This window comes from Rattus norvegicus, chromosome 1, assembly GCF_021556685.1.
Source record: "Rattus norvegicus strain SHRSP/BbbUtx chromosome 1, alternate assembly SHRSP_T2T, whole genome shotgun sequence".
Lineage (NCBI taxonomy): Eukaryota > Metazoa > Chordata > Mammalia > Rodentia > Muridae > Rattus > Rattus norvegicus.
In genome coordinates this window covers 194,222,302-194,290,459 of record NC_141534.1, presented here as the reverse complement: position 1 = coordinate 194,290,459, position 68,158 = coordinate 194,222,302, and the positions used below count along the sequence as shown (strand labels likewise).

Below are 68,158 nucleotides of genomic sequence, written 5' to 3'. Positions count from 1 at the left end.
GCGCTTACCTGAACGCTCGTTTATTGAACGACTGACGTTGACAGCACAAAGTGCACAGTCACTTGTGGTCAGGCCTTCATCACTGTTTAACAAGCTCTGATCGCCCTGTCTGTGGGTCCCATCATGCCGAAGGGGACTATGGACTGATGTTCACAGGATGTGCTGGCCCTGACTCCTGAGAGGTGAGGCCAGACCTGCTGGGACTGATTGTTCCCTCAGCTCAGTCTTTGCAATAGAAAACCAGGTCCGGGAGTGCAGGCAAGGCCAATACAAACATTTCAAAACAGTGTGGTGGGAGATGGAAACATTTCTAACTTATATTCAGATATAGGCATAGAAACTTCCAGAAGTATTGCTTTTATTTTTTTTTTAACTACAGTAGGAGGAAGATAGAAAATTATGTCAGCCATCAGCTTGAGTGGCACATGCCCATAATCCTAATACTTGAAAGATGTGGAGACAGGAGGATCATAAGTTCACAAGTTCAAGGTCTTTCTTGGCTATATGGTGTGTGTGAAGGCAGCTTGGGCTACATGAGACTCTGTCTCTAAAAAAAAAAAAAAATCAAAAAGAGGAAAAAAAAGAAAAAGAATCTGCCTTTTTACAGTTTGAAAGAACAAAGGCAAAAGTTAGAATAGGCGTAGGAAGTCTCCTAAACTCCATTGTATGTCCCGCACAGCTGACAGGTACTGTGAGGGAGGAGCATTAGTTCGTGCTAGCTGAACTAAGTCAGTTCTCATAATTATTAAAATCAGTTTCATAGGGCTGCGGATGGCTCAGTCATTAAGAGCATTAGCTGCTCTTCTAGAAGGCCAGGCTTCAGATACCAGCATCCACACTGGTGTCTCAAAACTGCCTACGGTCAGTCTAGGAGATCTAACACCCTCTTCTGGACTGTGAGAAAGCCCACTGTGGTGGCTGTTTCTAGTTGTCAACCTGATTACATCTGGAATGAACTGCAATCCAGAAATGGAGGACACACCTGTGATCCAGATCTTGAGGCTGGAGGACAGGCTTCTGACACAAATCTTGACATGGAGATATTGAGGCATAGTGGCCATGAAAATCTCAGGCCTAAGCAAGGTAGTACACACAACTAATTCCAGGAGACTGAGGCGAACTGATCCCTGATTTCAAGGTCAGCCTGGGGCAAAGCAAGTTTTAGATCTAGGCGTGGTGGTAATCTGAGCCATACTTTCTGCTGGAGGCCTACAGAAGGACATTGGAAGAAGGAAGATTCACCTTTCAACTGCTTGCCCTTACTTGCCAGCACATCTGCTGAAACCTACTTCTACAGAAGGCCAGATCTAACAACCAGCCTTGTGGGATTGAACAGCTACTAGACTCTGGGACTTCCCATCCACAGCTGCCTATTGTTGGGTTAGTTGGACTACAGACTGTAAGTCATCACAATAAATTCCCTTAATATATAGAGAGACATTCTGTAAGTTCTGTGACTTCAGAGAACCCTGACTAAGACAGAAATTGGTAACAGGATTGGTTCTAGAGAAGCAGAAGTATAAGGATGAATCTTTTAAGAATCTGGTTTAATGGGCTGGAGAGATGGCTCAGCGGTTAAGAGCTCCCGACTGCTCTTCCAGAGGTCATGAGTTCAATTCCCAGCAACCACATAGTGGCTCACAACCATCCATAAAGAGATCTGATGCCCTCTTCTGGTGCATCTGAAGACAGCTACAGTGTACTTATATATAATAAATGAATAAATCTTTAAAAAAAAAAAGAATCTGGTTTAATAATTTGCTAGCACCTTCTAATTCACCAGCATCTTGAACTACTGAAGTCTCTCCAGATTCTCTCTCGTGCGTTCTCGGGAAATAAAGAAGGCCCGTGGTGGAAACTATTTCAAACTTAAAGAAGCTAATGCCTTTATTATCTTGATCTGTCAATACTGACTGGCAATGAATTAGGTGATCCAGTATATGAAGTTTTCTACAATTTGGGGGAAAATAAGAAAAATTATTTTGCTGGTTTGTTGCTCTTAGTATGTCTGGAAAAATTGACGAAGGAAACGAATGAGCTGTCTGATAAAATTGTAGGGCTTCAGATGCAAGTAAACAATTTCAAGGTTTTCTAAGTGTGCCCTTGAAGAGAATCTTCTCTCCAGCAGCCACAGAGCTCGAGTTGCAGAAAATCAAACTGAAGCCCTCGTTATAAGGCTGGCTGAATTACAGTGAAAATTCAAGTCTCAGCCTCAGAGGGAGGGCATCAGCAGTTAAAGTAAGGGCGTTAACTGGCAAAGAATGGCATCCTGTAACTTGGGATGGGGATGTGTGGGAGGACCCTGAGCTGAAAACTTTGAATCCTCAGATTCTCAAGGCTTTACCTCACCTGAGGAAGTAGTACCCACCCTTTGAAATAATGCCTTTTTCACAGGAGGAAGTTAATCCTTCATTGTCTGATAAACCAGCAGTGACTTTCTCTGAAGAAAATGTTGGGCAAGATAATACTGATGTTCCTCAAGGCCCACCAATAGCTTCTTCTAGACCCATAACCAGACTCAAGGTGAAGCAGGCCCCTAGAGGGGAGGTAGAAAGTGTCGTCCATGAGGAAACGTGCTACACTGCTAAGGAGCTTAATGAGTTTGGTAATTCATTCAAGCAGAAGTCTGGGGAATATGTGTGGGAATGGATTTTAAGGGTGCTGGATAATGGTGAAAAGATTATAAAACTATATCGGGCTGAGTGGAGACTCTAGGTTTAATATGGAAGCTCACACAGTTAAAAAAAAAAAAGGTGTCAGAAGTTTGTTTGAATGGTTGGCTGAAGCGGTTATCAAAGGACGGCCTACTGAAGAGGAGTTGGAGATGCCTAATATCCCTTGGCTTCATGTTGATGAAGGGATTTTAAGGCTCAGGGAACTTGCATTGCTAGAGTGGATACGCTGTGTAAGACCTAATCCTCCACAATGGGAAGGCCCAGAAGGTAATGCCCTTCACAAATCCTATAAGACCCAAACTGGTGAGAGGGGCAGCACATTTGAAGGGTTCTGTTCTTGCCCTTTTCCTTGTGCCAGGGTTGGAGACGCTGCTGCTCAATTAGATGAATTGGGGTTGGGGATTTAGCTCAGTGGTAGAGCACTTGCCTAGCAAGCGCAAGGCCCTGGATTCAGTCCCGGCTCTGAAAAAAAGAAAAGAAAAAAAATTAGATGAATTAAATGCAGTGGGTTCAATTGGGCCCCAAGGTAGCAAGGGCCAGATGGCAGCAGTGAATCGCCAGAGACAAGGTGATCATAGTTATTTTTTTTTTCTTTTCTATTTTTCGGAGCTGGGGACCGAACCCAGGGCCTTGCGCTTGCTAGGCAAGCGATCTACCACTGAGCTAAATCCCCAACCCCGATCATAGTTATTTTAATGGACAGTGTAGACAAAACAACATTTATAATGACATAGCCTGTAATGGCCAGCACAGAAGAGGTGAAATTTACAATGGCATGACTTGTTTGGACCTTTGGTACTGGCTAATCAGTCGTGGTGTTTCCAGGCATGAAACAGATAGGAAGCCTACTGCATATCTGTTTATCTGTATAAGCAGAAAAACTCTCAAATGAAAGAAAGGCTACATTGGATCATGACAAAAGGCAATCTTGGCTAGTGAATAAATTTCCAGACTTGAGCCAGTTTGCAGGTCCAGAACCCCTTGAATGAAGGGGTGGCCAGGTTTCCCTGAAGAAGAATCTTGCTAAGGCACCTAAAAGTTTTGCTGTTAGCCTTTCTCCAGCTCTTCCCCAGAGGGACCTACCACCTCTTACAAGGGTAACTAACTATACACTGGGGGAAGGAAATAATCAGACTTTCCGGGGTCTATTGGATCCTGGTTCTGAATTGACGCTGATCCCAGGAGATCCCAAGAAACATTGTGGCCCTCCTGTTAAAGTAGGGGCTTGTGGAGGCCAGGCGATAATGGAGTTTCGGCTGATGTCTGACTCATAGTAGGTCCATTGGGTCCCCGAACACATCCTGTGGTCATTTCCCCAGTTCCAGCATGTATCATTGGAATAGATATACTTAGAAATTGGCAGAATTCTCACATTGGTTCCCTGACCTGTGACGTGAGGTTATTATGGTTGGAAAGGCTAAATGGAAGTCTTTAGGGGTTGGGGATTTGGCTCAGTGGTAGAGCGCTTACCTAGGAAGCGCAAGGTCCTGGGTTCAGTCCCCAGCCCCGGAAAAAAAAAAAAAAAAGAGAAACCTAGGAAGTCTTTAGAGCTGCCTTTGCCCAAGAAAATAGTGAATCAAAAACAGTGTCGGGGTTGGGGATTTAGCTCAGTGGTAGAGCGCTTGCCTAGCAAGTGCAAGGCCCTGGGTTCAGTCCCCAGCTCCGAAAAAAAGAAAAAGAAAAAAAAAAAAAAAGATGCAGGGGCAGCAGTTCCCACCTCATCCCTCTTTAACATTCCTACCTGGTCAGTGAAGACAGACAGATGGACTGTGAATGACAGTTGACTATCGAAAACTAAACCAGGTAGTAACTGATTGCAGCTGCTGTACCAGATGTAGCTTCATTACTTGAGCAAATTAACACATCTCCTGGTGCCTGGTATGCGGCTATTGATCTCACAAATGCCTTCTCGGTACCTGTCCATAACGGCCCCCAGAAGCAGTTTGCTTTCAGTTGGCAAGGCCAGCAGTATACCTTTACAGTTTCGCCTCAAGGATATATTAACTCTCCTGCCCTTTGTCATAGCTTAGTTAGAAGGGATTTTTAAAAAAGACTTATTTATTTTATTTATACGAGTACACTATAGCTGTCTCCAGACACAGCAGAAGAGGGCATCAGATCCCATTACAGATGGTTGCGAGCCACCATGTGGTTGCTGGGAATTGAACTCAGGACCTCCGGAAAAGCAGTCAGTGCTCTTAACCCCTGAGCCATCTCTCCAGCCCCTAGAAGGGATCTTGATCATCTGTCTCATCCACAAAATATCACATTGATGCACTGTATTGATGACATTATGCTGATTAGACCAAGTGAGCAGTAGGTAGCAACCACTTTAGACTCATTGGTGAAACATATGTATATCAGAGGATGGGAAATAAATCCAACCAAAATTCAAGGACCCTCTACATCAGTGAAATTCTTAGTCCAGTCATGTGAGGCACGCAGAGACATTCCTTTTAAGATGAAAAATAAGTTATCGCACCTGGCCCCTCCCACCACCAAGAAAGAAGCAAAGTGTTTACAGGGTCTGTTTGGATTCCAGCGACAGCACAGTCCTCACTTGGGTGTGTTACTCAGGCCCATTTACCAAGTGACTCAGAAAGCTGCTAGCTTTGTGTGGAGCCTGGGTCAGGAGGAGGCTCTTCAGCAGGTTGAGGCTGCTGTGCAGGCTGCTCTACCACTTGGACCATGTGATCCAGTCAACCCCATGGTGCTCGAGGTGTCAGTGGCAGATAGAGATGCTGTTTGGAGCCTCTGGAGGCCCCTGTAGGTGAGTCACAGAAGAGACCTTTGGGATTTGGAGCAAAGCTCTACCATCTTCTGCAGACAACTATTTTTGAAACAGCTCTTGGCCTGCTATTGGGCCTTGGTGGAAACAGAACCTTTTGACAATAGGACACCAAGTTACCATGCAACCTGAACTGCCCATCATGAGCTGGGTGTTATCAGATCCTTCAAGTCATAAAGTAGGACATGCACAGCAGCAATCTATTGTCAAATGAATGTGGTATATACATGATCAGGCCAGAGCAGGTCCTGAAGGCACAAGCAAGTTACATGAAGAAGTTGCTCAAACGCCTATGGTTTCTATCCCTGTTACAATGCCATCTGCTGCCAAGCATGCGCCTATAGCCTCATGGGGTGTTCCCTATGGTCAGCTGACTGAAGAAGAGAAGACTGGGACCTGGTTTACTGATGACTCTGCACGTTATACGGGCACCACCCAGGAGTGGACAGCTGCAGCTTCCTAGGACAATCCTGAAAGATACCAGTGAAGGGAAATCTTCACGGTGGGCAGAACTTCAGGCAGTACACATGGTATTATAGTTTGCTTAGAAGAAGAAATGACCAGATATATGATTGTTCACTGACTCATGGGCTGTAGCTGATAGATTGGTTAGATGGTCAGGGCCTTGGAAAGATCACAATTTGACAATTGGTTAGAAAGGCATCTGGGGAAGAAGTGTGTGGATAGATCTCTCGAAATGGGCAAAGGATGTGAAGATATCTGTGTCCCACATAAATCCCACCAAAAGATGACTTCAACGAGTTCAGTAATCAAGTTGATAAGATGACCCCGTTCTGTTGACCATCAGCCTCTTTCCCCAGCCATCCCTGTCATTGCTCACTGGGTACATGAACAAAGTGATCATGGTGGCCGAGATGGGGGTTATGCTTGGGTTCAACAACATGAACTTCCACTCACCAAGGCTGACCTGGCTACAGTTTCTGCTGTTGACAGATCTGGCATTCAGCAGAAACCAACACTGAGCCCCAGATATGGCACCATTCTTCAAGGTGACCAGCCAGCAACCTGGTGGCAGGTTGACTACATTGGCCTACTTTGTCTGTGGAAAGGACAATGTTCTGTTTTCACAGAAGTAGATACTTATTCTGGTTATAGATTTGCCTCCATTTGTGGGCTTACAGAATGCCTTATCCATTGTCATGGTATTCAACACAGTATTGCTTCTGACCAATGAACTCATTTCACAGTCAGAGAAGTATGACAGTGGGCCCACAATCATGGAATCCACTGGTCTTTGTTCCCCATCATCCTGAAGCAGCTGGTCTGGTCAGAAAGATGGATTGGCCTTTTGAAGATGCAGCTACAGTGCCAATTAGGTGGCAGCAGCATGGAGGGCTGGAGCAGGCTGGTTCTTCAGAGGGCAGGATATACTTTGAAGCAGCATCTGATAACTGGTACAGTTTCTCCCCTAGCCAGGATCTATGGGTCTAGGAATCTACTCCTAGTGACCCACTAGAAAAGTTTTTGCTTCCTGTCCCCACAACTCTTAAGTTCTGCTGCCCTAGAAATTTTGGTTCCAGAGGGAGGAGTGCTCCCACCAGGAGCCACAACACATATTCCATTGAACTGGAAGCTCAGACTTCCCCCTAGTCATTTTGGGCTTTTAATGCTCTTAAACCAACAGGTGAAGTAAAAAAGGAATAACAGTGTTAGGAAGGGCGATAGATACAGATCACCATGGGGAAATTGGATTGCCTCTTCACACTGCAGATAAGAATTATATCTGGGGAGCTGGAGAGATGGCTCAATGGTTAAGAGCACCCGACTACTCTTCCAGAGGTCCTGAGTTCAATTCCCAGCAACCACATGGTGGCTCACAACCATCTGTAAAGAGATCCGATGCCGGGGTTGGGGATTTGGCTCAGTGGCAGAGCGCTTGCCTAGGAAGCACAAGGCCCTGGGTTTGGTCCCCAGGTCCGAAAAAAAGAACCAAAAAAAAAAAAAAAAAAGAGATCCGATGCCCTCTTCTGGTGTATCTGAAGACAGCTACAGTGTACTTATATATAATAAATCTTTAAAAAAAAAGAATTATATCTGGAGTGCAGGAGATCCCTTAGGGCTCCTTTTAGTACTACCATGACCTGTGGTTAAAGTCAATGAGAAACTACAACAGCCTAATCCAAGCAGGATGACACAGACCCATCAGGAATGAAGGTATGGGTCACTCTTCCAGGAAAAGAGCCAAGATCTGCTGAGGTGCTTGAAGAGGGTGGAGAAAATACAGAATGGGTAGCAGAGGAAGGTAGTTATAAACACTATCTAAGGCCACATGATCAGATGCAGAAACGAGGATTATAAGTGGTGTGACGGTTTCTGGTTTATTTTGGCTTTTTGTTTGTTTGTTTTTAAAGATTTATTTATTTATTTATTTATTTATTTATTTATTTATTTATTTATTTATTATAAGTGTACGGTATCTGTCTTCAGACACACCAGAAGAGGGCATCAGATCCCATTACCGATGGTTGTGAGCCATCATGTGGTTGCTGGGATTTGAACTCAGAACCTCTGGAAGAGCAGCCAGTGCTCTTAACCACTGAGCCATCTCTCCAGCCCCTGTTTTATTTTGTTAAGAACACATTTGTATAGATATCTGTGCTTATTTTCATTTTCTCTAGCACCAATTGAGAGAATGTCAATCACTATTTAAGTTGAGGCACTAAAAGGGTGCTCCCAAGGGACTCTGAACTTTTCTAGATTTTCAATGCATTTGCGATTGTACAAGGGATAATTACATCATGTTAGGTGTATCTATGACCTGGTCATTGCTTCATTTGAACATATGATTTGTGTCAAGTTGACAAGGGGTGCATTGTGATGGCTATTCTTGTTGTCAACTTGATTACATCTGGAATGGACTGCAATCCAGAAATGGAGGGCACACCTGTGATCCAGATCTTGAGGCTGATAGACAGGTTTCTGACCTGAATCTTGACATGGAGATCTTGAGGCATAGTGGCCATGAAAATCTCAGGCCTAGGCAAGGTAGCACACGCCTCTAATTCCAGGAGACTGAGGCAAGCAGGCCTCTGAGTTTAAGGTCAATCTGCAGAGCAATTTCAGGACAGCCAAGCTATGCAGTGTGAAGGAGTTGGAAAACCAAAAGCCTGTGATGATTTAATAGGATAAGAGGCCATTTCCAGCTCCAGCAAGCAGCAGAACTCAACAGCTTTGGTCATGTGGCTCGGGCTTTAGAGTCAAGAGGAGAAGGAGACTACTGGGACAATTGATGCAGGTTAGCTGGAACTAAATTAAACATCATTTAAACTAAAGTAAAATCGTCTGAGAAGTATTTTCTGAGAGCACAAAAAAGCTGTTTCAGAGATAGACAAGGTTGTACCTCTTGCTGCAGCTGCACTTGGTAATGTGTAAGAGTCACCCAGGTGGTACTGGTTTTGAAGGCATGAGGGGGTCATGAAGAGCAGCTGAGGCTTTGCACTGTGAGAGGCCATGGACAGCCATTAATGAAGTTACAGCTTCAATGGCAGTTGAAGACCCGGGACTGAAGGGGTCATGCAAAGAACTTGCCTTGGAGACCCCAAGATGTTTGAGATGCTAGAGCTGTGGGATATCTGCTGAGGAAAGCTGCTAACAGGGAGTGGAACCAGCACAGGAGAAAGAAGTTGCAGTCAACAAAGATGAAAAAGGAGCTGGAGGTCTGAAGACCGCTTTGACGTCAGACATGGAGACGCAGAGTTTGCCCAGCTGGTTTCCTGTCTTGCTTTGGAGACTACAGTTAAGTGATTGGATGGATTTAAGAAGAGTCTGTGAACTTTGGACTTTTAACATCGTTGAGACTGCTATGGACCATGGGGCTTTGGAAGTGGGACTAAATGTATTTTGCATTATGCTAGGTTTAGCCAGGGCCCCCATAGACTCATCTGTTTGGACAAGTGTATGGGGGCCAGGGAGGGGAAGATGATGGTTTGTATATGGTTGGCCCAGGGGCTGGCACTATTAGGAGGTGTAACCTTGTTGGAATAGATGTGGCCTTGTTGGATTAGGTGTGTCACTGTGGGTACAACCTTTAATACCCTCATCCTAGCCATGTGGAGACCGGTCTTCTCCTAGCTGCCTTTGGAATAAAAGTTGCAACTCTCAGCTCCTCCTGCACCATGCCTGCCTGGATGCTGCCATGCTCCTGCCTTGATGATACTGGACTGAACCTGTAATCCAGTCCCGATTAAATGTTGTCCTTATAAGAGTTATATTGGTCATGGTGTCTGTTCACAGCAGTAAAACCCTAAGACAGACCTCATCTTCTAGTCCATCCCCCTTCCTAAGTGTCAGCTGCCAATACCCAGAAACACATTTTACCCAGAACCACTACTGGCTGCACATAGCAGGTATCCAGAAGAACTCCCTACCAGCAACACACAAATACCATAGCCTTCTAAGAACCAGAGAGCACAAAAGAAACCAAAGAACAAAACACCCACCCAACAAGGACAAGTCCAATTACCAGCACTCAGAATTAAAATCTTCTCAAACCCATATGCCCAGACGCCTGCATAAAAACACAATCAATAATAGCCAGACAGACTGTCTCCACCAGAGCCCAGCAGACCCACCATAGTGGGTCCTGGATATTCCAATACAGCTGAAGCAGAAGACAAAAACCTTAAAATAGCCTTTATGAATATGATAGCCTTAAAGAAGGAATGAATAAATCCCTTAAAGAAATCTATGAAAACACAGTGGAAGGAAATTTAAAAAAATCAGTTCAAGATCTGAAAGTAAAAGCAGAATCAATAAACAAACTCAAACTCAGGGAAATCTGGATACGAACAATTTAGGCACTTGAACAGGAGCCTCAGAACCTCAGGCATTGAAGACAGGATAGAAGAAATGGATACCTCAGTCAAAGAAAATGTTAAATCTAAAAAGTCCCAGCCCAAAACATCCAGGAAGTCTGGGACGCTATGAAAAGACCAAGTCTAAGGATAATAGAAATAGAAGAGGGAGAAGAAATCCTGGTCGAAGATATAGAAAATATTTTTAACAAAACAATAGAAGAAAAATTTTCCTAACCTAAAGAAAGAGATTTCTATCAAGGTACAAGAAGTATACAGAACACCAAACAGACTGGACAGGAAAAAAAATCCCCTCAGCACATAATAGTCAAAACACTAAATGTATAGAGCAAAGAAAAGCTGCAAGGGAAAAAGACCAGCTAACACATAAAGGCAGACGTTTTAGAATAACACCTGACTTCTAGCTGGCAGTGGTGGCACATGTCTTTAATCCCAGCACTTAGGAGGCAGAGGCAGGTGGACCTCTCAGTTATAGGCCACCCTGGGCTACAAAGTAAGTTCCAGGACAGCCAAGGCTACACAGTGAAACCCTGTTTTGCAAAAAGAACAGTAACAACAAACCTGACTTCTCAAAGGAGACAGGAAAAGCCAGAAGGACTTTGGATAGATGTTTACAAACCCTAAGAGACCACAGATGCCAGCCCAGAGTATGACACACAGTAAAACATTCAATCACGGGGTTGGGGATTTAACTCAGTGGTAGAGCGTTTGCCTAGGAAGCGCAAGGCCCTGGATTCGGTCCCCAGCTCCGAAAAAAAGAACCAAAAAAAAAAAAAAAAAAAAATTCAATCACAAAAGATGGAGAAAAGAAAACATTCCACGATAAAGTCAAATTTAAGCAATAGCTGTCCTCAAATCCAGTCCCACAGAAGGCTCTAGAACAAAAACTCCAATCTAAAAAGATTAACCACACCCAGGAAAACAAAAGAATAAACAATCTCAGACCAGCAAATTGAAAGAGGGGAAGCACACACACACACACACACACACACACACACACACACACACACACACGTGCACACATACATGTACACACACATGTGCACACACACACAAACATGTGCGTGCACACACACACATGTGCACACACACCACCACTACCACCACCACCACCACAACAACAACAACAACAAAATAACAGGAGTCAATGTACGCTGCTCACTGCCGTCTCTCAGCATCAAAGGTCTCAATTCCCCAATAAAAAGATGCAGACTAACCAGGCAGTCGTGTCACATGCCTTTCATCCCAGCCTTGGGAGGCAGAGGCAAGAAGTTCTCTGAGTTTTAGGCCAGCGTTGTCTACAGAGTAAGTTTAGGACAGCCAGGGCTGCACAGAGAAAACCTGTCTTAAAAAAAGAAAAGACACGGACTAACAAAATGGATGTGAAAACAGGACCCATCCTTCTGCTGCATCCAAGAAGCACACCTTAATATCATGGATGTTGCCTGGGGGAAAGGATGGAAGAAATTTCCAAGCAAATGAACCTAAGAAGCAAGCTTATGTAGCCATTTTAATATTGGACAAGGCAGACTTTAAACCAAAACTAAACAGAAGAGATAGGGAAGGATACTACATACCAATCAAAGGAAAAATCCACTAAGAGGATATTGTAATTCTTAACATCTATGGACCAAACACAAGGGCACCCCACTTCATAAAAAACAATAAAACCAAACCAAACAAAAAACCCCCACTACTTCAGGTTAAATCATATACTGACCCTCAGACACTGATAGTGCAGGACTTCAGCATACCGCTCTCCCCAGTAGAAAGTCATCTAGACAAAAACTAAACAGAGAAATGCTGTAGCTGACTGACATTATAAACCTACTGGACGGGGGGGTGGGGGGGTGGGGGGGTGGGGGGGTGGGGGGGGTGGACTGGAACGATGGCTCAGCGGTTAAGAGCACTGGCTGCTCTTCCAGAGGTCCTGAGTTCAATTCCCAGCAACCACATGGTGGCTCACAACCATCTGTAATGGGATCCAACGCCCTCTTCTGGTGTGTCTGAAGACAGCAATGGTGTACTCACATACATAAAATAAATAAATAAATCTTTAAAAAAAATAAACCTATTGGACCTAACATATTTACAGAACATTTCATACAAACACAAAAGAATAAATCTTCTCAGCACCTCACAGACTCAGACACTGGGAAACCCCTACAACAGATAAACTCTTTCAGCAAATTAGCTGGATACAAAATTAATTCTCATAAAATCAGTAGCCATCCTGTATACGAACAACAAATGGACAGAGGGAGACTAACACCATTCACAAGAGCCTCTAGGGATAGAAAATATTGGGGTGACTCACCAAGCGAGTGTAAGACTTGTATGAGAAAAACCCTAAGACACTGTAGAAAGAAGCTGAATATCTCAGAAGAAGGGAAACTCTCCCGTGCTCATGGATAGGTAGGATTAACATAGTAAAAGTGGCCATCCTACCGAAAGCCATCTACAGATTCAGTGCAGTCCCCTTCACTATGCCAACACCGTTCTTTGCAGATCTTCAAAGGGCAATTTTCAGCCCCAAGGCCAACAATTAATAAATGGACCTCACGAGACAGAATCTTCTGCACCGCGAAGTGTCATTCAGACAAGAAGCAGGCTGGCTACAGAATGAGAAAAGTTTTTTTTTTTTTTCCAACTCCACGTCCATTAGAAGGCTAACATCCAAAATATATAAAGAATTTAAGAAAAACAAGGTATCCAGAAACCAACCCCTTTCTGGTGGCACCATGAGGTGAGGAGCTCGAGTTCTTACTTGCTGCTACACAATCGCAGGGTCTGCTGCAGCCTGTGTAGGTCTTCGGTCACAAGAAGACAGCCGCAGCATGGCACACCGCACGTGGGGAAATGGGTGAGCAGACATCCCCCGGAGATGATCAAGCTGAGCAAGTTACTGGAGCTGGTTCTGCTTCTGGGCAAGGAGCAATTTGCTGGTGTGGATATCCAGGTTCATGTGAAGGGTGGTGGTCATGTGGCCCAAATCTATGCTATCTGACAGTCCATCTCCAAAGCCTTGATGGCTTATTACCAAAAGTACATGGCTGAGACCTCTAAGAAGGAGACTAAAGATACTCTCATCCAGCACAGCCTGATAGTGGTTGTGAATCCAAAAAGTTCCGAGGTCCTGATGCCCACAGTCCATGCCAGCAATCTTACTGATAAGCCCATCTCAAGGATCAGGATTTACCTTTGAAATAAACATCCTAAGATTTAAAAAAAAATAATCAAATAACTCAATTTAAAAATGGGGTGCAGCTCTAAACAGAATTCTCAAAAGAGGAAACTCAATGGCTGAGAAACATTGAAAGAATCTTAGTCATCAGGGAAATGTCAATCAAAACTGCATTGTGGTTTTGTCTCACACCCAGCAGATTGGCTAAGATCAATAAAGCAAACGCTGGCAAGGATGTGAAGTTATCAGAACAATCATCCTTTGCTGGTATGAGTGCAAATGTGTCCAGCCAGTATGGAGACCAATGTGGGGTTTCTCATGAAACTTGAACTGCCTCGAGATCCAGCTATACCACTGTAGTGGTTTGTATATGCTCGGCCATGGGGCCTATACCCAAAGGATGCTCCATCCAACCTGAGAGACGTTTGCTCAACCACGTTCACTGCTGCTCTTCATGATAGCTCCAAGTTGGAAAACAACCTCGACGTCTGTCACAGATCAACGGATGAGAAAATGTGGTACATTTACACAATGGAATATTATTCAGCCATTTAAAAGCTGAAATAATGGGCCGGAGAGATGGCTCAGTGATTAAGAGCACTGGCTGCTCTTCCAGAGATCCTGAGTTCAATTCTCAGCAACCACGTGATGGCTCACAACCCTCTGTAATGAAATCTGATGCCCTCTTCTGGTGTGTCTAAACAACTACAGTGTACTTACATATAATAAATAAGTAAATTTAAAAAAATGAAAATTAGAGGCAAATGGAAGAAACTAGAAAATACTCATCCTGAGTGAGGTAACCGAGACCCAGAAAGACAAATATGGTATGTATTAGCTTACATGTGAATATTAGCTGTTAAGTCAATGATAATAGAGGTGCAATCTATACAATACCACAGTAGTTAGGTATAGAATAAGGGACTGGAGAGTACAGTAGATCTCCCTAGGAAAGAGAAATAGAAAAAATAGTTATGTTTAGATGGAGGAAGGAGACTAGAACAGGAGGCTCAAATGAAGTAGGGAAGGAAATAGAGGGATGAGGAAGGGAATATGAGGAGAGAAAAGTATCTTTTATTTGCCTGAAGTAATTGTTACCACAGAGGCTTACTGCTGAATAAAGCTTACCCTTTCTAGTTCTTTCTCATCTCTAGCTGGCTGGTTCAACTCAGCTGTTCTGGTTCAAACTCCTCTCCAAGCTAACTGACTCAATCTGCCTTCTTTCAGCTTCTCACTGAATTGCTCTGCTTGGTGAAGTGGAAACTCAAGGGTTCTTTGGAAAGTCGGTTGGATGGTGTTTTGCTGGGGCAAACACGTGAAGGAACATTTTGTTAGAACATACATACATCCCTTTATGTATATGTAAGTACATGCTGAAGCAGACATAGGAGAGAGGGTGTTCTGCTAAAGCAAGCACGTGAAAGGACAAATGATGAAAGATTCGTTGCTAACAACACGAATGTATTGGTCCACCGTACATTGTTGAGCTGCATTTCTCAGGACTCCATAGAGAGAAACTCATCAAAACACTTCTGGTGGTGAGTTGCAGTTTCTTGCTGCTTCTGAGGACTCGGGCTAATTGGATACATATGCTGAGCCAAGGCACGGTGATGTTTGGAGGGTATAAATAGGACTCCGTGGAGTGATGGAGACAGAACTTGGCTTGCTGGTACAGCTAGCTGTGCAATGCTTGTGGGTCTCGAGTCTTAGCTGATCTTCGCTTCCCTGAGAGAGGGCTGAAAACTTCTTTTGGTGTTCCTCCAGGTCTCTCCTGCGACTCAAGCCAAGGCTGAGGCCTGGCTGTCTCTGGTAGGTCGTGTCACCGCTGTTGCTAACTTGACTCTGCAGAACAGGACTGCTGGTGCATCTGTAAGGTGTTTGCTAGTGGATTGAGCTGCTGCTGCCTGCTAACCTGTAAACTCAACTGCTGATTTCTAATAACACAGATGGGAGTCGCTCCAAAGAACCTTTCTAAGCAGGTCCACTCCCCTCCCCCCATCCTTTCCTTTCCACCACCTCCAGTGGGTAGTGGGTTACAAGGAAAGATAAAGCATTTAAGAACAATCATTAAAAATAGGCCTCAAAGGGGTTGGGGATTTAGCTCAGTGGTAGAGTGCTTGCCTAGCAAGCGCAAGGCCCTGGGTTCGGTCCCCAGCTCCGAAAAAAAGAAAAAAGAAAAAAAAATAGGCCTCAAATTAATTCTGACAATTTGTTCTTGTTGGTATTCTGTCTAAGCTCCACCCCCACAGCTACCTGGGAACAGCCAGGTATGCTCCGCCCCACAGTTCCCTGGCAACAGCCAGCTGTGCCTGACTATATAAGAGACTGCTTGCCCCTTTCTCTTCCTCTTACCCTCTCTCTTCTTCTTCTTCTTCTTCTTCTTCTTCTTCTTCTTCTTCTTCTTCTTCTTCTTCTTCTTCTTCTTCTTCTTCTTCTTTTTTTTACATTTATTTATTCCATGTATGAGAGTACACAGTTGCTGACTTCAGACACACCAGAAGAGGGCATCAGATCCCATAACAGATGGTTGTGAGCCACCATGTGGTTGCTGGGAATTGAACTCAGGACCTCTGGAAGAGCAGGTAGTGCTCTTAACCGCTGAGCCATCTCTCCAGCCCTACCCTCTCTCTTCTCTCTCTTTTTTCTCTTCTTTCTCTCACCCCTTCCCCTTGTCTCGTTCCCCCATTAAATCTCACCATGTGGAACTGTGTTGGTGTTGGTTTGGTGTGCTCAATCCGGACAGGCGTGGGCCGATATCTGATATTTAATAACATCAGTTCTGATCTTCTGGCCCCTTAGTCTCTGGCTTCAGCTGCCTCTGCCGCCCTGCACTGAACTGCATGAACTCATGAATGAACTCAACCCCCACTGCACTGCACTCACTGACTCCCAGATGACTGGCCAAGCTGACTATTGCCTCTTCCTGCACTGCTCTTTTAAGTCCCACTCTTTTTCTCTCTGTCTCATGAGAGCTGGGTGTATCCTGTCTCTGACCCACTCTGCCAAATCATTCCCTGATTTGTCACTTTCTCTGTTCCTCAAGTAGACATCTCTTTCAAACATGGCTGCTTCCTTCTCTCAACTGACCTTACTTTCATTGTTTGGGATTAAAGGTGGTACTAAAAGAGTGTCTGCATTCCAGCCAGATCACATAGACCTAGAAGGTCTTTGGATGTGATCCCTTGACAGAGCAGCCATGTTGCTAGATTAAAATTCCTCTAGGACAGTATGAAAACCTAATACAGAAGAAACCTCTTGAAATATACACATATTTGAAGGTGGTCAAAATGAAATCGCTGAATAGTGGGGGAGACAGAGCTCTAACTGGACATCTCTTGTCATCAAAGGAAGCTTCCAATACCAGGATTGGGTTATATCTAAGTTGTTAGCCAAAGAGACCCCATGGAACACACACATACAAATCAAGTTGTCGTCGCCAAGACTGTAAGTTGTTCTCCACAAACTGATGGCATGGCCCCATGCCTGAAGAAAGCACAACTCACTGAACACGGAGAAGTCGAGCAGTGCTGTCCCCCTCCCTCTAGACATCTAGATTCTTTGGTACAGGAAGGCACTCTGCACACCACCGAAGGGGAAGTGTAACCACCAACCCTCTGATCTACACCGGTGTCCTGCCTGCCAGATACACTAGTGCAATGGTGCCACAGAGCCTGCGGGGTAACCGACCCGTGTCTGATTTGACGTAAGGCCCCCTCCATGAGATGAAACCCACACCTGACACTGCTGGGGTGACCAACAACCTGAAACTAGATAGACCAGGGACCTGGGGCAGAATTAATACGACTATTCTAAACCAACAAACAAAAACAAGCAAACTGCAAGAAGAAGAAGAAGAACAACAAGAACAACAATGAAGAGTAGTAATAAAATGACTCCCAAGGTAAGAAAAACTTCCTCCTGCCCAGAGGGGAACAAATACAGAGACCCACAGCCAGACAGAATGAGAGACCTTGGAATATACAGCCTTAAAAGGGATGGCTCCATTAAATCCCTCCTCTCAGGGCTCAGGAAATCCCAAGGAAGAGAAGGTGGAAACAGTGTAAGAAAGAGGGCAAGGAGGACACCAGAGAACAAGGCCCTCTGAATCAACAATATCAAAGCTTATGAGTTCACAGAGACGGAGGCAGCAGGCACAGGTCCACACAGGTCTGCGCCAGATGGACACATGCCCCGTCCCTAAGCCAGGAGCAATCTCCAACTGACCACTTGCAAATGACAATGCAGTGTCCTCCAGGGGAGTCTCACTGGGGAAACTCTTGCGGCCAAGACCCCTGCCCAGCAGCAGGTGCCAACAAGAGCAGAACTTGGGGCAGAACTTGGGGCAGAACTTGGGGCAGAACTTGGGGCAGAACTTGGGGCAGAACTTGGGGCAGAACTTGGGGCAGAACTTGGGGCATCTTGGCAGCTCCTTGTCTCATAATCAGAGTGAGGGCTTTCCTTTTATTGTTTTTGTTTTTTCATTATCTTATTTTTTTTCTTTTTCTTTTTCCTTTTTTCATTTTTTTCCTTTTTTCTTTTTCTTCTTCTTTTTTTCTTTTTTCCAGTTCCTCCTCATTATCTTATTTTTAAATTTAATTTTATTTATATTTTTCTCTCCTTTTTGACCCTACAGTTCCTTCGTGTATATACTGTGGATTCTAGTTTAGTGGTTTTTACTGAGTTCCTGTGTGCTAACAAGTGGGTCTCTGCACCGAGGTCTGTGTCTCCTGCCTTTCCTCCTGCTTTCTTTGTCTTATTCTGATATGCTAGTTTTTGTTTTATCTTATTATTATACTGTATTATATTGTGTTAATTATGTTATATATTATATTATCCTTTAGAAGTCCATTTCTTTTTTTTTTTTCTTTAGGTTTTTTTCAGACAGGATTTCTGTGTGGTTCTGGCTGTCTGGAAACTTGTTTGTAGACCAGGCTGGCCTGGAACTCACCTGCCTCTGCTTCCGCCACCACCCTGTTTGTTTTCTAAAAGGAGAAAGGAAGTAGATCTGGGGGGAGGGTAGGGGATGGGGGGGAACTGCCAGTAGTAGAGGGAGGGAAGCCATAATCAGGATTATTATATGAGGAAAAAAGTCTTATTATCAATAACAGTGGGAAATGCATCTCTGAAGAAGTCAAAGATGGCGTCCTCTCTACTTTTGGTTTATAGGGGAGATTTGGACCTTTTTAGTCAGACAATAGATGCCTTGGGCTGAAGAGATGCCTCAGTGATTAAGAGCACAGGCTGCTCTTCCAGAGGTCCTGAGTTCAATTCCCAGGACCCACATGGTGACTCACAACCATCTGTAATGGAACCTGACCCCCTTCTAGCGGTGCAGGTGCACGTGCAGATAGAACACTCAGATATAAAATACATAAATAAATCTTAAAAATAATATTTGCATGCCTGTCTTACTTACTATGACACGACAAGTTGGATTCATAGTTTAAAAGTTCCTGGTGATTTTCTTAGACGGGCCGTGGCTGTCTTTCAAGGGGTCTTCAGGCCCCTCCCTGGGAGAAATTTGAGAGTCTTAGTCTTGCAAGTTTCTAGAAATCTGGCCCCAAAACCGAAGATGCTCTTGCTGACTGTAGTAGAGGGACCTGGATGAACCTTTTCAGATGCAGAAGCATCTGGTCTGCCATTCTGGAAATAGTTTCCTTTTGACGATTTTTTATTTGTTTATAATTGTTGTGTGTGCACATGATATATGTGTGTACACGATGTGTGTGTGTGTGTGTGTGTGTACATGATGCCTGCGTGTATGCATGCTTGGTGAGAGTGTCAGAAGACAACTGTGTGGAGTTGGTCCCTTCCTGCCCCCGTATACGGGTTCCAGGGATCAAAGCATGGGCGGGTCTCCAGGTTTGCAGCCTTCGCAAACTGATTCATCCTGTAGCCCCCTGAATGTTTTACAATTTTATTTAGGCTTTGAATCTTTTCCTCGGATAACGTGTAGAAGTTGGACAAAGAGAAAAAGAGAGGTTTGTTTTGTTTTGAAATACGGGGTGGCTGGATTTCTTTTGGGGCTGTGCCGCGGTGGCATTTTTAAGGTAGCATACACTGGCAAATGTTGCCGTCTTTGTGGTTCTGGGATCCACAGTTTTGTTCTGCTATGGCCTGGAATCCATAAAAAACTTAGGGAATTGTTCTTCTGCCAACGCTGGAGAATGCCATGTTTTTATAAAACATTTTGGCAGATGGGTATATTTTCTCACTCTTTTAAAAATATCTATGTTATTATTGTGCATGTGATGTGCGCATGTGTGTAGGTGCCCACTGAGGCCAGCAGAGGGCGTGGGATTCCCTGGGGTTGGAGTTACAGGCACCCAACATGGTTCTCAGAGCTAACCTCTGGTCCTTGAAGGAGGAGCAGCTGCTCTTAACCAGTGAGTCACCTCTCTGGCCCCTCAATTATTTATTGTTTGTTGAGTCCAGGTCTCACTATGTAGCCCTGGCTGCTCTGGAGCTCCTATGAAAACCATGCTTCCCTTGAACCACAGATCCACCTGCCTCACCTCCCAAGTGCTAGGACTAAAGGCATGTGTCACCACACTGTTTTCAGGATTTAAGAAAATATCTATCCATCTATCTGTCTATCTACCTATTTAATTTTTTTCCAGATAGAGTTTCTCCGTATAAGTCTTTTTTTAAAAGATTTATTTATTTATTATATATAAGTACATTGTAGCTGTCTTCAGACACACCAGATTACAGATTACAGATGGTTGTGAGCCACCATGTGGTTGCTGGGATTCGAACTCATGACCTCTAGAAGAGCAGTCAATTGTCTTGACCACTGAGCCATCTCTCCTGTCCACAGTCTTTTTTTTTTTTTTTTTTTAAAAACAGAGATAATCTTTACTGGGTTTGAACCTCCAGCCTGGATCTCAATGAAGAAGCTGGTTTTGTTGCTGATAGGATTCAATATTTAACCCTGTCTAAGTTTGAGAATAAAAGATTGTTAAAAGCTAGGCCGGTGGGCTAGAAAAATGACTCAGTAGTTAAGAGAACTGATTGCTCTTTCAGAGGTCCTGAGTTCAATTCCCAGCTACCACATGGCTCACAACCATCTGTAGTGGGATCTGATGCCCTCTTCTGGTGTGTGTGAAGAGAGCAACAGTGTACTCACATATATAAAATAAATATGTAAAATAAATAAATCTTTTTTTAAAAGTGTGTTTTTTTTTTTTTTAAGAGCTAGACAGGTTACTAGAGGAGAAAAGTCATCAGTGGTCTTCCCCAGTGGTGAATCCTGCATGCTACAATACTGACCTGCAAGGCGAGATATACCTGCCTACTGGTGCAATAGTGCATGAACATTAGGGGGCAACCAAATTCTTTCTGATTGGATTTGAAGCCTACTTCACAGAAGGGAATTATTTTGGTGTTTTGCCTGGCATGTATTTGTGTGTGCCATATGCAAGAAGTGCCTCTAGAGGTCAGAACAGGGAGTCGGATCCTCTGGAAGTGGAATTGGAAGCTATTTGGGTGATGGAAAAAAAGCCTGGGTCCTCTGGAAGAGCAGCAAGTGCTCTTAACCACCGAACCATCTCTCCTGCCCCAGAAGGCATTTCTTGCTTGACTGTAAACCTGGCCCAAAGCCAATGTCCCTGTAGTTCATGATAGGGTGGGGGAGGACCCACTACTGTTGGGGTGGATGGATATGTTTTCAAACTGCTTTCTAAGTATTTATGATTATAGTGATAAATTCATGCTGTTCTCAGCCTTCGTAAGCTTCTTCCTACAGTGGGCAACAGTTAATGTGGAGTCCTACAAACAACCAAAGGGCTGAGAATAAATCACTGTTGACTATTTAGTCCTAGGGGAGACTCAGGGAACATCCTGAAAGAAGGGCCAGGAAGAACATAAGAGCAGGAGGCAGGGAGGAGCGCCTTGGGATGCTGTCTTCTGGATGTGACATGGTCGTTGCCCTCACGGCAGCTGTGGTCATCTGCACAAGATCAAGCCAACAAACTCAGTCAGTGCTCCAGAAGGGGGGAACTGGGCTTAGTATGTTACAAGGACAACAGAAGAGGACATGAGAGTGGGAGAGGATGTCTAGTGGTGCCCTGGGGAGTGGGAGAGAAGATACATTGTCTCATGTATCCCCCAAATAGATAAAAACTATTCTTTACAGATAATTGAAGTTTGAAAACAAGTTCTATGTACGAAAACCAAGGAAGAAAATGGCGTTAACAGGTACCCAAGAGTTAAAATATAGCTTGACAGAAGATAGCTCAGACGGTAGGCCACTTACCTAGCAGGCATAAGACTCTAAGTTTGATCTCACAGAAAGGAAAAGAGAATTAAAACTATACTTGAAAATGACTTCATTCACAGAGTATCCTAAGGGATTCACTGAAGATTAATTATGATGGAGAAAAATGAAAGCCGCAGTGAGATTTCACCTCACCACCGTTAGGACAACTATGATAAGCCGAATGGGAAGAATCAGAAGACCTAAGTGTTGACAAGAACGTAAAGAAATGGTGGTGGTGACACCTTTAATCCAGCAGCACTCTGAAGGCAGAGGCAGGTAAGCTGTGAGTTCAAGGACAGCCTGGTCTACAGAGAAGTTCCAGGACAACCAGGGCTACACAGAGAAACAGTCTCAAAAAACAACAGTAACAAAAAAATGTAGAGAGGGCTGGAGGGATGGCTCAGTGGTTAAGAGCACTGACTGCTCTTCCGCAGGTCCTGAGTTCAGTTCTCAGCAACCACATGGTGGCTCACAACCATCTGTAATGGAATCTGATGCCCTCTACTGGCATGTCTGAAGACAGCTGCAGTGTACTCACCTATAATAAATAAATAAATCTTTTTTTAAAATGTAAAAAAAAGTGTAGAGAAATGTAAACCTTGGGACCACTGAGATAGCTCAGGAGGCAGATATGCCCGACGCTTGAGCGTCCGAGTTCAACCCAAATAGTACACATTCGTGAGAGGGGAGGTATTGACCCTCCAAAAGTGTTGTCCTTTGACGTCTACACATGCATAGTGTCCCCACCACAGACACTAAATAGATATCATGATTTTTTTTCAATTCATGTACTGGTTGTTGGTGAGCATGTAAAGAGTGTAGTTGCAGGCTGTTCAGGAATGGGGAGCGGAATTTGAACCCGGGTAAACATGGACACAGTCGTGATTCTCCACAGTTCCAGAGCTCCTACAGCAAGACTGGGGTGGAGATGGCAGAATTCTCTGGAACACAGAGGCTAGCTAGTCTGATGCTCAGGGCATCAGGCAATGGCAGAAAGGCCCTCTCGTAGATAAGATGAAAGGTAGGGACCTTTGTCCTCTACCTAGGAGCCACGCTGTGTTTACTCACGCAAGAACATGCACACGCAGATATGTCTTTAGTGTGTAGGTCAGAAGACAACTTGCGAGGGTCCATGCTCTCCTTCCATGTGAAGCCCAGGGGTCAAATTTGGGTCATCCAGCTTAGTGACAAGCACATTGACCCTCTGAGCCATTTTGAAGACTCACCAAAGTAAAAACCTTTACAAAGGTGTAGCTGCCCTGGAAAGCGGTGTAGTGGTTGCTCCAAAAGGTAAATATAGAACTGCGTCTGCTTCAAAGAACGCAGAACTGAGATCAGACTCTCAAACAGTACTATTTATAATTGCTCAAAGATGGAAACAGCCTTAAATGCCTATTGATGGATGAATAAAGTGTGGGGTTAGAGAGATAGCCTAACCAGTTAACTGTGTGCCCAGTTGAGACTGACAACCCGGGTTCAGATCCCCAAATCCAAGTAAAACTGGATACAGTGGGGTAAGTCTATAATCCCAGTACCCCTTATAAGAAAATGAGGCGGTATCGACAGGAGAGTTGCTAAACCCACATTGAGATAGCTAGCATGGCATGCATGATGGTGAACAAGAGAGACCCTGGCAGAAACAAGCTGGAAGTTAAGGATTGTCACCCATGTGGCCCCTACCACAGATGTGTGCACACACTCACACGTGCACACATGCACATACACACACAGATACACATACAGAGAGAGATGGGGCAGGGGCGGGGGGAAAAGAGGGAGAGAGAGAGAACCTAGCAAAAAGGAATCGAGATACATACAAGTGAACTATTATTATTCATCTATAAAAAGAGTATTATTGTATGCTACCATATAGCACACCTTGAAAACATTGTGTCTACAGTAGAGTTGACCCTGGACTGGGGCTCTGATGAACCGGCCTAAGGGTGTGGGCACAGGGGAGCTGGCTCTGTTTCTTGTCTGCTGTGTGGTGGCAAGGATGAAGGAGAGCTGCCTATCTCCTTGTCCCTTGTCCCTCACCATCTATGGCAGCTGACCCAGGAGTCATGAGAATGGGAAAACTGGCCTTGTCTCTCACTGGTTGCAACATTTGGGAGAGCAGTCCCTGTACCTCACCTGGGCAGCAGGGTAGAGCAGGTCCTGGTTGGGGGCAGGACTGGGGGGAGGAGTTGTGGAGGTTCTGCCCTGACCTGCATAACAGGAGTTGACACATCAGCTATTTTTGCTATCACAGCACTTGGTGGAATTTCCCCGCTGGAGTTGGGACCTGTGCTGAGAAATGAAAACCTATGCCTTTGGCTGCTGGCACGTGGTGATCTACGTCATCAGTCACGTCCAGGGGTCGGACTTATGATTTTTGCCTTTATAAGCCTGCTGCTTTGCAATAAAGTTGAGCCTTGATCAGAACTTTGTCTTGGCTCCACTCTTCTCTCGTCCTTGTCCTTTAATCCCCAGACTCCCATTTGAGGTACCTATGTTGACTGGTGATCAAGGGTTGACAACAGGGAGTGTTGCTGGGGAGCGGGCCCTAAGGGCGTGGCAGGGGGAAAGTGGGTGGGTTGATCAGCTCAGATACCTCTCAGGCCTAGATTCAGGACTTTGAACTGGCTCACCTCAACATCTATCCCATCAATTAACTGCTGCATGAAGGAGCCAGTCCTACAGATCCAAAACTACAGGGTCTCCTTGACCCACAGTGATGACAGGATATCAGAGAGGAGTCCCAGTGAGGCTCCAGTATTGTTAGCATAGCAAAAGCCAGAGGCCTCACATCAGAACAAAGAGTTATTGCAATGAACATTTGCAAGCAAATAAGTGTGGGCAAAAGGGTATGCTATGGGAAACACTGTAACATAAAACAGCTTCCACATTGATACATTTTTCTTTTGGTGGGGGAAGGGGAAATAAGAAAACATTGTGTCGGGGTTGGGGACTTAGCTCAGTGGTAGAGCCCTTGCCTAGCAAGCGCAAGGCCCTGGATTCGGTCCCCAGCTCCGAAAAAAAGAAAAAAGAAAGAAGAAGAAAAAAAAAAAAAAGAAAACATTGTGTCTAGTGAAGTATTGTCAGATACACCATACAAACCTTGTGGGTTCTACTGTGGGGCATCAAATGGTTACACTCAGAAACAGAAACCATAATGTTGGTTTTCAGGTGTTTGAGAAGCAGCTATCCAGTAGATACACCATTTCAATTAAGCGAGGTAAAACATCCTGGAGATTGGCCTATAATTCTGTGTTTGCAGTTAAGTCCTAGTTTACATTTTTAAAAGGTACCCCCTCTCTGTCTGTCTGTCTGTTTCTCTCTCTCTCTCTCTCTCTCTCTCTCTCTCTCTCTCTCTCTCTCTCTCTCTCTCACACACACACACAGGTATGCACACACATTTTATATTTTATTTTTTAAATTTAGATTTAATTTTAATTTTCTTTGAGACAGGGTTTCTCTGTGTAGCCCTGACTATCCTGGAACTTACTCTGTAGACCAGGTTGGCCTCAAACTTAGATATCTGTTTACCTCTGCCTCCTGAGTGCTGGGATTAAAGGCATGTTTCAATACTGCCTGGTTTACACACACGTTTTAAATTTTCTTCCTGGGCTGGAGAGATGGCTCAGTGGTTAAGAGCACTGCTTGTAGGTTGGGGATTTAGCTCAGTGGTAGAGCGCTTGCCTAGCAACCGCAAGGCCCTGGGTTCGGTCCGCAGCTCCGAAAAAGAGAAAAGAGAAAAAAAAAAAAAAGAGCACTGCTTGTTCTTCCAGAGTCTTGAGTTCAATTCCCAGCAACCACATGTTGGCTCACAACCATCTGTAATGCGATCCGATGCCCTCTTCTGTCTGAAAACAGCTACAGTGTGCTCATATAAATAAAATAAATAAATCTTTAAATTTTCTTCCTTCCTTCCTTCCTTCCTTCCTTCCTTCCTTCCTTCCTTCCTTCCTTTTTCCAATACAGAGTCTCTCTTTGTTGCCCTGACTGTTCTGGAACTTGCTCTGGAGCCCAGACTGGTCTCAAACTCAGAGCTCTGCCTGCCTCTGCCTCCTGAGTGCTGGGATGAAGGGCATGCACCACCACTGCTTGACATGCTTCCATTTTTTTAGGCAAGGTCTCGCTATTTACCCCTGCCAGCATAGAGCTCACTCTGTAGATCAAGCTGGCCTCGAATACACAGAAACCTACTTGCTCTACCTCTTCAGTATGAAATTAATGGTATGTGCCACCACACCCAAGATATACTATATATTTTGAAATAAAAAAGATTAATTAATAAAAACCACAAAGTCAGAGAATTTAAAGTCAATTATATGCAATAATTAATCATTTCAATACAACTTTTAAATTTCTATTTTTTAAAGTTTTCAGTGTATGTTTGTGTGTGTGTGTGTGTATGAAAGAGAGACAGAGAGAGGGGTTGGGGATTTAGCTCAGTGGTAGAGCGCTTGCCTAGGAAGCGCAAGGCCCTGGGTTCGATCCCCAGCTCCGAAAAAAAGAACCAAAAAAAAAAAAAAAGAGAGAGAGAGAGAGAGACAGAGACAGAGAGATGGGGAATACACAGGAGAAAAGTCAAAAGACAACTTTGAGGTTGGACCACTGTAGAGCCATCTCCTTCCAGTGAGGGTTTTATGAACTGAACTCAGGTTATCAGACTCACATAAAAGTGTTTTTACACACGAAGCCATCTCACTAACACACAGCAAACCTATTTTATTTTCTTCCTCATCTTTTCTTTTTTCTTCCTTCCTTCCTTCCTTTCTTTCTTTCTTTGATTTGATTAATTTTATGACATCTCACTATGTAGCCCTGGTTGGCCGGAAACTCTCTATGATGATCAGGCTAGCCTTGAATCCATCCCTTCTAGGGGCTAAAATTGCATGGGCCAGTGTGTAGTTTGAATGAGGATGTCCCTATTTGGACACTTGGTCCCCAGTTGTTGATGCTATTTAGGGAGTCTGTGGAGCCTTTGAGAGGTGGAGTCTTGCTTGCGGAAGTGCATCACTGGGGGTGGGCTTTGCGAGTCTGAGTGAACCCACCATACCTGCTGCCTGCCTCCCTGCCACAATAAAGTCTAACCCCTCTGGAACCATAACCCAAAATAAACTCTTCCTTTCATAAGTTTCTTTTGCTCACGGTGCTTTACCACAGCAGCAGTAAGCGGCTAATGTTGGAGTCGAGGAGTCGCCTCACAATCCACATGAACACTGCCGATCTCAGTCAGACAGGGACAGTTTATGGAGCACACACTCCAGGACTAATCAATCAGGGCCACAGTCCAGACTCTGGAGCTGAACCGAGACACCAGAGTCAAGATCCTATAAGGCTAAAATCCACAAACATCTGTGCCAGGTTACTAGTCAGGGTTCAGGGACAGGGAGATTTCCTTAGGAACGTGTCTTTGTTGTACACGTATCCTGTTCTCATTGGGGTAATCGACTTTGGCAGGGGACTGGCTTGTCTAACATTCACGTCTCAACTTGTCAACTGGGATGGGACTTGTCTAACATTCATGTCTCAACTTGTCAACCAGGACATCAGTTACCCACATATGTGTCTCTTTCTGCCAAGTAGGATGTCAGATCCCAGGAAAGTTTTGGAAACCTAAATGTTATTCAACCCCTATTTAAAATGAAAGTTTTATTCTAAATAGGAGATTGCGTCTCTCTTACCTTGAGGTCCATCCAGGGGCAGCTTATAGAGGCAAATACCCTAAAAGCTCATGCACAGGTGCAGGAAATGTGGCTGGGAGGTTGGTTTGGGTCCACACTTACTGTGGCTAACTACACAAAGCAGGTCTAACTGACTTCTGTTGTGATTAGCTTCCAAGACACAGAACATCCTAGGTAACATCAGTAACAGCATGTCAGAAAGTCTCCTTATAACATTAGTAACAGCACAAAATGGCAGGCTAGACAGGCAACAGTTACTTAGGCCTTAATATTTTACCTAGGCCTTAACAGCTACCATAGTCCCCATGTCAGACTCTTTTTTACAAAGATAAATCTGGTGTGTATGATGTATGTGTATACACATATGGAAGCACGCTCACTCTATGTTGTGTCATGGAGCTAGAAGTCAGAGGATAACGTGGGTGCCAGTCTCTACCTTCTGCCCTGCTGTCTCTTGTTGCTCTCAGAATATGCCAGGACTCTCTTGCTGTGTCTCCATGCTGCTATATCAGCTCTGAGATTACAGATGCTGGCTACGCCTCCATAGGTTCTAGAGATCTGAACTCAGGTCCTCATACTTGACTGTCAAGTGCTTTCCCACAGATCTCTTCCCCAATTCCTCCCCCTCCTCCTCCTCCCCCTCCTCCTCCTCCTTCCCCCTATCCTCCCCATTCCTTCCCTTTAAATAAGTATCGGTGTCTTATGTGTATGGGTGTCTGCACACATGTATGTGCACCAACAGTGTGCCTAGTGCTCTAAAAGACCTAAAAGAGAGGGTGTCATATTCTATGGAACTCGTGTTCCAGTTATGAATTACCATGTAGGGACTTGGAAACAAACTCAGGTCCTCAGGAAGAGCAGCCAGTGTTCTTAACCACTGAACCATCTCTTCAGTCTCACTTCCTCCTTTTTTTGAGATATGGCTTTCCTCTATAGCCCAGGCTGGCCTCAAAACCTTTGTCTCCTTGCCTCTGCTTCCTGAGGGCTGGGATTACAGATGTAAGCTGCCACATCCGGGCCATCAAAGAAATCAAGTTAACAGACTCACTCTCCTCCTCTTTAAAATGTACTACCAAGCCACAGAGACCAGTACTCGGTGGCTTAAGAATGTATCCACAAGCTAGGCTTGGTCATACACGCCTTGGATCCCAGCCCTCAGGAGCAGAGGGCAGGTGGGTATCTGTGAGTTCAGGGCTTGGTTGACATAGAGAGTTTCAGGCCACCCAGGACTGCTAAGAACTCATCTCAAAACCAAACCAAACCAAACCAAACCAAACCAAACCAAAACCAAACCAAACCAAATATACCAAAACAAAACAAACATCTCCACAGATTGATGGGTTGGAATAGAGTGTTCAGGGAGAAATCCACAGTACTAATTAGTCAATAGATTTTGGACAAGGATGCCGAGACAATGCAGAGGAGAGCAGAACAGCTTCTGAATAGATAGAGTATTCATGGACAACACACACGCACGCACGCACACACACACACACACACACACACTCACACACACAGTCACATATACTCTCACACACTCACACACACTCACACACACTCACATACACACTCACATACACACTCTCACACTCACACACACTCACATACACACTCATACACACTCATACACACAGTCACATACTCACACACTCACACACAGTCACATACACTCTCACACACTCACACACACTCACACACACTCATACACACTCTCACACTCACACACTCACACACACACACACACACTCATACACACTCTCACACTCACACACTCACACACACACTCATACACACTCACACTCACACACAGTCACATACACACTCATACACACTCACACTCACACACACTCACATACTCACAGTCACATACACTCTCACACACTCACACACACTCACACACACACTCATACACACTCTCACACTCACACACTCACACATACACACTCATGCACACTCACACACTCACACACACAGTCACACAGTCACACACAGTCACACACAGTCACACTCTCACATACTCTCATACACTCACACACACATACACACACTCACACACATACATTCACACACACATACACACACACATACACTCACACACACACGTGTATTAAACAGTAAATTTGGAGTTGTGACTTTATGCCATATACAAAAGCCAACTGAGCAGATGAAATTCCAAATGTAAAAGCTAAAGCAGTAAAGAAATCTTAAGGCTGAGTCTTTACAGCCTTGGGATTGACTGTGGCTTCACTCATATGTCACCCAGGGCACAGCAGAAGTTAAAAATAGACAAGATGAACTTCACTAAAACCACAAAGATTTTTTTTTCTCCAAGATTTATTTTGTTTTCACTTTTCCCCGACATTGTGGAGTCCAGGAGGCAGAAACTTGGTTGCACCCATAACTCCTCATCCCAGCGCCATGACAGAGGCAGGCATGGCCATCAGTTCTGCTTCACAAGAGTTGAAGTAGGCCCTCAGCCGTTGTGGAATTCACGAAGCTGCTAGAACCTTAAGTGCCAAGTCCACACTTGGGTGTGCCTACACTCAATGGTGCTAAGCCAATACTTGTCAGGTTGGTGGGGGCCCTTTGTGGTGGACACCAAGTCAACCTAATTAAGGCTGAAAACAAGTAGAACCCAGGAGAACTGGCAGGGCTCTGTGGAACTGACAGAAAGGGAAAACTCTGTACAGTGACTGATTGCAGCTTGTCTAGTGGTTAAGGAATGTGGGGAAAAAATTCAGGCCTGGGGGGTTGGGGATTTAGCTCAGTGGTAGAGCGCTTGACTAGCAAACGCAAGGCCCTGGGTTCAGTCCCCAGCTCCGGGGGGGGAAAAAAAAAGACCAAAAAAAAAAAAAATTCAGACCTGGGATGTCATTGAAGAGTACTTTGAATATAAGAAATGAATACATTGTGAAAATATTATGCTCAAAGCAGGAGCACAACCCAACTTATTAGCATGACAGAGTTTTCCAACGCAGGCATACGTGATAAATTGGGCATGATAGCATATACCTGCAGTAGAACTTGGGAGGCAGAGGCAGGGGGATCATGAATCTGAAGTCTGTCTAGGCTCCAGGTAGAGAGACATATCTGAAAACAAAAAAGGAAGAAACAACCAGACGCTGCTGTGATTAGATTTGCCTTTTAGGAAGCAGTGCTAGCAACATTCTAAGTGGGCTGTGGGAGAAAGAAATGCTCAGTGGATTCAGAAGGCGAGACGGCCAACAGTATGGTCAGGGCCTAGCGCAACAGAATAAGAACTGAGTCAGACAGCCTCTGTGAGATGGTGAGAAAGGGAAAGACTCAAGGCCAAGAACTCCTTCTCCCCATGGTGGCAGCACCCTGAGGAGTTACTAGGTCATACACGTCAGAGCCACAGGTTCAGGGGCAGGGGTTTGAGCCATAGATACAGGGTGCAGATTGCCAACTCCAGATGGTGATTGAGGCTACAGGTATATATGAAATAATGTGGGATGCTGCTGTTACCATAAGAAAGGGTAGAGGCTTGGCATATGGTATCAAGTGAAGGAAGACACTGGAGGGGCTGGAGGGATGGCTCTGTGGAGCAACTGCCCAGCATGCCCAGGCCCTGAGTTTTGTCCCATGAACCACAGAGAAAAAGAGGTGCTTTGTAGTGAGAATTTTGGAATTTTAGTTTCCTTAAAAAACACAAAAATAGGGCTGGACAGATGACTCAGAGGTCCTGAGTTCAATTCTCAGCAACCACATGGTGGCTCACAACCATCTGTAATGGGATCTGATGATCTCTTCTGGTGTGTCTGAAGACAGCTACAGTGTACTCATATAAATAAAAGAAATTTTTAAAAAACCGCAGAAATATAAGAATATGATTTTGATTAATCCCAGGTGTGGGACATGGGGCTGCTTCACAGCAGCTGACTGTGATTTGCCTCGTGCTCTAGCTGAAGCATGGTTTTGCCAGCTGCAGATAGTTTCTACGACTGTGTGACATTTGGAATTCTGGGGACTTCTCAGAGGGTATACACATCCCCAGGAGGCAGGGTGGGATGTTGATTATTGATTGCTGCTTGCCACAGCTTGTTAAGTAGTCGTGTGCAGAGAAGGAAGAAGAGGAGCAGGAGGAGGAAATAATAATTAGAAATCCCGACAGCAAAGATCAACCTTGACCTAAGGAACTCAACATCCCCAATCATCAGGACGTAGTCTAGCGATAGCATTGCCCCCTTTCTGACTCCTAACTTTATGCTGGGATCTCTTTCCTTTGCTCTCTAACCTTTTCTCTCTCCTATCTGTGTTTGGGGGTTGAAAAAGGTGGAAGAAAGGGAGTGGAGAAGGGTGGAAGAAAGAACCCATGGGCTACAATGTTTCTTTTCCCTGTTTTTTTTTTTTAATTTACAGATGATTTATTCTCAACTTTAGATCTGGATTTAGACACATAGGAAGTTCCAAATAAAACAAACTGTGGGAAAGAATAAGAATGATTTGTTTATAAAGTCTACAAAACTTTGCTATCAACACCTGAAGTAAAATCCGAACAAAAATGATTCTAAATAGGTTAGAGTATTAGATAACCAAAAAGAAGCATTTAATAATACGGTCACAGGATTACTATTGGTCTTGTCCAGGAGGTGTCTGTGTGGCATAGCAGACACAGAAGCCTCAAGAAAGGAGGTAATGAGGAAGTGAAGGCCAAGCAGAAACTGGCCAGTCACGAAGCTTGGTTGTGAGCAGGGGTTGACGGGGTGGGAAGTGGTTCCATGCTGCAGCTTCTCCTGACACCTGACACTTACTGTGCCTCCTCTCTCTCTCTCTCTCTCTCTCTCTCTCTCTCTCTCTCTCTCTCTCTCTTTCTCTCTCTCTCTCTCTCCCCCTTCCTTCCTTCCTTTCTTTTGACAGGTCCTTCCTGTGTAGTTCAGGCTGGCCTTAAACTTTTCTTGTTTCTGTTCCTCGATGCTGGGGTTCCTAGCCTATCTGCTTAACCTGTTTTTAAGTTTGTTCTCTGTCTCTGTCTCTGTCTCTGTCTCTGTCTCTGTCTCTGTCTCTGTCTCTGTCTCTCTCTCTCTCTCTCTCTCTCTCTCTGTGTGTATGTGTGTGTCTGTGTGTGTCTGTGTGTTGTATGTACCACACTGTGTGTAGAGAGGTTAGAGGAGAATTTTTAGTAATCAGTTCTATCTTGCTACCATGTGGGTTCCAGGGACTAAGCAAGATGGTCAGGCTGGGCAGCCAAATGTCTTTACCCACTGAACCATCTTACAGGACTATTAAACAACTCTGTTTGGAATGAGCACAGGAACATCGATAGACTGCATGGTGGTGTACACTTTCCCTTGGGAGGCAGAGGTAGGTAGGTAGATCTTTGTAAGTTTGAGGCCAGCCAGGTCTATATAATGAGTTCTAGTCCAACCAGAGTTATACGGTGAGATACTGTCACAAAAAGAACAAGAGGAGGAGGGGTGGAGGAAGAGGTCTGCGTCTTCCCACAGTGTCACAATCTATTGAGTAACAAGAAATTCACAAAGAAGGGTTGTGTCAATGGCAACAGTTTGCTAGATATTCTCACATTTCCTTGGTAACCCTGGCCGAAACAAGCACAGGCTGTTTGTATAATGGCATTTATTTTTATTTTATGCATGTGGGTGTCCTGCCTGCACGCATGTCTGTGAGCTACATGTGCGCAGTGTCTGTGGAGACCAGAAGACGGGGTTGGATCCCCTGGAACTGGAGTTTCCTCCTCTTTTGTTTTGTTTTATCTCCTTACGTAGCCCTGGTGTCCTGGAACTCACCACACAGAGCAGGCCGGCCTCAAATTCACAGAGATCTGCCTGCATCTGTCTCCCGAGTGCTGGGATTAATGGAGCGCTCCACCGAGCCTGGCTTGCAATTGGAGTTAAAGGCAGTTGTGAGCCACTCTGTGGTACTGAGAAATAAACCTGGGTCCTATGCAAAAGCAGCAAACGCTTGCAACCACTGAGCCCTCCCTCCAGCCCAGAACACGGGTTATCTTACTCCAACTTTAACTGCTCTCCTAACTGTCTGTGGTGGTTTGGATGAGCATGAACCCCTAGTTTTGAATTCTTGGTTCCCAATTGATGGGTCTGTTTGGGAAAGATTAGGAGGTGTGTCACCGGGATCAGCTTTTTTTTTCCAAAGCATTTCTGCAGTTCCCAGTGCCCTCTTTCTCAGCTTCATAGCTGGGTACGAACGCAGGTTGTTTTTGCCACCATGGACTCTAACCCTCTGAAACTGTAGGCCTAATTAAACACTTTCTTTTGTAAGTTGCCTTGGCTGGTGTCTTATCAAAGCAATAGAACAGTAACTGAGGCAGGTAATTTGATGTTTCACAGAAGTGGGATGTCTCTTCTTCAAGGACAGCCTGCCCCTTTCCCAGAAAGCCCGGCTCTGGGGTGGGTCTGGAATACAGTCCTCGGGTGTGTCCTGTTCTCCTCTGTCCCTCCACTGTCCTCTCAACTGCCTCTGTTGTCTGGCAGGTTGGTTTCACGTGAAGGAGAGAGCCACATAGACGTTTCATGCCCTGCGTTTGTCTTCCTACTCCATAAAATCAGTGAGTTATGTACTCTGTAGGCAAGTCAATGTTGCTTGGTGAGGAGCCGCAGGAAACAGTAGCTAGGTCTTTCCAGATCGTTGGTCACTGTCATGTCCCACAACCTCTTTAGAGGCAGACAGACTAGAGAAAACCTTGAGAATCTCCCGCAGGACTTTGGACTTCCTGTATTTCGGTCTGTCTTTACTGTGCATATTTGAGTGCTTGGGTCTCTGATTGTGTCTCTCTCCAGGGAAGCTAGACCAGTTGTAACTCAAATTTACTAGTTTAGGCGGGCGTGGGGGGCTCTACTAACTTATATGTCACTATACAGTGCTTCTGGCACAGCTTGATCCAGACCCTCCAATGATGCACAGAATCTGTCTTTGTATCTTGCTTCTGCAGCTCTCTCCATGGGCTATTCTGAGTAGTTTTTTCCTACATGGTGATAAATGCCCTCTCCTAGGGTTGTGTTTTCATATTTGGGGCAAAGAGGGCTTTTCCCACCTCACACAGCTCCAAGATGTGTCTCTTTCTCACAGCACAGATTGAATCAGTGATCTTCCCAGAGCTAAGCCAGGGGAAGGGGGTTCGCTAGACAGAAAGGGGGTTCATTAGACAGAGAAGCATGGTCACAAGCGGGATCCCAGATGGTCTGATGGAATGCTACATCTCTGAAAGAAAACCAAAGTGACGTCACAGAGGAGGACTCAGGGGATAGCCTGGTGGCAGAATGCTTGCCTAGCATGCTTGAGATCCTGAATTTGGTCTCCAATACACATATACACAGATGTACACACACACACACACACACACACACACACACACACACACACACACATCCATGTTAGTGACAAGCTAGACCCACCCGTCACTGAGCTAACACTCATTTTTGTGTTCTGTAGACATCTGCCTTGGAGAAGTCCCTCCCACTAGTTTCTGTGTCTGTCCTCTACAACAGCTTCCTGTCTTCATATTATCTTCCCCTTCCCATACTGCAGACTCTGCCTGCATCTAAGAGCAGCGTCTGACTGCCTAGCTATCTCTTGCTAGCTTCACTGCTCCTGAAGGCGGGTTTCACCAAGTTCTCTGTCTGAGTGTGAGTACTAGGCCCTCCGGTGCTGAAGGTGGTGTATATACTTCCGGCCAAAGGGAGAGAACCACCAAGCAGTAGCCACCCTCGGGGTGGAAGGTGTTTTTAGGATTAAGTAAATATGGTACTTTTTGTTTGCTTGTGTTTGAGATAGGGTCTTGCTGTGTAGCCCAGGCTGGTGACCTGCCTCAGCCTCCAGAGTTCTGGAATTGTGGGTATGTACCAGCATACCCAGTGAGCGTGTAAATCTATAATGTTCAAAACTGGTATATAGAAGCTGCACAATAAACATCAGCTATTATTATCTGCAGGAAAGGGTTAAGACAGAATCTCATACAGCACCAACTAGCCTTGAGCTCCTTAATGGAGCTAAGAATGATCTTGAATTCCTGAGCCTCCTACCTCTTCTGTCCAAGGGTTGAGATTATAGGCAATCACCATCTTACCTGGCTTTGTTTCTAGGTTTTTAACTTATTTTTCTGAGACAGAGTTTCTCTGCATAACTCTTGGAACTCACTCTGTAGACCAGGCTGGCCTCATAATCAGAGATCTCCCTGCCTCCACCTCCCAAGTGCTGGGGTTAAAGGCTCGTGCTGCCACCTCACGGTTTATTATTTTACGTCTGTGGTGGTTTGAGTAAGGATGGCCACCAGAGGCTCGCACGCTTGAATGCCTAGTTCTCAGTTGGTGAACCGCTGGGGGTTAATGTGTTGGAATAGATACCTCCATATTGGAGGAAATGTGTCTGTGAGAGTAGGCTTTGTTATTTCAAAAGTCCACACACGGGGCTGGGGATTTAGCTCAGTGGTAGAGCGCTTGCCTAGCAAGCGCAAGGCCCTGGGTTCGGTCCCCAGCTCCGGAAAAAAAAAAAAAGAAAAAAAGAAAAGAAAAAAAAAAGTCCACACCAGGCCCTGTCTGTCTGTCTGTCTGTCTGTCTGTCTGTCTGTCTATCTACCTCTCTTCCTGACTGTGGATCAGAGTGTAAAGCTCTCAGCTACTGTTCCAAAACCACGCCTTTCTGCTTCCCACCATGATGATCACGGACTAACCCTCTAAAGCCATAAGCAAGTTCCTAGTTGAATTCTTCCTTTTATAAGACTTGTCGTGGTCATGGCGTCTCTTCACAGCAACAGAACAGTGACTGAGGCAGTACGTATGACTGTTTTACATGCCTGTATGTATGTGTATCAAACGCATGCCTACAGATGGTTGTAAGCCACCAGGCGGATGCTGGGAACTAAACCCTGGTCCTCTGCAAGAACAGCGAGTGCTCTTACCCATGGAGCCACCTCTCGAGCCTGGTGCCTAGTTTATGTGATGCTGGAGATCAGGCCTTCCTCAGGCTGTGCACGAATTCTGCCAGCTGAGCTGCATCCTCAGCCCAGTACTGTTAGCACTTTAGCTGCAGACTGCCGAGTCCCTGGCCACGATCACAGAGCCTCAGGCACAATCCAACCCTGTTGAGTAACTATAGAACACTGCAGGCTACAGAACAGTCAAATGCTTCATTTGAGCCCAGACAGCTGTGAGGTGGGCAGGGCGCCTTGTTCCTCTCCTACAGAAACTGAGGCTTGGAGAGGAGGGGCCTCTTGGTCAAGATCACACAGCTAATCGGTACGATTGGAGTCAGGCCCCTTTTGTTCCTTTGGACTACTTCTACCTGGAAGAACGGTTTCCTCTGACAGGGTCTTGCTGTGTAGCCCAGGCTGTGAGGGCTCCTGCCTCAGTTTCCTGAGCACAGATGACTATCAGCACACCTGTGTCTTTGAGCTTTGCTGTCACCGAGCCTCAGCTCCTGCCCTTCTCCAAAGCCACATCTGCTATTTCCCTCTTCTTCCCAGGATAGCCCAAAGCTTTGGTAAATGACAATTATGAAAGGGACCAACATCTTTTAGGTTTTTGAAACAGGGTCTCACTATGTAGCCAGGCCTGGAACTTTTATGTGGACCAGGCTGGCCTCGGCTTCACTGTGATCCTTAGGCCTCTGCCTCCCCAGTAATGGATTCATAGGTGTGGGCCACCACATTGGCTGTAAGATCCAACATTAGTTATCGCCTGACGCTCTGTAGATGTGCATCCAGCTATTTTTGGAGTGAACGTCTCCACATTGAGGCAGGTAAGACTGTTAGAGAGGGGGAGTTAGGGCTGAGATTAAATTAACCTGTCCAAGTCATCTGAGTGACCACCAGGAGTCACAAGGTTCCAGCAAAGGCCTTTCTTGCCCTGACAACCCACCACCCCCTAAGGGACAGGAATGGTTAAGAGCACTTCTGCGTGTGGTATCAGACTTCTGCGTGTACTCAGTGGCCTTTAAACTGTGGCAGACATACTCCCCACTCCACTTGCCACAGGCCTGAGGGCTCTCTAGTGGCGGGAGCACGACTCACTTCCCTCCTCAGCCCCAGCACAAAACAGGTGCTCCATAATGCCCAGTTATTCTACTTCTTCCGGGCCTCAACCCCGTGAAGCAGAGGTCAACGGCATCCCCGCTGAAGCCCTGAACCCCTAGAAAGGAGAAATGAACCCCCCTAAGGCATCCCAGAAATCCATCTGGGTCATCGACAAGAGAGATCCTTCCTGTCGCAGAGAAGGCTCTCAAGCTGGTTGTAGCCCTTCTGGCGCTTTCTCGGGTGCCAGGGAAAGGACCTCGAGGAGGCTGCGGGCGGCTGGGGGAGGGATGAAGGAACGGATATTTTTTGCGTTTTGACATTAAAAGAAGAGTTGATTCGCGTCAGCATCTGTTCGGGGGTTGGAGCTGACAGCATGGGAGCGGGTCCCAGCTTTGCCGCCCCAGAGCGAAGGGCCGGGCCTCCATGAGCTCCGCCCAAAGGGGCGCTGCCACCCAGAGGAGGCCGGCGCACGGCCGCTGCTCATTCATTGTCTTGACAGAGCATCCTCGGTGGCCAGCCTGCGGCTCCTCCATCCTTCTCTCCTGCCTCCTCCACTTGGGAGGGGTCACGCTCAGCTCTCCGCAGCAGGTGAGGCTGGGCGCCGGGGGAGGGCTGGTCACAAGGGCCCGGCCACGCTGCCATGGGCCACCTGTGGGGCCAGCGCCGGTGTGGGGGCAGGACTGTGGGACTGTGGGGGCGGGCGAGCTGTCAGGGCCACCAGATTGGGGACAGAGAGCCGGTTTGTGAGCCCCGCCAGGAGGACCGAGGACTAGGGAGTGCAAAGGGGCAAGTAGGTCCCAGATTGCTCCAAGGTGAGGGAGAAGGACCATCGTGACCAAGATGGAGGTGGGCTCCTGGGAGCGGCCGTAGCTGGACTCCGAACCTATGCCCCCGGGAGGGAGCTTCGAGGAGGGCAGGGTGGGGTGAGACAAGTAGCTGCCCTGAGCTTTGAGACAGGAAGGGGTTGAGTGCAAAACAAGACTAAGTTCCCCTTTCCGTGGTTTCCGGGCTTGGTACCTGGGTGGGGGAGGAGGCCGGGTGGGACACATCTTTCAGCCCCCACCTCTGGATTGGGCTATCCTTCTCCCTAGTCCAGACTGCTCACTGGCGGCCTGTGTCCCCTTCTTGTCTTGGAGACTTCACTCAGGCACTTCACCTGCTTTTTTTTTATAGACCTGGGAGCCTCCTTTGGGGATACCATGGTGTGTGAGGACTGGAGTCCCAACTAGAAGGGGCTCCCCATTAAGGCAGAGCAGATGGGTGAGGCTGGGGAGATGGATAGAGGCTCCGGGCAGGATGCCTTCCACAGGGCAGCCGAGGTTCCTCCACTGAGCAGGAAGGTGGAGGGATTGGGCACGAGGACGGAGCTCTGGAACACAAGGATAGGGGCCGCTCCTGGGCGGCCCTGGCTGGCTGCCTAGCCACAGTGGGTAACCATCTTAGCGGACCTCAGGGATGTCAGGGTGGGCCTCTCCTGAGTGCAGCTTAATGGAAGCAGCGATGGCTCAGAACATCTGCTTTTTCTGAGCGGAGGTTAGGAGCCGAGGTCTGGGATGCTGGGACCCAAGCCATTGCTGCTGCTTGTAGCCAGAAACCTGGGGAAGCCATCCTGCTACCTCATTCCTTCCTAGGCAAGCTGGCATGCATCCGTCTGTGTGCAATCCCTGAGCTGGAAGGCCAGGGAGAAGCCCTGCCCTGCCTTTAGGAAGCTCTGTGTGGGCGTGAGGGATGTAGGATCTAGAAGAGGTCAATAGGAGGGAACCCACCTCCAGCGTGCCTGGACCACTAGGAAGGAGGCACTGTGTCTCAGTCAAGAACCAGACCCTTGGAGCCACACCATATCAGGCTATTGTAGGGGCTGGTGGTGCAGGATTGAGGGTGTGGCTTGAAGTGCCTGGGAGTTTGACAGAAGAAAAACTGGGGAGGGTAAGCAGGGAGATAAGTGAGTTGTCAGTCATGGTGAGTAGTAGGTCAGGGTGCCTCAAACAAGATGCTGGAGCCCTCGAAGCCAGGCCAAGGGTTGCTCTGGGGATGACAATGTAGGGCTGGAATTGACCCAAAGGAAAGTTTACAATCTGTGTCCTTCAGGATGAGCCGGCAGGTGGTTCGCTCCAGCAAATTCCGCCACGTGTTTGGACAGCCAGCCAAAGCTGACCAGTGCTATGAGGATGTGCGCGTCTCACAAACCACTTGGGACAGTGGCTTCTGCGCTGTCAACCCCAAGTTCATGGCTCTGATCTGTGAGGCCAGTGGGGGAGGGGCCTTCCTGGTGCTACCCCTAGGCAAGGTGAGCTTCTGGAACCGCAGTGCTCCTCATGATTCTGCTGTCCATTGAGACCGTGGGGTCCTGAGTAGGTGACCCCACAGAACCCCACAGAACCCCAGGTCCTGGGCTGATATCTGTAAGACGTGACAGGGCCACTTGCTACTTAAGTCTTGGCTTGGGGCTTTCTGCTCAGGATAAGGATGCTCTAGTGTTCTCAGGAATGAGACTCCAGGTCTGGCGAGGACTTTGGGGACTCCTCAAGTGTGAGTCCTGGCTCACGGGTGGAGATGAGGCAAAAACCTTTCCCTCCCCTCTGAGCCTGCTGCCCTTCAGCCCCAGTTCACTCCTGGACTCGTCAGGGGGTGAAACAGGAAGGGGAGATAGGCCCCAAGTTGTTACCTTAAAAGGGCCGATGGAAGCAAAAGAGAAGAGGAAGTGGTTGTCGGGCTGAAGCTGTGCCTGCACCCTGCGAAGCTCCTTACACAGGAAGCAGTTGGCCCTCGGAAGAGGCCATTTCCAAACCTCTGCTGCTGTCTAGAAGCATCAGGACAGACCTCCAGGACCCTATCTGTAGAACACATCCTATAGCCCCCTTACTCACACTCTCCTCTTGGGGACCCCAACCCGTGCTCACTCTGAGTCCATGGTACCCACAGATGACACTGAGAGAGAGGGCCAGAGTCTCATGCAATTTGGTGCTAGCCTTCCCGGGACTAGGACAGAGCCAAGTCCTCCCCACCTCAGTGCTCCCAGGGACCCCACAACCTTCCCTTGCAGGGGTGTGGGGAGGTTGGATTGGGTTTGGAGGTCAACTGTCTCCATCAGAAGCCATGTTGTGCCCCCTAGACTGGACGAGTAGACAAGAATGTGCCCCTGGTGTGCGGCCACACTGCCCCTGTGCTAGACATCGCCTGGTGTCCACACAATGACAACGTCATTGCCAGTGGCTCTGAGGACTGCACAGTTATGGTAAGTCTTGTTAGGAATGTGGGTTTGAAGGGGTCTCCAGGAAGAACCTGGTGTTGAAGCCCCAGAGACTCACTTGCCCCTTTCTGCAGGTGTGGGAGATCCCGGATGGGGGCCTGGTGCTGCCCTTGCGGGAGCCTGTTGTCACCTTGGAGGGCCACACCAAGCGGGTTGGCATCGTGGCCTGGCACCCCACAGCCCAGAATGTACTGCTCAGCGCAGGTGCCATAGGGTGAGGAGGGGAGGGCTAGGAGACTTGATAGAGGGCAAAGGCTCATCATTCAATGTTGGACGATTGTGCAGGTTGTGACAATGTGATCCTGGTGTGGGATGTGGGCACTGGGGCAGCCGTGCTGACGCTGGGCCCGGATGTGCACCCGGACACAATCTACAGTGTGGATTGGAGCCGGGATGGTGCTCTCATCTGTACCTCCTGCCGTGACAAGCGTGTTCGCGTCATCGAGCCTCGCAAAGGCACTGTTGTGGCTGTAAGTTGCCGTGAAACCTAAACCTTCGGATGTTGCTCTTCCTGCACCCACGTGGGGTCTGAGAAGCTGACCTACCACATCTCTCTCCTCTCAGGAGAAGGAGCGTCCTCATGAGGGAACTCGGCCAGTGCATGCTGTGTTTGTGTCAGAAGGGAAGATTCTAACCACGGGGTTCAGTCGCATGAGTGAGCGGCAGGTGGCGCTGTGGGACACAGTGAGTACTGAGATACAGGGCCCTGCAGGCTGGGAGTCAAGGCTAGAGGCTTGCCCTACCATATGACCATGGCCTCGGTTTACCTGTGAGATGGGGAGTTTCTATGCTTAGTCTGAGGGCCCTTAGCTGGTAATTGTCCGGTAAGGACCTGACATGGCCCAGCCTGTTGCCATCACCACCTGTCTCTACAGAAGCACCTGGAGGAGCCACTGTCCCTGCAGGAGCTGGACACAAGCAGTGGAGTCCTGCTACCTTTTTTTGACCCTGATACCAACATCGTCTACCTCTGTGGCAAGGTGACTCAGTCAGGAGGGCTGGGGGGCAAGGGACGTGGGAAGGTGGCGTGGTGAACGAAGTCGGGTGCCCTGTACTGGTACTGACTCTCTTGCCCACACCTCCAGGGTGACAGCTCTATCCGGTATTTTGAGATCACGTCTGAGGCTCCGTTCCTGCATTATCTTTCCATGTTCAGTTCCAAGGAGTCTCAACGTGGTATGGGCTACATGCCCAAACGTGGCCTGGAAGTGAATAAGTGCGAGATTGCCAGGTGACTGACCCCTAATCCTAATCAGACCTTCAGTACCCAAACGGTCACACTGAATAATGATGCTCACCTTCCTGTTTCCACAGATTCTATAAGCTTCATGAGCGGAAATGTGAGCCTATTGCCATGACAGTGCCTAGAAAGGTGATACTCCTGCGCTCCTCCCAGGGTGCTGGGACCGGAAATGACCACGGGGGGGGGGCTTGTAGGGTGGGGCAGGAACGTAAACACTCTCATGACCCGCCTTGGCCTCGCCCACAGTCGGACCTGTTCCAGGAGGACCTGTATCCACCCACTGCCGGACCCGACCCCGCCCTCACAGCTGAGGAGTGGCTGAGCGGTCGTGATGCTGGCCCCCTCCTCATTTCCCTCAAGGATGGCTACGTGCCCCCAAAGAGCAGGGAGCTGAGAGTCAACAGGGGCCTGGACAGTGCTCGCAGAAGAGCTACACCGGAGCCCAGTAGCACTCTTAGCTCGGTAAGGCGGGTGGGGAGCTGCGGGAGGGAGCAAGGCGGGACGCTGGGCTCAGGCAAAGGTTCATAGGGAAAGAGTCTAATGTTTAAAGGTGCCCAAGCTCCGCACAGCGGGAGATTCTTGGAGGGCAAGGAGCTAGTGACCAGGAGGCCTTAGAAACCAGGTTGCAAGCCTAGAGACAGTAATCCGAGTAGCATCTGCTGGGAGAGAAGGGCCCAAGCCCGGTGGCTGTTGGAAAGGTTAGCTGACGCCAGTGGAGGGAAGAACAGAAAAGCTGGGCTAATGCAGGGCTGGGTCTCTTAGGACACCGTGTCACGGCTGGAGGAGGATGTGAGGAATCTCAACGCCATAGTGCAAAAGCTTCAAGAGCGCCTGGACAGGCTGGAGGAGACTGTTCAGGCCAAGTAGAAGACTCCAGAGCCTTCATCTGGGGCCAGCCATTTACTCTGCTCCCACCCCAACCCTCAGGCCATATGGTGGATAAGACGAAAATAATAAAACGGCTTTATTTTCTGGTACCTCTGACTGGTGAACTGGCTAGCCCCAAGGCTTCCCCTTGATAGTTCTCTGAACGCAAGGTCACCATTCAGGTTGTGGGTCACTTCCAAATGCTCGCTGTAGCAGAGGGGCGGGCCCTGCCTGCTAAGATGCCTGCTTCGATAGAGCTGGATGGGGCTGGACAATTGTTCTCCACTTCCTCGCTCTGCCTCAGAGTGGAAGGTCTGAGCCATCCAGATCCCTCTTAGGGCCCCCAAAATGTCAGTCACCCCAAAACCTGGTGTTTTCTTTGGTAGTGCTGGACCAAAGCTGTTAATATGCCATGTAAGCTTTCTATCACTCTAGCTATGCCTCTAGTCCTGACCCCAAATTAGCATTTCCTGGTCAACACCAGCACAACCTGCAGACAGCCATGCCAACACTTGCTTGTCGGGAAACCAACGAGCACACGCTGACACTTCTCAAGCCGCGGACTCAAAGAACAAAAATAACAAGACTTCTGAGCAGACACCACTCACTCATGCAACCTGAGCATGCGGGAGACCAAGGATTGCTGTGGGGTTCAAGTCAGAAACTCAACTGAGAGTGCTTATAAAGTGAGACACTGCCTCAAACCAAACAACTCAAAACCAGATGGGGTGTGGGTGTGGCCTGGCTGGCAGCATGCACCAGGTTCTGCATAAACCAAGTGTGGTACCCCCCACGTGTAATCTCAGCCCCTGGGAGGCGAGGGCAGGAGGATCAGAAGTTCAAAGCCAGCCTAGAAGAGACCAGGTCTCAAGAACAACTGTAATGAAATAAACAATAGCCAAAAACAGGAGGTGGGAGGATGACTTAGTGGTTTAGTGTTTCCCTTGCAGTCGTAAGGACTAGAACTCAGATCCCAGCACCCTCATCACAAGCTGGGTAAGCTTGAGAAAGCACGTGCAACCCAAGCTCTGATTCGGGTAAAACAGGATTGCTGGGGCTGGCTGGTTTCTAGCCTAAAGAAGATGCAAACACGGGTTCAGAGAGAGCCTACCTCAAAGCACTAAGTAGAAAATGACAGAAGACAGACACCTGACAGACACTCTTCCAGCCTCCACGCATGTGTACAGGCATGCATACGCCTGCATGCAAATACACTCACACGTACACACAAGTAAAAGTAAGTCTTGGGCTGGAGACGTAGCACAGCAGTTAAGAGGACTTGCTGCCCTTTCAGAGGACTAGAGTTCAGATCCCAACACCCACACTGCTTTTAGTCTCAGCATTCTGGAAGCAGAGGCAGGCAGATCTCTGTGTTCCGGGGCAGTCGGGGCTACATAGAGTTCCTCTCAAAAAACAAACTACAAAAACTAAGAAAAAAAAACTTGACAAAAACAGACTATGTCCCATAAAGACAGAAAGGAAACAGTCTGACCCTGCACTGAAACAAGGAGCAGGGTAATGGTTGGCTAAAGGGCTGTTCTGGAACCATAAGTGCCCCACTCCCAACCCCTTCATTCACAGCATTCTGCTGCCTCAGAGAATTGCCTGTGGGTTTCAGAGGACCTGGCCTCTGAGGAAGCCAGGAAGGAACAGATCTCTTAAACCCTATCTATAGGAGTACGGGGTTTGTTTTCGTGTGTTGTGACCGTTTCACATTGTCTAGGATGGTCTTGAACACTCAATACTTCTGCCTCTACCTTTCAAGTCCTATTCTAGGTGCGTGTCCCAATCCCTGGTTTATAGGGTACTGAAGACTGAACCTAGGGCTTCATGGATGCTAGGTAAGCACTGTCAGCTAGCTATATGAATGCATGCTTTTGAAGTATTCTCAATATGAGACAGCGGCTTTTGGTGCCCAACTGGTGGGAGACTCGAGAGCTGGGATGAACAGAGCAGTTCTAGAGGGCACATGGCTCAATTCATACAACGCAGAGAACACCCAGGAGCCCACGCCCAGCCCTTTCTTCAGCACATCATGGACCTCATACAGAGAATGGCATACAAGCACGCCTGCCTGCCCACTTGTGTTTCACCCTGACAGGGTATGTGATCTTGGGCAAGTCCCTTCTCCCTATAAACAGGAGGAGGGCCATCATTGGGGACTGAAGGGGTCAGTCCTCTGGGGATACAGGATAGGCTACTCTCTGCATCTTTCCTGTGTCCTCTTTTGGGGTCCTCGTGTGTAGACTGAATCACTAGTTCTCCAGAGGAACTGAAAATATTCAGAAAATGATGCAGGGGATGGAGAAGGCATGAGCACTGACTACTCTATCTCCAGCTTGACCAATCTCCTTGATGGAAGCAAGGGAAAGTGGAAGCAGAAGAAACTGAGTGCAGGGACAGGCCCTGACAACGTAGGAAGGACATCTGTCCCCATGGCTGCATGAAAGACTAAACCAAAGAACCATCTGAGCTCATGAATTTACAAACAGCCTGGAAAACACATGGGGACCCTGCCTAAAAGGCAAGACCAAACCGCAGCTCCACAGTGGAGAAGAATTATTTATGCAGGACCTGGACTGTGCCCATCAGTGTGCCCACCAGCATGTCCTTACCCCCACTCAAGTGCAGGCCTGTGAAGAGACTGACAGCCTGACAGAAACTCTGTATCTTGTCTTTGCTACCTCTAGGAACCTGCAGAGAGGGAACGTGGAAAATGCTCAGGGTTTCTAGTCCCGAGGGCTGGCAGAGCAGGATTATCTTGCCTTTGGAAGGCTGATCTTGATGACAGTGGAGACCACAGGGATAGACAATGAAGGCAGCCTTCCAGAGACTTTAAGAACAGAACTTCCATCTATTTAGGTTGGGACCTAGAGGGCTCAGGAAAGAAATTCATCCAAATTTGCCAAAACAATGGCTGGAGGAGAGTCAGGGAAAAGCCACTTCCTTGACTCAGCCTCAGAGTCTTCAAACAGCACACTGAAACCAGCTGGGCCAGGTTTAAAATTTAATGCTTGTTCAGGCCTGGGTCCCTCATTCCTGCCGCTGTCGGGTCCACTGCTCTGGGGTCAGAGTTTTCTGCTCAAAGGCATGGATGTGCGGGAGCTCTTCGGCTAAGCACTCGTTCACCAGCCTGGAGGAGAGAAGGGAATGGGAAATGAGCGGCCTGGCCTCGGCTGGGGTGATGGGCTCCGAAGCTAGCGTGACCAGGAAGTGGGGATTCGAGGAGGGGACAGAAGTCCAACCACAAAGGCTGGGGCACCCTGGGGACTATGGGTCACATTTCGGGGCTTTGGGAGTGAGTCGTTCCCACCAGGCGGGCGGATGCAGGGGCAGCCATCCCGAGCCCGAGGCCTCGCTGGGCGGGAGGCTGGCTCCCGGGGCTCACCGGTGTCTCTGGAGCAGTGGCTTTCCCTCGAACTTAGCCGACACCACCAGGACTCGGAAGCTGGTCGCGCAACGGTTCAGAGTCGTGTCCTCCACCTCCTAGCCCGCAGAAGACACACGGGATGGGGCACACGCCCGAGAGCCCTTCTCCGCCGCCCGCGACCTCCCGGCATCGCACTCACCACATGCTCTGCCTCCAGGTCCTGCCGCAGCTTCTCGCGGAGGTAGTCGGCGCTGAGTTCCATGACCACAGCCCGGCGGGGCCACAGCCCAGCGTGAACAGAACCTCGCCTCTCGTCCCGCCACCTCGCCTTCCGCCCTCACTGCAGCCACTTCCTCCACGCCGCTCACTTCCGCCCTTCCTAGGGCGGCCTCGAAGGCACCACTTCCGCCTCCTGGTACCCCTGAATTACCAGCACTCGGGAAGTTCCCTCCCAGCAGTTAGCCAATCCGAGCCGGGCTGGAGGGCAGCGGGTCATGCGGCCCCGTTTGCTCACCCTCCTCCTGCCAGCAGGCGGCGCACCAAGTCGCTCTGCCGGTTTTCCAGGAATTTGCAGGACCATCGTTCCGTGCTTTTTCCTAAAGCAACGTTTTTGCAGTCCTGGCTACCCAGCCCTTTCCGAGGTCCGAGGACCCAGAAACCACCCCTAACTCTGGACCTTCAACCCAGAAAGTCCGGATGGGACATGCAGCAAGACCGGGGCGCTTCTTCGGAGTCTACCTGCTCTACTGTCAGAACCCTCGGCATCGGGGCCGTGTTTACGTGGGATTCACTGTCAATCCTGCTCGTCGGGTCCGGCAACACAACGCGGGTCGCAAAAAAGGTGGCGCCTGGCGGACCAGCGGGCGAGGACCCTGGTAAGAAGAAGCCATTGGTATCTAACCGGAAGGCTCCGCGTAGGAGGCGGGCCGCTAGGGCTAAAGGCTGACAGAGGCGGGACCGGGTGGTTTTTTTTTTTTTTTTTTTTTAATCTAGGGCCGTGCTGAGTTCCTGGCCTGTCACTAGGGCAAGCGTATAGCGGGGAGGTGGCACCTTGTGGATATCAACACTGCGACGACTGGATTAAAACTTGTGATGCTTAATTGGGTTCCGAGTATACAAATTTAGGTCTGCTTTGTAACTCCACTCACTACAAGGGTACCAGACGCCCTCTTTTAATCTCTGCACATACACACATGCATACAAGCAAAACACTCATACACATAAATGAATTTAAGAAAAAACTTAAATACAAAAGCTGAATTATGAAATCAATCTACGTTCCTATCTCAGGGTTACTATTGCTGTGATGAAACTCTATGACCAAAAAGCTTATTGGGAAGGAAAGCGTTTATTCGGCTTACACTTCCATGTAAACGTACTTTTATTTCCTCAGATGAAGGGATGAGATGAGAGCCGTAGCCAAGCCAAGCTGTGTGAATATACGGCTTGGGCTGAGCCCAGAGTGTTTCTTTCTCAGTACCATCCCTAGGCTTACCCCTGGAATCTTCTAGCCTCTGTACAATCTCATCTTCCAAGATGGCTGATTCCATCTGGCTTCTCTCAGCTTCTGACTGAATTGCTCTGCTTGGCCTAACTTTGGCAAGATGTTCTAATCTTCTGGTTCCTTCTCATTCTCTGGCTCAGTCTGTCTTCACCTGTGTCTAGCTTGTTCTTTCTGCAACCTCTCTGTAAAACTGCCCTGACCAAACTTCTATACACCTACACCCCTCTCCCTCTCTCTGCTCTTAAGTAGCCTCTCTTTCCTGTGCTGTTGTTGTGTGAGTTGGGCATCTGCCCCTCAATTAGATGTCATTTTCAAACATGGCTACTTATACAAACTCACCTTTACTGTTAGAGATTAAAGGGCGTATCCGCATCCCAGAAGGTCATACTGTAATCCAGGCCACGTCAGCATTCCAGCTCAATCATACAGACCTAGAAGTCTTTGGATTTGATCCCTTGCCAGAGCAACCATGTTACTGAATTAAAATTCTTCTATACTTCCACTTCACTGTTCATCATTGGAGGAAGTCAGGGACAAGAACTCAAATAAGAGCTGATGTAGAAGCCATGGACCCAGGCCACTAACCCAAGGGCTGCACCACCCACAATGGCTGGGCCCTCCTACATGTTTTGTTAATCAGGAGGATGCTCTACAGATTTACCTATAGCCTAATTTTATGGAAGAATTTTCTCAATTGAGGCTCCCTCTTCGACTATACCTTCTGTCAAGTTGACGTAAAACAAACTAGCACAGTGCCATTAACAGGTGAATGGGTGAAGAAAATGGACATATACAAGATGCAGGTTTTTAAAAAAACTTTAATTTTCATTTGATTAATGAGTTTTTAAAAAACAAACAAACATACCGGAAAGCTTTAAGTGTTCATGCAGTGCCCATAGAGGTCAGAAGAGGGCGCCAGACCCCTTAGAATGGGAGTTTCAAACTGTTCTGCGCCTAGGTCCTTCGCAAGAGCAAGTGCTCCTAACTGAACCACCTTTCCAGCCATATGCAGTTTGACTCAACCACAACAGTGAGTAAAATTATACCACTTATGAGAAAGTGGATGGAACTGGACATCATCGTGTTAAGTGATATAACACCTCAAGAGATATAAAACCTCAAGTTTTCTCTTATTTGAAATTTAGAGGAAGTGAGAAGAGAACTATTTGAAATGAAAAAGACCAAAAGAAAAGGGGGGGAGGATATACTAAGTAATGTCAAATTACATTACATAAGTAGGAGAATATCAATGCAAACTGTTATTCTGTACAGTTAATATAAAATAGCAAAAATTGTTTTAAAGACCAGGATCAGGAGACAGGGGCCCTCGAGCCTGGGGTTAGAGTACAATCTCCAAAGGAGAGGAATCGAGGACTGGTTGAGGAGCCTGAGGGTGGCAGATACAGGGTCTTCCGCCTCCACGAAAGATTCAAGTCCTAATGGCTAGGTGTGAAGCAGCAGGCTGTGCTCAGTGTGAACCCGAGCATAGGCCTGGTGGGGAGGATTCAGCTTCTATCTGAGCTGAGGTGGGATGGGGATTCACTGGCCGTGCCCCTCTCCTTCTAAGGGACATGGTGCTGATTCTACACGGGTTCCCGTCTGCTGTGGCCGCCCTTCGGGTAAGAAAGGTGTCTTAAGGGCGGGCTAGATTGGTTTGTCTAGAGGACCTTACCCAGGACCACCCAGACCTTGTGTCGTTCACCCCACCTCCCCATAGTTTGAATGGGCCTGGCAGCATCCTCAAGCTTCGCGACGTCTGACTCACGTGGGGCCGCGCCTGCGCAGCGAGGCTTCCTTTACCTTCCACCTGCGCGTGCTGGCGCACATGCTTCGAGTTCCTCCGTGGGTGCGCCTCCCTCTAACAGTGCGGTGGCTGCGACCTGATTTCCGCCATGAACTCTGTCCAGCTCCACCACCACACATGCCCATTGCCTTTGGACCGCCACCACCCCAGCCCTTGGTCCCAAAACGACCCGCTGCAAGTGAGGCTGACAGTGAGCGACGGCTGGATCTAGGTGCCAAGGCCAGCTGCACTCTATGTGCGCGTATGCTGCAGGTAAGGGCGGAGACCCGGGACTTTGCCCATCCTGACACATGTCTAATGAGGAGGACGGTTCTTTCTGCGCTTTCCGAACCCAACAGTACCAGCCTCTGAATGGACAACCAGACACCCTGTGAGATCTTCCCTGGCCTTTCTGAAGTCATAGCTCTTTCGTGTGTTTCCTGCCCTTTCCCGGTCCCCTTCTTGCCTCGCATGCTGTGTGTTGCTCTCGGTCACTTCAGGTTACTTCTCATCTGCTACGTTTGACAGGATGAAGAGGGCCCCTTGTGTTGCCCCCATCCTGGTTGTCCCCTAAGGGCCCATATCATCTGCTTGGCAGAGGAGTTCCTGCAGGAAGAGCCTGGGCAGCTTCTGCCCCTAGAGGGCCATTGTCCTAGGTGAGTCCAGGCCCTCGTCCTAGCCTGTGTAGGCCTGGGGAGAAGGTGCCCCACGTGCCAGTCCTGGTTTGCTGAATCCTCACTCTGGCATCTCCACCAACTGCACCTTTGGCAGCTGCAAGAAGTCACTACTTTGGGGAAACCTGGTTGGGCAGTGCCACGAGGACACCGAGGAGGAAGAGGTGGATTTGGAATTAGAGGAGGTGAGAGGTGACTTGTGCCGCCCCCCCCCCCCCCCCCAGTCCTCCTAGACTACCTCTGACCCAGCTTTTGTCCTTACAGGAACACTGGACAGACTTGCTGGAGACTTGATCCTAAGTGTCCCCAACTTTGACCCCTGCACCTTTTCTGCCTCTCAAGTCAATTGACAGCTTAACTTGGGCACAATAAAAAGGCTGAGTTAGGGGTACCTTCTGATGTTTTCTCAGAGAGGGGCCGGAAGGCAAGAAGTGAAGTGGAAGCTTTGGCATGACCATGTGGCCTCCCTACCTCCCTCACCTTTCTCAGAGATAACAGCTACTGTCTTCATTCACTTCCCATAGCTTATAAATATTGGGACCAGCAACTTGGGGGAGGAGGGAGCTTGTCTCATCTTACACTTCCAGGTAACAGCCCTTCAGTGAAGGAACTTTGGGTGGACACTCAAGGCAGGAACCGGGAGCAGAAACCATGCAGGCAGGGGTTGTTTATTGGCTCCATCTCTCTGGCTGGTGCGCCAGTGAACACTTACATAACCCAGAACCACCTGCCTAGAGGTGGCGCTGTCCAGTGGGCTGGGCCTTCTCACATCAATCAACACTAAAGACAGTGCCCCCAGAGACACGCCCACAGGCCCGTTTGGCCGAGACAGCCCGGGATTGAGGATCCCTCTGATAAGGCTGGGCTGTGTAAAGTTGACAACGGAAACTAAATAGGAGAATAATTAAAGGCTCAGAGAGTAGCACCTGTGACTTGGAGTTGGGAGCACAAAGGTCCTTGTGTTCACACATCAGCACCAGGGGAAAACAGGAATGTTAAAACAGGTTGTCTTTTCCAGGAAAAAGATGTATAATCTGCCGGCCTCCGAGTCCGGAGCGGGCTAACAGCCTAGATAACCCCTGTGCTATTTACAGGGCTTTGAATCCAAAAAGCTCCCACAACCAGGGCCAGGTGACCTCTGTGCCATCTGTATGACTCAGACTACACTAGATCCTTCCCTAGGTCTTTAACACACGTAGCCTACCCACCTTCACGGAGGAAGTAACTCTTCTGAGAAGAGTTCAGATGTAATTGTGCCTCCTTGTGCGCACGGGATTTGGTACAACAGGAAACTTTCCCAAATTGTTCTGCACTTACATATGTGAACCCTAAAATAAACCACCTGGTCTCAGACTCCAGAAGTTTGAACCACAACCAGCTACTGTGTCCTGCTGACCGGATTTCCTTTGTGCCTCACTGGTCTTTACTCTGCTAACCCTGGTGTTTGCACCTGGGAGCCCAGGAAGCCACAGACCAGATCCTCTTGGGTAAGCGCCTGTGTGAGGGGGACTTGCCAGACAGCCCTCGCTCTGCCCAGCTCCTCACTCTATCCTGCTCCACATGAGACTTGCTCTGGTTGTGTGGGCAACTCCTATTTGCTCTCTCCCCTCTGTGCTCTGTCCATGCTTCCCCATCTTAGTGGGCAACTCCAGGTAACAGGCAGAGCTTTGCTCATGCCCAAACAAGCACAGCGCCTCCACTAACTGCATTTGTCTTAGTGCCAAATAAACCCACACCCTGAGTGGTTGCCTTTCGTGGAGAGCCTGAGCTCCTGGGGACAGGAGGGATGGCTGTAGGCTGACAGCTGCAGTAGGAGGTGGTTGGAGAGATGAAGCTGGCTGCAAGCTGTGAGCACAGGCAGGTCCCAGGGGACTTTTCTGGTACATTATGGCATCTCCTGGAAAGCTATCAAACTTTGTGACCCCCAAGAGTTCATGAATGGGGGCTAGAGAGCTGGCCCAGTGGTTAAGTGGCTGTTCTTGTAGAGGACTCAGGTTCAATTCCTAACACCCACATGGTGTCTCACAACCACCTACAACTCCAATTCCAAGGGATCCAATGGCATCTTCTGCTCTTGTGGGACTAGGCAGACTGGTGGTCCACAGAGTAGGCTGCACATAAATAAAATAATAAAGTTAAATTTAAAAAAAGTCCTCTATTGGTCTGGAGACGCGTGGGATACTGAGGTCATGGGATGTTCTACGGGTGAACTGCTGTACAGTTGCACTGGTGACCACTGCCCTGACGGCAGGCTGGCCTTCCAGCCAACTACTACTTGATGGCTCTGTGAGCTCCAGCAGAGCGCTCTTCACCCCAAAACTTCCTTGTCTTTATTTTGAGGCCAAGAGCACCACGTATGGTAGTGGTGTGCTACTAACCGAGGTGGGCTGGCTGTTTCAGCAACAGGGAGTTGGTGCAGGAAACCTGTCCACCACTAGTGTATTTGAAGGGCATCCTAAGGGTCAAATACTTTGCAGAGGGGACTGCTGCACTACAAAACTTGCAAGCTTTTCCTGATGACCTGCTCATCAGCACATACCCCAAATCTGATCAGTTAGGAGAGTCCCATAACCGGGTCTGTAGTTTCCACCTTGGCAGGCAGAGCTAAACCCTCAGCTTCACTTTCCACTCCCTACTTTCCAGGTACCACCCGGGTCAAGTGAGATAACTGACATGGTCTATCAGTATGTTGACCTAGAGAAATGTTGCTGGGCTCCCACCTATTTTCCCTTCCTAGAGTTCAAAAGCCCTGGTGTCCCCTCATGTATGTGAAAAAATACTAGGAAAATGACATGGAGTGAAACAGAAGCAGGGTCCTGAAGCTCTGGGAAACACTGCAGACCCAAGGCTCTTCAAGATGCCCTTTCCTGATGCCCTTCCCTGCTGTGTCTCTGGCCCTCCAGAGCTTGCTGGGTATTGGTCAAAGTGAGAAGCCAGGGCAGCACTAGACAATCCTGGATAGACCCTTGGTCTCAGCTGTCTCATGAAGTGAGAGGCCACCTACCTGTCAGTGTTGTGGGGTTCAGGATGCAAATCTGAGAGAAGGGCAGTCAGAAAAAGGTGCTCACAGAACATGGAAGAGAGCTGGCTAGACCCAGATCTGCCTTGTTCTTGTACAGGTAATGGTGGCCCCTCAGGGAACCAACCTGATTTAGACATTTGTATAGGTGGCTTGTCCTTGCTGCAAATAAAATAGAACTCCAGGTCTGTTCTGACTCTTGGCTTCAGGCCACAGTGTACCTTTTTCCTGGGTTGTACTGAGGCAGGACATGACAGTGAAAGTGAATAGGGGAACGTAAGGAATCCCCCAGGACATCAGACATGAATCATGAGTGGGTCAATCTCCACATCAGGTCAGTCCTCATGAGCTAGTCATTCCACATGGCGCTGCCCAGCCAGAGTGAAGCCTTCAACAAGAGTGCTTTGGGGGGTACCCACATCACAAGGTCCAGCCTTTACTGTTTCTCCTTTGCCATCACTGGAGAAAATTCCCTCAGTGTGCTGTGAAGGGTGGCAGAAATATAGGATGGGTGAGACATGGGGTCACATGACTTTAATATCAGCACTGGAGAAGCAGACAGGTCTTTATGAATTTGAGGCCAGCCTGGTCTATATAGTGAATTCCAGCTCACCCAGAGCTACTCCCCAACTCTCAAACAAAACAAAACACAGCCATATGTGATGTTGCATGCATTTAATCAGCATTAGGAAAATAGAGACAGGTAGAGCTTGTGAGTTCAAGGCCAGCCTGGTCTACACAGTAAGTTCCAGGGCAGCCAGAGCTGCATATTGAGACCCTGTTCAAAAACTCAACAATATCCCAGCCCTCCCTGCCAAGAAAGAAAAGACTATGATGGGGTGGAGCCAGGACACTGGGAGTTGAGAGGTCCTGACATGTCACAGAGGTGCTTCCCCTTATCCTAGTGAGCATCAAGTCTCTGAAGCATCCTTCTGTGCTCCAGAACCCCAAAAGGGAGATAAGGAAGATTCTGGGGTTTTTGAGATGTTCCCTGCCTGAGGAGACCACAGATCTCATCATCTGTCACACATCCTTGAAGAAAATGAGAGAAACCCATGACTACACCACTCTCCTGTCACCACATGGACCACCAGTTTCCCCTTTCAGGGGGAGGTGGGTCTCAGGCAGGATGAGTACCGGGAGATTGAATTAAAACAGCTGCCAAAGGCATGTAGGCTTTCCTTGTGAGGCTTGGCTCATCTCTCCTCCATTCCTCCCAGGCATTGCTGGGGACTGGAAAACACCTTCACTGTGGCCCCAGTGAGTGCTTTAATGCCCACTACATTGAGCCGATGACATACTGTGACCTCATCTTTCTAGTCAATGCAGACAACTGTAGACACTACCTTAACAAGACCTTGGAAGTAAAGGAGGAAGTCTTCCACCTACCCCTTCTCTGACAGGTCAGGGAAATCCCAAACTGTAGGAATAAAGATGAACAAAGACAAAACTTTAATTTAAAAAGGGCTGAGAGTCAATGTTAAATGGATCTGATAGTATGTTAGGTCCAGATTAGATAACACCAGACAGGAAAACATTGTTTTTCCTTGTTTGTTTTCTGTGTTGTTTTAATGCCTTAGGTATAGGATTGAGAATTTAAGGACAACCTAAATATCCTAAAACACAAACAAAAGGTGCCATGTTGGGGCGCCTGTCTTTAATCCCGGCATTACGGAAAAAGAGGCAGATAGATCTCTCTTTGAGAAAATGTGGGGGCCAGCCAGGCCTCCACAGTGATAGCCTGACTAAAAATGATTAGACCAGGCATAACACATACTTCTACTCACAGCACTTTCAAGGTAGAGACAGAACCAGATAGATGTTCAAAGTCATTCTCCAGTACATAGCAAATCCCAGGCCAGCCTTGACTCATCACACACTGTATCAAAAAGAAGAAAGAGGAGGAAGAATAAAGCTACCAGGCTGTGATCATCCTTCGGAGTTAATATCCAGCCAGGGTCACACACTGCAAGGCTGTTTCAACAGCACTCAAAAGAACTGAAAAACAGAATGGTACTAGAGAGCTGGGCCTATTCCCATGCTTGTCAGAGAATGGTGTGAAGCTTGCTGGGAGCAGGCAGAATTTGTACTTGATCAGGAAAACCCTTGGTTGTGTTTTCCCAAGAGCTGATATAGCACCACCTGGCTGGTGTAGGCCCAGCCAGCTTTCCCTCTTCTGAGCTCCTTGAGGGGCCCTCACAGGTTCCTATGGTGGGTGAAGGAGGACCTAATAATGCTTTTGTTGGCTTTCTACCCCCAGAAATAGGCAGTAAGTGTCCACTGCTTTATGAGCCCACCCTAGCAGAGTTCCCATTTCTCTGAAACCCAGCCTGTCTGCCCTTGTATGTGACAGATCACACCATAGGTAGATGAGGCTGGGGTGCCCACTCTTACTCTAGGTAATCAACAATTACAGAGACAGAGACAGAGCAGGGCAGCTGTAGGAAGGACTTAGAAAATTACTGGGAGAGGCAAAGAAAAGCCATGCCCCTTAGTTAGTCAGAGCCCCTCTACTTACAAGGGACTGATACAGCTAGTTGATCCACAACTTAATGGCTATTCAGTTTGGTTCCTTCCTCAGTGGGTCAAGACTCCAGGGCAGGTGAGGTGAGTCAGTGGGAATAGGGACCTGCCGCCAAAGCCCGTGATGGCTAACATTATGTTTTAAGTTTAAATTACTCTGCTTAAGCAATCTATAAAACAGCCTGGTGATGGTGGCGGCATACTTTAGTCCTAGTACTCAGAACGCAGAGGCACATGGATCTCTCTGAGTTTTGGGCAGGCCTGGTCTACAGAGCACGTTCCAGACAGCCAAGGCTAAAGAGAAACCCTGTCTTGGAAAAAAACAGGCAAATTAAAAGAAAGATTTTGGGCTGGAGAGATGGCTCAGTGGTTAAGAGCACTGACTGCTCTTCCAGAGGTCCTGAGTTCAAATCCCAGCAACCACATGGTGGCTCACAACCATCTGTAATGGGATCTGATGACCTCTTCTGGTGTGTCTGAAGACAGCTACAGTGTACTTATATGTAATAAATAAATAAATCTTTAAAAAAAAGGAAAAAGATTTATAAAACAATAGTGCCTCTAACCTGTAAAGCCCCTCTTAGTCAAGGACAGATATGCTGCAGTTGGGGGTGGGAGGATGTGGGGGTGGGGCTGCTCATGCACAAGCATGACTGCATAGGGTGTATGCATGATTACATGAATGTAGGAAGTACATCAGGAGGTATGCTTGTTTCTGACTGGATGAAGGCCAGCCCCATGTAGCCTTGTAGATTTTGCCTTATAAGCCTCCACTGCTGGTAGGAGTGTAAACCTTACAACCACTCTGGAAACCAATTCTCAGAAGACTGGGAATAATTCTACCTCAAGACCCAGCTATACCACTTGTGGGCATACACCTAAAAGATGCTCCACCATCCCTCAAGGACACTTGCTTTCATAGAAACTTTACTTGTAATGGCCAGAAACTGGAAACAACATAATGTCTCTCAACTAAAGAATGGATACAGAACATGTGGTGTATCTACACAATGGACTACTACTTAGCCATTAAAAACAAGGACATCATGTATTTTACAGGCAAATGGATAGAACTAGAAAATATCATCCTGAGTGAAGTAACTCAGATTCAAAAGGACATGCATGATATGTACTCACTTATAAATGGATGCTAGCCATAAAGTACAGGATACCCATGGTAAAATCAACAGACCCAAAGAAGTCAAATAACAAGGAGGGCCCAAGGGGGATGGTTGAATTGTTCTCAGAAGGGGAAACGGAATAGATATGGGAAGGGGGAAGGAGGGAGGAGACTGGGTGGGAGAGGGGATGAGGAAAGGAGGGGGGGCAGATGTAGAGAAGGAAGGGGAGAGATAAGGGAAATTGGTGGTGGAGCAATCTCTAAGAGGTGCCAGAGACCTGGGATGGGCAGAAGTCACACAGGGACTTATGGGGTTTGGTCCAGCTGAGACTCGGGCAGTGGGGGATATAGACCCTGAAGCGGCCACTTCCAGTAGTCAGGCAGGACTCCCAGTGGAAGGATAAGGATAGCAACCCACCCACAAAGCCTTTACCTGAAACGTGTCCTACTTAGAAGATGTGCAGGAACAAATAGAAGAGATGGGAGGGAATGACAAACCAATGACTGCTCCAAATTGAAACCCATCCTATGGACAAGAACCAATCCCTAACATTAATGATACTGCTATACTTACAGATAAGAACCTAGTATAACTGTCTTCTGAGAGGCTCCACCCAGCCGCCACAGAGACCCATACCTACAAATTAGATGAAGCTCAAGGACTCTTACAGAAGAGCTGGGAGGAGGATCGAGGGACTCAAAGAGGACAGGGACTCCACAGGAAGACAACAGAGTCAACTAACCTGCACCCTTCCAGGCTCCCAGGGGCTGAATCACTAACCAAAGAACAAGCCCTGGCTGGACCTGGGGCCCCTGCACATATATAACAGATGAGCATCTTGGTCTTTATGGGTCCCCAACAACTAGAGCAGAGCTGTTGCCTGCCTGCCTGTGGATCCTGCACCCCTAAATGGACCATCCTGTCTGGTCTCAGTGGGAAAGGATGTGCCTAATTAGGCAGAGGCTTGATGTGGTTGACAGGAACAGTTGACTTGGTGGTGGGTGTGTTTTCTTTTGAGAAGGGGGATGTGGAAGCGGGGGAGAACTGACATGAGGGAATGCTGGGAGGACTGATATTGGGTTGTAAAGTGAATTTAAAAAATAAAAGCATGTTCCTCCATGCCTGACTCTTAGTCTCAAGAGCACTGGCTCCTCTGGAGGGCCTGTGTTTTGATTCCCAGAGCCATATGGCACCTCACAATCTTCTGTGACTCCAGTTTCAGGAGATCCAACATTCTTTTTTGGCCTTTGCAGGTGCCAGGCATACATGCAGGCAAAGCATCCATACACATAAAATGTAGATCATTTACTTTTAGGCTTCTTAGAACAGTTTACTGATGACTGCCATCTTGTTTTCTAATTGGTTGGAATACTGCCTTCTTTCTTCTCTATTATTCTTGTAATAAGATAGTAGATATTCTTCTTCTATTAGATATTTCTGTCTTACCGAATCAAGCACGATCCATTGTTTCCTAGTTCTCCTTTGTTCATTGGGTTCTTTCCTAGTTTGCCTGAACTTGAAACATCCCAGAATTATCTGAGGAGTTTCACCTGAGCGGTTGACTTGAGTCTAGCCTGTAGACGAGTCTGTGGGGCGCTGTTTTGTTGACTGACTCAGGAGAGTCAAGCCAACTGCAGGCAAGTGTTCTCCTTGGGCAGGTAGTCCCAGGCTGCATAAGAAAAGTACTGGATATCTGTGGTGCACAGATATACTTGCAGACAAAACACCCAAACACATAAAATAAAAATGCAATTAGTATTTTTATTTTTTATTGTCATCAACTATAGTATTCTTTTGGCCATCCTTGAGAAGTCATTCTTCTCACTGGTCTTATTAATTGGCAGTTCTTTTTTTTAAAAAAAGAGAATTTATTATGTACAGTTTTCTGCCTGCATGTATGCCTGCAGGTCAGAAGAGGGCACCAGATCTCAATGTAGATGGTTATGAGTCACCATGTCATTGCTGGGAATTGAACTCTGGACCTCTGGAAGAGCAGCCAACACTGAATTATTTACTTTTTTCAAGTACACTGTCACTGTATTCAGACACACCAGAAGAGGGCATCAGATTTCATTACAGATGGTTGTGAGCCACCATGTGGTTGCTGAGAATTGAACTCAGCACCTCTGGAAGAGCAGTCAGTGCTCTTAACCATTGAGCTGTCTCTCCAGTCCTTGTATTGTTTTTTGATTCATCCATTCATTTCCAACATTTATATTTGTCTCCCATCTAAAACATGCATTTCCTTGCTGAGTTTTTAGCTATGTTGCTAACTTTGTTTTTCAAATCCTGAATTATTTTCTTACTTTGTCTGTTTGTGTTCTCTTTGAAGCCATTACTTTTACAAGTAAACCTAATTTTCTTAATAGCACACTATGTAGCCACCACTCCCACCTAAACTTTTTTTTTCTTTATGTTTGTCTGTGAATGCAGGTGCCCACAGTGAACAGAAGTGTCAGACCCTCTGGAGCTAGAGTTACAGAAAACTGTGATATAGGTCCTGGGACTTGAACTCAGATCCTCTGGAAGAAAAGCAAGTGCTCTGCTCAACCAGATTCTCTACCTAACTTTTGAATTCTTTCTCCAGCATGCTACCCATTTCAGTATCTTGGATCTGGCAGTTGAAGTGTTCCACTCTTTTGGAGGGATCATGACACCTTGTTTTTTTATTCTTCTTTCTTTTGATCTGTAAACCTGTTGGAATGGTTGTGATCTCTTCATTTGAGGACTCAATCCCCAGTGTTCCTGGGGGCGGGGAGCAGTTCAACCAACAGCCATCAACAGCAAAAATCAAACCTGATATAGAAATGCACGTTGGCTGCATTAGTGGCGGCGGCGGCGGCACACACACCTTTAATCCCAGCACATAGGAGGCAGAAGCTGGTGCCTCTCTGAGGCTTGAGGGCAGCCTGGTCTACAGAGTGAGTTCCAGGACAGCCAAGACTACACAGAGAAGCTCTGTCTCATGGATGGGTGTGGGGTTGGGAGTGGGAAGCTCTTTAAATGTGAAGTCAGCTATGATGCTGACAATAACTACAGAAGAGGTATGCTTTAATCCCAGAACTCAAGAGGTACAGATAGGCACATCTATGAGTTTGAGACCAACCTGGACTACATAATAGAGACCCTGTCTCAAAATACAAAAAATTAGGTAAAAGTAGAAACAAGATTCGAGTGACAAAGGAAGCATAAAAAAATAAATTAGAATTTGTTGAGGTTTAGTCTGCTGTTATGCATTATAATGCTAAATTCTGTACTCAAAGGTCTAAGAGTAAATCCTCACTTTTACTAGTTTTTGTTGTTGTGTAAATCTTGTTCCTTAAATTAAAACTACTGGTTACTAAAGATGCCTACAGCCTATAGCTGGGCAGAAGAGAGGTAGGAGGGGCTTCAGTTCCTAGGCTTTAGGTCTAAGAGAGGAGGAAGGAAAGAAGACAATGACTTGGGGGAGGTGCCAGGACAGCACGTTCAGGAGGCCTGGACAGCTGGAGGAGGAGGTGGCCCAGGCAGAACAGGGCGGTGACATCTCAGGGTTACTGACAGGGAAGCAGACAAAACAGCATAGAGGCTGATATCTGCCCAGCTCTAGTGCTTTAAGGCTTATTATAAATACAAAGGTTTGTGTCTTTAATTTGGGAGCTAAATGATCTAAGGTGGGGTAGAAAACCCCAATTAATGTTTATTATAACAAGAATATAACAAACAGAAGACAAGAAGAGCATGTTAGGAATCAGGAGAGAAAATAGCAAAAATAAAATAAATATATAATAAAGAAGACATATGTGAGCAAAATTAGATAAACATAAGAGTAAAAAAACCCCTAAACTTTTAAAAAATAAGATCAAACTGGGAGTGGTGTCACATGCACTTGGCAGTAGCAGGATCAAGAATCAAGACCACCGCAGTTTAAGACCAGAGGGAGACGGGGTTGGGGATTTAGCTCAGTGGTAGAGTGCTTGCCTAGCAAGCACAAGGCCCTGGGTTCAGTCCCCAGCTCCGAAAAAAAAAAAAAAAAAAAGAAAAAAAAACAAAACAAACAAACAAAAAAAGACCAGAGGGAACTACACAACACCTCTTGAAGCAAAATAAAATAATCATGGCGAGAGTATATAAAAAGGGAAAACACAAGGGTTATGGGAAATAAAAACACAAGTGTCTTGGAGTAGGTGCTTCTGAGTTTGCAGTGTGGAGCCCAGAAATCAGGAGAGGCAGTTAAGTTGGAGATTTTTCTGCTTTATCCTGTTTAAACTGGTGCTGAGCCCAGAGTGTTCAAAGGTCAACCCCTTAGCACAGTTAAAATCCGTTAAGACTTCCCTTCTTTGTGTACTAGGAAACTGCAGATTCTCGTTCCACTCCAGAGATTCCCAGCTTGTATACTCTGGGGCTGCTGATGTCGAAGCCCAGATATGCTTTCCAAGTGACTGAGGCCTAGTACTGCAAGATCCATCCTAGTACCTTTTACTCTAGCTGAACATCAAACCCCCTGCAGGAAGGAGGTACTGCATGGAGGTCCCTATACATCTGCTCAACTGAGGTAGTCATGGAGTCTGTGCTCTTGCTCCCTTTCTTACAAAACTGCACGCACACACGCACACACACGCACACACACACACACACTAGGTGATGTCCCTCACCTCTAAGAGCTGGCAGTCTTCAGTTACCTTACTCTTAGCTAAAGAGGGTGGGGCCACCAGCTTCTCGTTGAATTTATCCAGTCTTCTCCTAATCCACAAATCCGTACACAGCCACTGTCTTCCCAGGAGCTATGGCTAGTAAAACCCTGTGATAGCTGACTTGTGATTATTTGTTTTCAGCACCCCACCCCCCAAGTATCTCAGTCCCAAGCAATATGCCTCTTTGAAGACAGAATCAGGGTATAGACAGACCTTTTAAGTGTGCACAGTGCCAAAATGGATTCCTCAGGAGTTCTCTCACACAAAATGCCACATGTGGTTTTAATGTTTAAGCTTGTTCTGGAGATGGATAAAGAGACGAACTTAAAAAAGTCACATACACACATATAGCTTATGTGCATGTTTGTACACATGTGCTTTCATACCATGGTGTACATGTGGAGGTCAGAAGACAAACTGCCCCAGTCAATTCTCTCCTTTCACTGTAAGAGTCCTGTGGGCTGAACTTGATCATGAAGCTTGGCAGCAAAGCCTTTACCATCTGAGATTTCTTGCTGGCCCCAAACACGCTTCGGGTCTTTATTCTTCTATCCTCCCTGCTCCAGTGGCAGCAGGTGTGACAGCAAAGCAACTTTCCAGTCAGTAACCCGTGAGCAAAATGTTGGAGGCAGTACAGTTCTGAGATGCAACTTGGCACCATCCCTCCACAGATGCAATGCTCTGCTAGTAGCCTTCTCTATAGGTACCAAGTTCTGAGAGGATCCATAGGTATCAAATTTTGTGAGTGGATCCCCTCTCCATTGATCCTCTCTTCATAGTAGATCCCATGGCTCTAAGGCTTGTCACTGGATCCAAATGCCCACCCACAAGAAAAAAGATGACATAATATATGGAAATATGTATTTACAGTTTCCTTGACTGATCTTCACCAGTCATGTGTAGTACTGGATGAGGTAGCCTAGCAGCCATAATGGTGGGCCACCTTCCAGGACCTTTCGACTCACATTTCCATGAACATCCCTCCCAAGTGTGATGCATCTCCAGTTCCCTGACCTTGCTCCTGCCCATCTCTCTGGACTTTCCCTGATGTGAGAGGTTCCAGGTACTGCTGTGGCTGCTCTCTCTGATCTAAGCCCAAGGATCTTCAAGACTGGCTTGGAGCCAACAGGCGTGTGAATGCTCTGTCCCATCTGGCTACTTTCCTCCCTCTGCTAGAGTGGGTTAATTAGAAGAGATCCATTGATCTACCTTAAGTCTAGGGGAGTTAGGAAGGAGCCAGAAGCAGAGCAAATAAACCCCCTCCCTTGCAGCCTCTGCCTTGTTTGGTTTTGTTTTCAACAGGCTAAACCCACAGTCCACAGTAGGGGTAACAACTCCGCCCCACTCCACCGCCTCCCCGTTTTGTTTCTGGAGAACAGCCAGTCCTAGCACTGTTTCCACACCCTCCCACTTGGGACACAAAATCTTCAGCTCAAAGACCATTTCTGCATTCCCCACATTGCAACGCCTACACAAAGATCCCTATCACTGAGCACCCGGAGGCAAGGCTCAGAACCCCAGGATCAGGTGAGTGGCAGAGTGGGTGGCCACCTTGTCCTGTCCAGATACTGGTTCCAGTGTTCAAGTGCCAGCTAGTCCCTATACTTTTGTTAGTCTACCTGACCCCTGCCTGGGCCTCTAGCCTCTCTGCTTTCCCCATGCATACCCGACCTCAGAAGAGCAACTGTAGCTTGTCTGAGCTCCCTTCTCTTTTCTGGCTGGTTTTAGACTCCTTTTTATTTTAATAGAAAGTCTCTCCCTACCCTGCAACAAGCTGCATAGCTAAATTGATTATATTTTTCTCAGAGCAAAATAAGGTATCAGTTCTAGATGGGCTGAGGCATTTCTGAAGGTAACAGAAGTCCAAGGGGGGAAAATGGCGAGAGGCCATGGGCTGGCAGCTGCTCTAGGAAGTAGTACAGAGACTTAGCTGGTGCCCAACATTTTCTTGCATACAAGCTAGAATAAACTGGGAAATATCAAACACTGTATTGATTCTACCTCAGAGTACTTTAATGCCTGGACTATGTATGCTTGGGCACTAGGGACATGGGACATTCCACAGGGGAGCAGACGAATAGCACAATAGTGACTTGGTGGAGGTAGATTTGCCTTTGATTCCCAGATCTACCTGCCACCTTGGGGGGGGCTCTGCCAAAGCCTCAGGATCCCAGTCTTAAATAATTCAGCACACGGTACTGTGAACTTGCTAGTGGGTTTTACTCTGTTCTTAATGCAGCAACATGGAGTTCTCCCGTCCACCGCTAGTGCATGTGAAGGGTATCCCACTCATCAAATACTTTGCAGAGACAATTGGGCCATTGCAGAACTTCACAGCCTGGCCTGATGACTTGCTGATCAGCACATACCCAAAGTCTGGTGAGCACTGGTTCCCACCATATACACACTTTGGAAGCAGGTCTAGACTCTAAGCCCTGCTCACCTCTTGTCCCTCCCTTTCCAGGTACTACCTGGATGAGTGAGATCCTGGATATGATCTATCAGGGTGGCAAGCTAGAGAAGTGTGGCCGCGCCCCCATCTATGCCCGGGTACCCTTCCTTGAGTTCAAATGTCCAGGGGTTCCCTCAGGTATGTGCATGGGGGTGCTAAAAACAAGTGGAGAAAGGCAGGACCAGGTCCCAGTTTAACAAAGTTCCCTGTTCAACATAGGTCTTGAAACTTTGGAAGAGACACCAGCCCCACGGCTCCTTAAGACACATCTGCCCCTGTCCTTGCTCCCTCAGAGTCTGCTGGATCAGAAGGTCAAGGTAAAAACAAACAACAAAAATCCCATTATGGTAGTACCTTCCGGCATGTGGGGAGCAGAGGCAGAACGACTGGGAGCATTTGCTGCACAGCAAGTTCAAGACTGTGTCTCGGGGCTGGGGATTTAGCTCAGTGGTAGAGCGCTTACCTAGGAAGCGCAAGGCCCTGGGTTCGGTCCCCAGCTCCGAAAAAAAAGAACCAAAAAAAAAAAAAAAAAAAAAAAAAAAAAAAGACTGTGTCTCACTCAAAAAGACAAAGAAAGAAGGAATGGAAGGGGGAAGGGGTGAGAGGAGGCAGGAACCTTTGGAGTCATCGTGGCTTTGGTTTGTTCTGTTGGGAACTGTAGGACTACTCAAGCCCTGGTTCATCTCATATGGAGGGTTACTGGCTGTCACTCTGGAAGGGCTCAGGTAACAAGGAAAGTGTATGCTGAGTCTAGGTGTTCACAGGACGTAGACAGGCTGATGGGACTCTGACTTAGCATGTGGATGTACTGCCAAGAAAGGAGTCAGATAAAACAGTTCAAGGAATTGCCAGGACTTTGGTATCAGAGAAGGTACAATCTTAGGACAATGATACCCATACCATGAGATCTCAACAACTCAACTGCCAGTCTTGTTTTCTCTTCTGCTATCCCAAAAGGAAGTGTTGGGAATTCCCGCATGCTAGAAGGTCCCACCACCTCACTTGATCTTGTGAAGGGTGATAGGAAAGCAGAAGAAACAGAACTGTGGGTGGGCTGTCTTCCCCTGCAGGTGATCTACATTGCCCGAAATGCAAAGGATGTGGTTGTCTCCTATTATAACTTCTACAACATGGCCAAGCTGCACCCTGATCCAGGCACCTGGGACAGCTTCTTGGAGAACTTCATGGATGGGGAAGGTGGGTATGAGTTTGCTGCAAGTAAGGCTGGACCTGAGGGGCACAGCTGTGGCTCACAAGGCCTGTGCCTACGCCCTGTCCTCTCCCAGTGTCCTATGGGTCGTGGTACCAGCACGTGAAGGAGTGGTGGGAGCTGAGACACACTCACCCTGTTCTCTATCTCTTCTATGAAGACATAAAGGAGGTGAGCCTGCCTGCTCCCACTTGCTTCTGTGTCATACCTGCTGGGTAGGAACCTTACCTGGCCCTATACTGGCCCTCTGAGCCCCATGCTATCCAAGCCCCACTGCAGACCAGCACTTGCAGTCCTACTTCCTGCTGAGGACCACAGCACAGCTCAGCAGGAGAGCTGCACAGCCCTTACCTTGCTTGCAGTAGGTGTTAGTCATATGTGCCATCACTGATTGGGTGGCTTGCTGCTCTTGCTTCTCCCTGCTCCAGAGGTGCCAAGTCTGGGCGCCAGTGATCAAAGTCTGTCCCTGTCCTCTCCCAGAAGGAACCCAGTGATCATGCCAAGATGGCAGGGTGGGAAGCCTCCTATTTTGCCCCAGGGTAAGAGGCACAGAGTCAAGGAATCAGTTCTGAGAATTCCTTAGTAGAAGTGACCTGCTCCTTGCAGGTGACCCTCCAACCTTATTCCATCAAGCATCCAAACTGAGATCTTCTTCCTGTTCCAGAACCCCAAAAGGGAGATCAAGAAGATTCTAGAGTTTTTGGGGCGCTCTCTACCCGAGGAGACTGTGGATTCCATTGTTCACCACACATCTTTCAAGAAAATGAAAGAGAACTGCATGACTAACTACACAACCATCCCCACTGAGATTATGGACCACAATGTTTCTCCCTTCATGAGGAAAGGTGGGTAGTAGCCTAGATAGGAAGGGAGATTGGATGTAACCTTGTAACCTATAGTCAGTCAGTCTCTCTCTCTTTCTCTTTTCCTCTCTCTCTCTCTCTCCAGGTACTACTGGGGACTGGAAAAATACCTTCACTGTAGCCCAGAATGAGCGCTTTGATGCCCACTATGCTAAGACAATGACAGATTGTGACTTCAAGTTTCGTTGTGAACTATGAGTGGATTATGGCTATACTGGGAACCAAGGCAAACTGACACAGCCCATCATGATCTCAAGTAAAATGTGATGTGTTCAATCTACTTGTTGTATGCCTAGAGGAAATCTGAGCTAAGAGAATAGGATTGGGGATGTGGCTGAGGCAGAGGGTTTTATCAACGCATGTCAGGAAAGCAATCAGTCCCAACACCTAAAAAGAACCTAAAGTACAAACATGCAAAAAATAGTAAGATAAACTATATTTTACCTGAAAGAATAAATGCCACTGGGAAATGACTGGACCTTCTCCCTCTTGCGGCCATCAATCTCACGTGTCTGATGGAGGAGGGCAAGAGGGTCTGACGTAGTGAGGCCCAGGAGACATGGTGAGAGGGAAGAGTATTTATTGGATCATAGGAACTCCTTTGTTGCCTTCTCCCATGAGGTTGGCTGGGGCAGATTCAAGTCTGCCAGCCCGATTCACTTTTTCTTGGGCTCCTTACAAGCCACCACGTACCTCTGGGCCACATTGAGGGGAGGGGAATAGCCATCTGCATAGGAGGTGTCTTCAAACAGGACTGAGTAGTCATCCTGAGGCTGAGGATACATACAGGAAGGGTCAAGGTGCTTCTAGGCCAGGGCAGCCTCTCCTTGCCCTGAGCCCTAGATACACCTCCCCACCTCTCCGGCTTTCCTCTCTACCTTGCACTCAAGGGGTCTGGTACTACCAGGGAAGCCTATGTGTAGGAGATGAAGAGCAACAAGGCAGAAGGCAGCATCCTGAAGAACGAAGGGGAACTACCCCAAAGACCTTCCATGGTGGCTCCTTACCCTCTGTGGTGGGGTGTGGATCAGGGCACGGTAGAAGCAGGTGGTCTGGGGATATAGAGCCAGCACCAGCTGCTCCTTCTGGAATAAGGCCTCAGGGTCTGTCTCAGGGTTAGCTTTCCACTGGGGCAGTGGGATGATGCGCCGTCGGCTCAGGGTATGTCTCCTGGGGGAACAATATAGGCCATGACCAGGGAAGCTTCTCCCAAAAGCTTGGTGACTCCCCTGCTCCCCACTTGGACACTCACTCTTTGCCTTCTTCATCAATGTCGTCTACCTCATACCTGTAGGCAAACAGAAGTGAAACAGTGCTGGAACAAAAGGCACAGTTTGTACCTGGGAGTGGGGGATGAGAGAGGATGAGAGGGGCTGAAGAAGCTTGAGGAAGCACCACCCAGCACCCTCTGTTGGAAGTTTTCCTCCCGTGCTGCAGAAGCGGGTGTGGTACGAATGCAGTCAGGCACACACTCACTTGTTGGTAGCATGGCTGTAACTGACTACTTCAGCTAGGATCCACTGCTCATCCCCTTCCACAGCCTTCACCCTAGCAGCCACCTTGTCTCCAGGTTTGGCCACATAGTCCCCTGAGGCTGGAATGGCTCCACAGAGGGGTGGGGGCCTGTAGAGAAAGCCTGTTAGTCTGGCCCCCCAACACCAGCCCTCTCTGGCTAGTTCCTGCCCTCACTTGTCACCAGGCTTCCCGATCCAGAGGGGCAGGGTCATGGCAGACTGCTGCAGTAGTGTCATCAGCACCCCTCTGCGCATGGTCTTCCGTGGGGGCTCTGAGTCATTGTAGAGACCTGCGATCTTGGCCGCTGTGGGAAGCAAGTGAACCCCTGAGGCCCTGTGTATGGTACCTGACCCAGTCACACCCCAGCAACTGCTTTGAGCTGGAGCCCTTTATACCAGGAGTCCCCCAAACTTATCCTCGTCCCTTCTTAACAGATGTCTAAGGCTGAGTCTAAGGAATTGCTTGGCAGGTCTAACTACTAAATGGGTGAGATGCCAGGACAATGGACACCTTCGTGGAGAGGAACTAAAGCAGTGCACAGTGGGGCTTCCAGGATTCAGGCTGCATTCTGTTCCCTGACTGAGGTGCTGGGCCAATGAAAATTCCTGAATGATATACCTACGCTTATCTCCTTTCTACCAGGGCATGTAATTTTAGCAAAAGCTGCACAA

General features: G+C 47.4%; 5 protein-coding genes, 3 long non-coding RNA genes and 1 pseudogene across 16 annotated transcripts in view; 6 read left to right on the top strand and 3 right to left on the bottom strand.

Annotated features, from left to right (window-relative positions):
- LOC147996968 (uncharacterized) overlaps positions 1-1,738 on the top strand; it is a 19,646-nt gene extending 17,908 nt beyond the window's left edge. Inside the window, exon 5 of one of the 4 annotated variants that reach the window (XR_015652582.1) lies at positions 1-1,738. This exon is cut by the window's left edge and continues 103 nt beyond it. This is a non-coding gene — a long non-coding RNA (uncharacterized LOC147996968). The other 3 variants (XR_015652584.1, XR_015652583.1, XR_015652585.1) reach the window with 3 other exon arrangements.
- Positions 1-12,094, bottom strand: part of LOC147996967 (uncharacterized) — a 19,466-nt gene extending 7,372 nt beyond the window's left edge. Inside the window, exon 1 of the long non-coding RNA XR_015652586.1 lies at positions 12,019-12,094. This is a non-coding gene — a long non-coding RNA (uncharacterized LOC147996967). The remainder of the gene's footprint in view (positions 1-12,018) is intronic.
- Positions 12,095-12,186: 92 nt separating this feature from the next.
- Positions 12,187-13,536, top strand: LOC148007814 (small ribosomal subunit protein uS9 pseudogene; annotated as a pseudogene).
- A 3,591-nt stretch (positions 13,537-17,127) lies between these two features.
- LOC108349642 (uncharacterized) lies at positions 17,128-24,166 on the top strand. The gene is made up of 3 exons (XR_015652581.1): positions 17,128-17,383; positions 21,823-22,018; positions 23,994-24,166. It is a non-coding gene; the product is annotated as an uncharacterized LOC108349642 (long non-coding RNA).
- Positions 24,167-37,902: 13,736 nt separating this feature from the next.
- On the top strand, positions 37,903-42,890 carry Coro1a (coronin 1A). Of its 2 annotated transcripts, none has more exons than XM_087600341.1 (11): positions 37,903-38,008; positions 39,488-39,707; positions 40,533-40,655; positions 40,745-40,874; positions 40,956-41,140; positions 41,235-41,354; positions 41,546-41,650; positions 41,756-41,901; positions 41,985-42,042; positions 42,160-42,375; positions 42,676-42,890. In XM_087600341.1, exons 2-11 carry the CDS (start codon positions 39,510-39,512, stop codon positions 42,778-42,780), a joined length of 1,386 nt encoding a protein of 461 aa, XP_087456467.1. In that variant the 5' UTR covers positions 37,903-38,008; positions 39,488-39,509; the 3' UTR covers positions 42,781-42,890. The 2 variants fall into 2 exon arrangements, with proteins under 2 accessions (XP_087456467.1, NP_569095.1); NM_130411.2 differs by having other exon boundaries at positions 37,906-38,008; positions 39,509-39,707.
- Positions 42,891-45,617: 2,727 nt separating this feature from the next.
- Bola2 (bolA family member 2) lies at positions 45,618-46,484 on the bottom strand. The gene is made up of 3 exons (NM_001401089.1): positions 46,350-46,484; positions 46,169-46,266; positions 45,618-45,913 (listed from the first exon to the last, which is right to left on the bottom strand). The coding sequence occupies exons 1-3, from the start codon at positions 46,410-46,412 to the stop codon at positions 45,814-45,816; spliced, it is 261 nt and encodes an 86-aa protein (NP_001388018.1). The 5' UTR covers positions 46,413-46,484; the 3' UTR covers positions 45,618-45,813.
- Positions 46,485-46,711: 227 nt separating this feature from the next.
- Positions 46,712-52,261, top strand: Slx1b (SLX1 homolog B, structure-specific endonuclease subunit). 2 transcript variants are annotated; one of them, NM_001009292.1, is made up of 6 exons: positions 46,712-47,025; positions 49,222-49,273; positions 49,372-49,710; positions 49,966-50,093; positions 50,209-50,296; positions 50,376-52,261. In NM_001009292.1, the coding sequence occupies exons 1-6, from the start codon at positions 46,847-46,849 to the stop codon at positions 50,403-50,405; spliced, it is 816 nt and encodes a 271-aa protein (NP_001009292.1). In that variant the 5' UTR covers positions 46,712-46,846; the 3' UTR covers positions 50,406-52,261. The 2 variants fall into 2 exon arrangements, with proteins under 2 accessions (NP_001009292.1, XP_087515743.1); XM_087659617.1 differs by lacking the exon at positions 46,712-47,025 and adding an exon at positions 47,169-48,684 and having other exon boundaries at positions 50,376-51,488.
- A 10,647-nt stretch (positions 52,262-62,908) lies between these two features.
- Sult1a1 (sulfotransferase family 1A member 1) lies at positions 62,909-66,444 on the top strand. Its single transcript, NM_031834.2, has 8 exons — positions 62,909-62,974; positions 63,687-63,826; positions 63,912-64,037; positions 64,119-64,216; positions 64,970-65,096; positions 65,186-65,280; positions 65,774-65,954; positions 66,058-66,444. Exons 2-8 carry the CDS (start codon positions 63,691-63,693, stop codon positions 66,168-66,170), a joined length of 876 nt encoding a protein of 291 aa, NP_114022.1. The 5' UTR covers positions 62,909-62,974; positions 63,687-63,690; the 3' UTR covers positions 66,171-66,444.
- Positions 66,445-66,535: 91 nt separating this feature from the next.
- The window catches only part of Sgf29 (SAGA complex associated factor 29), a 33,485-nt gene continuing 31,862 nt past the window's right edge, over positions 66,536-68,158 (bottom strand). For 2 of the 4 annotated variants that reach the window (XR_015686248.1, XR_015686254.1), the window contains exons 6-10: positions 67,662-67,791; positions 67,449-67,595; positions 67,225-67,312; positions 66,980-67,142; positions 66,536-66,745 (exon numbers count right to left, since the gene is read on the bottom strand). Coding sequence is in view for 2 of the 4 variants with exons in the window: in NM_001398753.1 (NP_001385682.1) it covers positions 66,629-66,745; positions 66,980-67,142; positions 67,225-67,260; positions 67,449-67,595; positions 67,662-67,791 (593 nt within the window). In the remaining 2 variants the exon portion in view is untranslated. The remainder of the gene's footprint in view (positions 66,746-66,979; positions 67,143-67,224; positions 67,313-67,448; positions 67,596-67,661; positions 67,792-68,158) is intronic. The other 2 variants (NM_001398753.1, NM_001398754.1) reach the window with 1 other exon arrangement.

What these genes read in the sequence shown, in the direction of transcription:
- Coro1a (XM_087600341.1), top strand. Translation starts at nt 39,510, where the DNA reads ATGAGCCGGCAGGTGGTTCGCTCCAGCAAATTCCGCCACGTGTTTGGA. An exon ending in TGGTGCTACCCCTAGGCAAG is followed by an intron (nt 39,708 to 40,532) that starts GTGAGCTTCTGG and finishes TGTGCCCCCTAG; the next exon opens with ACTGGACGAGTAGACAAGAA. An exon ending in CCAGTAGCACTCTTAGCTCG is followed by an intron (nt 42,376 to 42,675) that starts GTAAGGCGGGTG and finishes TGGGTCTCTTAG; the next exon opens with GACACCGTGTCACGGCTGGA.
- Bola2 (NM_001401089.1), bottom strand. Translation starts at nt 46,412, where the DNA reads ATGGAACTCAGCGCCGACTACCTCCGCGAGAAGCTGCGGCAGGACCTG. An exon ending in ACCTGGAGGCAGAGCATGTG is followed by an intron (nt 46,267 to 46,349) that starts GTGAGTGCGATG and finishes TCTGCGGGCTAG; the next exon opens with GAGGTGGAGGACACGACTCT. An exon ending in CCACTGCTCCAGAGACACCG is followed by an intron (nt 45,914 to 46,168) that starts GTGAGCCCCGGG and finishes TCTCTCCTCCAG; the next exon opens with GCTGGTGAACGAGTGCTTAG.
- Slx1b (NM_001009292.1), top strand. Translation starts at nt 46,847, where the DNA reads ATGGGACATGCAGCAAGACCGGGGCGCTTCTTCGGAGTCTACCTGCTC. An exon ending in TATGTGCGCGTATGCTGCAG is followed by an intron (nt 49,711 to 49,965) that starts GTAAGGGCGGAG and finishes TACGTTTGACAG; the next exon opens with GATGAAGAGGGCCCCTTGTG. An exon ending in CTAGAGGGCCATTGTCCTAG is followed by an intron (nt 50,094 to 50,208) that starts GTGAGTCCAGGC and finishes CACCTTTGGCAG; the next exon opens with CTGCAAGAAGTCACTACTTT.
- Sult1a1 (NM_031834.2), top strand. Translation starts at nt 63,691, where the DNA reads ATGGAGTTCTCCCGTCCACCGCTAGTGCATGTGAAGGGTATCCCACTC. An exon ending in TCTATGAAGACATAAAGGAG is followed by an intron (nt 65,281 to 65,773) that starts GTGAGCCTGCCT and finishes TTCCTGTTCCAG; the next exon opens with AACCCCAAAAGGGAGATCAA. An exon ending in TTCTCCCTTCATGAGGAAAG is followed by an intron (nt 65,955 to 66,057) that starts GTGGGTAGTAGC and finishes CTCTCTCTCCAG; the next exon opens with GTACTACTGGGGACTGGAAA.